At 41.2% G+C, this 69391-nt stretch overlaps 6 protein-coding genes across 9 annotated transcripts; 3 read left to right on the plus strand and 3 right to left on the minus strand.

Moving 5' to 3' along the window:
* Window positions 1–3134: 3134 nt before the first annotated feature.
* Window positions 3135–14753, plus strand: slc16a5a (solute carrier family 16 member 5a). The gene is made up of 5 exons (XM_070927516.1): window positions 3135–3242; window positions 6301–6753; window positions 10633–10776; window positions 11626–12465; window positions 14401–14753. The coding sequence occupies exons 2-5, from the start codon at window positions 6387–6389 to the stop codon at window positions 14670–14672; spliced, it is 1623 nt and encodes a 540-aa protein (XP_070783617.1). The 5' UTR covers window positions 3135–3242; window positions 6301–6386; the 3' UTR covers window positions 14673–14753.
* A 3634-nt stretch (window positions 14754–18387) lies between these two features.
* Window positions 18388–26409, plus strand: tap2t (transporter associated with antigen processing, subunit type t, teleost specific). The gene is made up of 12 exons (XM_070926759.1): window positions 18388–18447; window positions 19572–20120; window positions 20451–20565; window positions 20703–20833; window positions 21020–21225; window positions 22773–22970; window positions 23124–23252; window positions 23337–23528; window positions 23618–23791; window positions 24392–24551; window positions 25075–25211; window positions 25657–26409. The coding sequence occupies exons 2-12, from the start codon at window positions 19616–19618 to the stop codon at window positions 25849–25851; spliced, it is 2142 nt and encodes a 713-aa protein (XP_070782860.1). The 5' UTR covers window positions 18388–18447; window positions 19572–19615; the 3' UTR covers window positions 25852–26409.
* Window positions 26410–27584: 1175 nt separating this feature from the next.
* On the plus strand, window positions 27585–51094 carry acsf2 (acyl-CoA synthetase family member 2). Its single transcript, XM_070926683.1, has 16 exons — window positions 27585–27703; window positions 30645–30840; window positions 32820–32948; window positions 33587–33640; window positions 33722–33840; window positions 34770–34932; window positions 35388–35483; window positions 36059–36210; window positions 37499–37590; window positions 37761–37837; window positions 46977–47084; window positions 48010–48161; window positions 48315–48456; window positions 48832–48942; window positions 49064–49132; window positions 50192–51094. Exons 1-16 carry the CDS (start codon window positions 27585–27587, stop codon window positions 50252–50254), a joined length of 1842 nt encoding a protein of 613 aa, XP_070782784.1. The 3' UTR covers window positions 50255–51094.
* Window positions 37696–44757, minus strand: chad (chondroadherin). 2 transcript variants are annotated; one of them, XM_070926685.1, is made up of 4 exons: window positions 43972–44757; window positions 41417–41580; window positions 41030–41187; window positions 37696–37811 (listed from the first exon to the last, which is right to left on the minus strand). In XM_070926685.1, exons 1-3 carry the CDS (start codon window positions 44755–44757, stop codon window positions 41046–41048), a joined length of 1092 nt encoding a protein of 363 aa, XP_070782786.1. In that variant the 3' UTR covers window positions 37696–37811; window positions 41030–41045. The 2 variants fall into 2 exon arrangements, with proteins under 2 accessions (XP_070782786.1, XP_070782785.1); XM_070926684.1 differs by lacking the exon at window positions 37696–37811 and adding an exon at window positions 40027–40073.
* A 1540-nt stretch (window positions 51095–52634) lies between the features above and the next one.
* armc7 (armadillo repeat containing 7) lies at window positions 52635–54249 on the minus strand. The gene is made up of 3 exons (XM_070926686.1): window positions 54121–54249; window positions 53104–53247; window positions 52635–52978 (listed from the first exon to the last, which is right to left on the minus strand). Exons 1-3 carry the CDS (start codon window positions 54206–54208, stop codon window positions 52635–52637), a joined length of 576 nt encoding a protein of 191 aa, XP_070782787.1. The 5' UTR covers window positions 54209–54249.
* A 2394-nt stretch (window positions 54250–56643) lies between these two features.
* Window positions 56644–69206, minus strand: ndel1a (nudE neurodevelopment protein 1-like 1a). 3 transcript variants are annotated; one of them, XM_070926926.1, is made up of 10 exons: window positions 69130–69206; window positions 66355–66451; window positions 64214–64367; window positions 62281–62429; window positions 61682–61818; window positions 61354–61527; window positions 60541–60635; window positions 60219–60364; window positions 60037–60071; window positions 57621–57751 (listed from the first exon to the last, which is right to left on the minus strand). In XM_070926926.1, exons 2-10 carry the CDS (start codon window positions 66438–66440, stop codon window positions 57741–57743), a joined length of 987 nt encoding a protein of 328 aa, XP_070783027.1. In that variant the 5' UTR covers window positions 66441–66451; window positions 69130–69206; the 3' UTR covers window positions 57621–57740. The 3 variants fall into 3 exon arrangements, with proteins under 3 accessions (XP_070783026.1, XP_070783027.1, XP_070783028.1); XM_070926927.1 differs by having other exon boundaries at window positions 60037–60074; XM_070926925.1 differs by lacking the exon at window positions 60037–60071 and having other exon boundaries at window positions 56644–57751.
* Between the last annotated feature and the right edge of the window lie 185 nt (window positions 69207–69391).

Here is a 69391-nt window from a genome sequence, read left to right on the forward strand (position 1 = left end):
TAAGGGGCGTCCGATCTTTATCACTGGCATTGATCACTTTGATACACCATTCTTTGTACAAAGAACATATTTGATGCAGTTATGTTATATCAAGCATGATCTAAAAAGAATGCGTTTAACGAGAAAAAAAAAATCTGTACCTTTTGCTGTTGTCATGCTCTCTGACCGTGTTCAGTCAGGCCTCAGAGCTCAAACTTTGATGTGACTTCTTCTCAGTTGTTTTTCTTTTTCCTCTCGACTGTGTGTTGTGCAGTTTTAATTCTGCTAATCTGAGTCGTGAGCAGACCGTGTGCTGCTAAAAATGCCCAAAAAGGTCTCATTGAGGAGCACTTTTTCTCCCTTGTTGTTCTCTGGGCCTTTGCAAAGCACCTTGGGTGTCGTTTCCCTTCGTCTGTGTCCAGTGTTGTGCCTTTGACCTGTGTTGTGCACAGTTGTTCTCCCCTCTTATCATAAGGTGCCTCTCATACCTTAAAAAAGCCAGGAGGCACCTACCTGAGGTATAATGTATAATGCGGTCTTCAGCTTGTTTTCTATTGTTAGTGTTTCAGTGAGAGGCAAGCCAAAACAAATCCATCGTCCCCTGCATTATTTTAAATGTTACGATACATACCGACAAAACTGAAAAAGATTACCAGCTGCTTTCTTTGTGCCACAATCCCTCACACTCCTGGAGGCTCAAAATTGTGTCTGATTCTGCTGTAAACACTGGTGGTGGTTAGCATTGAGTTTACAGCGCTACCAAATGGGAGGGAAGCAGGAAGACCAGTCAAAGCAGGTTTCCCTCCTCTGCTTTTATCTTAGTAAAACTCCAGCAGTGCACTTCTTATCAAAAGCCAATTAGACTATAAACTCGCCATCGCTTCTTTTTTCTTGAGTTGCATGCTGAAGCCATCTCTGATTTTTAGATGTGTGTAATCAACCTTTGAAGCACTTACTGTACCTGTCACCTTTGTGAACCCAGTTTTATCTCACCTTGGTTGCACAGTTCAGTGGTTCCCAAACTGAGGGCCAGTTGGGATCCTCAGAAAGGTCACAAAATGGTTTCCACTAGATAAGAAAGCAAAAAAAAAAAACATTTCAGGTAGAAAAATCTGCTTAATTTAGTCTTCCCTCTAATAATTGCTTTTTTTATTAGCCACACTAGCAGCATGGCAGAGTCAGTCGGTCCATCACTGAAGTCCAGACTGAAATATGTCAACAACTGTCATGTGACAAAACTTTAATTTGTCTACTAGCTTGGTTTAAGATCACATACCTGCAGAACTGGTGACATTCTCATCACCCCCACCTGTACTAATAAATAAATGTTAGCATGCTAACATGCTAAAGTAAGATGATTAACAAGGTAAAAAAATATACCTGCTAGACATCAGCATGTTAGCGTTTAGCACTCAAAGCGGTAGACTCTCGGATAGTTTTACTTCTTGAGCTTTTGGTTGAACTGGTCACAACCGGTAGACACGTGTGACGAGGGGTCGCTTCATTTTAAGGGGTCACGAGCCCAAAAAGTTTGGGAGCCACTGACCGAGCTGAACTTTGCAGTGTGATTATCTTAACATTTGAATCAAGCACCTAGAACAGAAAATAGCCCGTCAGTTTTTTTACTTTCACCTGCGCTAGTTAGTCGACAGATAATGTGCAATTTTAACAAATCTGCAAAAAAATATATATCTCTGTTGTTCGGGCACGTGAAAACATGAGAGCATGCATTGTTCTAGAGATTATGGTGTTGTGTACTGGATTGTGTCTGACCTCTGTGTTAGTGCAAAGTGTATGTGATGCATGGTGGGGGGAGCAGAGGGAAGGCATGGCTCTGTGGTTTGTAGCTGTAGATTTCTTGTGTGGAACAGTTGGTCTACAACTAGACATATTCTCTACTCGCGCTGTTTCTTTGTCGTTTTTGTATCTTTGTCATGTCAATTGAATTAAACAGTAGGTAAAGAATAGCTAGCTTTGAATACAAATTAACCAACCAATCAGATTGCAGACGCCCCCCCCCCTCCCTTACCAAACTTGGTTTATACAGCATTTACAACTCGCAGGTCAACACACAAGAAAGATTTTTTAATTCATGGATCATTTTGCCAGTTAATCTGTAAACACCTGCATGCGTTTGTGAACATGCACACTTGTACACTCATTTAGACGTATTGAAAAATGTCACCTATTAACAATTACTTTGTGTTCATTTATCAACAGTATTGATGTCAAATGTGAATATTGTCGACGGAGACTGTGGAGAAACGTTCGGAAGCTGACAAAACATTTTGTCCGTTTGTTTTGTTTCACTTTTATTTATTTTATATTTTTTGAATTTTGTCTACCGATGTCGTTTCTTTACATGTAACAATTTTAACAAAAAAAAAACCAGTCTGGTTTTTAATCATAAAATGTGTCTGTGTTTTAAAACGAGGCTCACTGGCTTGTTTGTTGGTTCTGTCGACTGGATTTAATGAAACAGGTTGAACATGCTGAAGTCTGACAGATTTAGCCCCTTTTGAAACCTTTGTCACTGATTTGTATATTTTCATTGCTTATAATGTAGTGAAGGATAAAGCGACTACACATCATAGTGAATAATAAGATGTTCATTTCTTCATCCTTTAAAGGCTTTGTTCACACACACACATATATATATATATATATATATATATATTGTTGGGTAGTTTAATCCATTGGTTCCCAGTTCCTTCAGTTCATCATCATATTTAAAATCACCACATTAGGTGGTACATGTGGGGATGAAAGTAGTAAAAAAGTACAATATTTCCCTCTGAGATATGGTGGAGTAGAAGTATGCATAAAATAGAAATACTCAAATGAGGTACAAGTACCTTGAATCTACTTAAAGACAGTACTCGGCTTCATACCACAGAGGCACGCTGACTGTACATTGTGTCCACCATCGCGGCTCATTGAGCAGAGTCTCTGCAGCCCCTCTCGGCCGCCTGTGTGTGGTGTCGCAGGGCCGGGGCCTGCGCAGCCCGCACCAGACCCTCGCAGGCGGCCACGTCCGGTCTCCTCCCACCGTGAGCGGGCGGGCGGACGCTGGAGCTCCGTGACGAGGAGACTCCCGGGCGGCAGCTGCTGCTCCCGGCAGTCATCGAGCAGCGACCGCGCCTCTGAGTGTGTGTGTTTGTGTGTGTGTGTGTGTGTGTGTGTGAGAGAGAGAGAGAGAGAGAGAGAGAGAGTGTGTGTGTTGGACTGACAGCAGCTGGACGACCACAACCAACATCCAAAAGGTGATTTCTTTATTTTACATTCACAAATTCACGGAAGACACATGCTGCTCGTTAAATCGCTTCCTCTTTGCTCGGAAAGTGCTCAACCGGTGATGTTCAGGGTGTTTATCAGTCAGGGTGATGTTACACTGATCGGAACAAAAGATATATGAAGAACTGTCGGCTTTTAAGACGCGATACTCACCAGTGTGGCGGAGGACTAGTATCTAACAGGGCTGTGATGGGCTCTGGGCTGGTGATGCGCCTTTTGTTGGGCTTTTCAGACGTAAACAAGCCGAAATAATTACGTGTTCACACGTGGGTGAAGCTGGCAAAAGGTGCTAAAGCTGGAAATCCGGACAGAGTAAATATTCAAAGCTGGTAACGCTCAGTTTGCGCAGACAGATCCCAGCATCTGACATGAAAAACAGGCGACAATTACGCAGCGCCCTCGTCCCTCTGTGGGCTGTCCCGCGGGGGAGACCAGCCGCTCAGCATCACTTTGTTTATCAAGAGTATTCTCCGAACAGCATCCCTGACTCCTTTTAATAACATTCAAATTAAGAGACAATATCATAACAATTAAATGAAGAGAATCACAGGGCTGCAGCAGAGCGTGCAGGAGGTGAAAAACAGGATGTCATGGTTTGGTATGTGACCCCCCCCCCCCCACCCACTGATCCATTACACTCAGAATAGTAAGAGAAACATGAAGGGAAGGAGTAAGAGAGAGTGACATGTGTTGCCATTACATGTGCAGCATCCAGTTTTTAAAAAAAGGAAACACAGGTTGTATTTTCCAGAATCCTCAAAGAAATAGACTTCAAACTCCTTTCTCAAAGGAAAAGTTTGGCATTTTTGGGAAATATGCGTATTTGCTTTCTTGCTGATAAAATTAAGATATGAAGTGTCAGTATCAGTGAGCTAGTAGGGACAGAGCCGGGCTAGCTGTTTCCTTCTGTTTCCAGTCTTTGTGCTAAGCTAAGCTAAGCTAACTAGCTGCTGGATGTAGTTTCATATTTAATGTGCAGACTTGAGCGTGGTATCAATCTGCTCTCCTGAGTCTCGGCAAGAAAATGAATAAGCGTATTTCCCAAAATGTAGAAGTATTGCTGCCATCTTTGTTTGGATCAGGAAATGTTGTTAAACAACCTTCAGAAGGTATTTATTTTTCAGAGAATTGGATGCTTAGCTCTGTAACGGTAATACAAACGTTTCGGCTTGGCTCCTTAGATCTTAATGCTACAACATACAATGTTATTTAGACAGAAAGAAACTGTTTTTCCAATTTGGTGTGGAAGAAGTTGGTCTGCAAAGAGCCCTGATCTCAAACCCACCCAATACCTCTGGGATGAACCGGATCACCGGCTGCGAGCCAGACCTGATCACCCAATCAGTTGGACCTCACTGATACTCTCTCTTGTCTGAATGGGAGCAAATCCCTGCAGCCGGGTCCCAACAAAGCCTGAAACCAGAAGACTGGAGGCTGTTTTATCAGCAGATCACAGTAGTTTACAATTGCTTCGGCTCAGTTTCCACAACAGAGTTTCAATTTGCGGAACCGCTACGTGCAATACTTATAATAACGCCGTCAAAATCTCAAACATTTGCATCAAATTATTTCATAAATCACACTGTGACATCACAACATGATGAATTAAAATAAAATGGTGATTACCAAATAATTCTATTAAACAGCAATTTAGTGTGCAGTGTTTGTTTAGCAAAGAGAAAAAACGTGTAATTTATACAGAGGTCAGTATTTAAGATGATATGAAACGACAACATTATTGTCTGTAAATATACTGTAGATAATGTAGGTGATTTGATGTCCCTGCATCAGTTTTGCTGTGAAAATTGAGCCAAAGCTTCTATAAAACACTGTAATGCTCACTATCAGCAGCTACACACGGGCGTAGTCGTATTCTCAGGAGCATAATCTCAGACGATGTCGCTCTGCTCAGTAGTTGGTACATCTGGAAATGGTGTGAAATGGAGTCTGCGGGGGCAAATTCTGCTGGAACATTTGCACAGAGGGCTTTTCATTCAAGAGTTTTTCACAAGTGCATGTTGGTCTCATGCTAGCCAGATTCCTTAAACCCATCAGACGTCTCCTTTGTTAGCTCACTCTCGGTCCGACCTGCAGCCACAAGTCTGGGATGTCATTTTCTGATTTTAAATGCCGGTAAAACTGAAGTGACTGCCTTTTAGCCCTGAAGCACCTACAGGAAATGAGTTACTGCGGGCTCCTTGGGGGCCATTCTGCACAGGAGAGTAGAAATCTCAACAGTTTAGTAGCATAACAAAATCTGCTTCCTTGCCGAGAGTTAGGTGAGAAGATTGATACCGCTCTCATGCCTGTATGGTAAATATGAAGATACAGCCAGCAGCCGGTTAGCGTAGCTTAGCACAAAGACTGGAAACAGGAGGGAAGAGCAACAAAATCCACCTAGCAGCACCTAAAGCTCAGTAATGTTGTATCATGTTTGTTTAATCGAACAAAAACCAACACGTGTCAACACATGGGGGGGGGGTCATGTGCTGGACTATTTCTTTGTGTAGGCCCAGTTACCCCAACAACCAGTGGAGACTCCAGGAAGTTAATGGTCCCAGCCAAGAAATAGTCCAGTTCATAACCCCCATAAAATGTTGATTTGTTGTTTTACACTTCGTTTTTTTGTAGGGATGAAACAAACAAGATATAATGTGTTAATCCGTGAGCTTTAGATCTGCTAATAGGTGGATTTTGTTACCTTTGGACAGAGCCAGGCTAACTGTTTCCCTCCGTTTCCAGTATTTGTGCTAAGCTAAGCTAACCAGCTCCATTTTTACTGTACAGACTTGAGAGTGGTATCAGCTGCTGATCCTCTCAGGGTCAAGCTGGAGGCCAGTAGGGCATCTAATCAATATTTTATATTAACAATGAATGAAATGTGTAAGGTGTCATTCATAGTGATTAGGATTCATCTTCTGGGGAGATCCATATCCAGATGTTTAGGGACAAAGTAGAACACAGGCAGACCACATCAGCACTTCAGCTGCTCTACACAACCTGATGGATTGATTTCTTTTGTTTCAGGGTCGCAGCAGTTACAGTGACATGGACCTCGAGGGTAACCCCACACCCTGCAGAGCTAACGCCGTGCTTGAACTGCCGAGCAGAAAATGACTCAGAGAAATGGAGCCAGAGGGACGAGTGACCGCTGCCTCCACCCGGAGGCCTCCGTGGTTTGTGAGCAGGCCAACGGCATGGAGCACGAGAAGGTTCACGAGTCCAACGACTGTGAATCCGAGGAGGCGGGGCAGGGAGGTAAATGCAGAGACTCCATGGTTGTAACAGGAGCAGTCACAGCTCCAGATGGCGGGTGGGGCTGGGTGGTGCTGGTTGCCACCATCCTGGTCTTGGCTTTGACCCTGGCGTTCCCCTCCTGTGTGGGAATCTTCTACACTGACCTGCAGAATGAGTTCCACGCCTCCAACAGCCAAACCTCCTGGGTGCCCTCCATCATGACGTCAGTGCTTCATGCGGGAGGTAATGTAGGAAGCCCAGGAAATAAACCGGTTCTCTATTTAGTTGTTGTGTAGCCATAAATACTGCAAGTTTACTCATTCATATTGTGTAATTAAACTGTATCATATACCGTGTTACAGAATATATTTTTAGTTGGAATAATGCCACAATATTATTTTGGGCTTTTGCAGTGTTTTATCATAACTACTCCAGCAGTTAATTATCACTTACAACACTATTAATATTAGATGTGTAACATTTAAGTTGCCCTTTAATGCCCCCCTAACCTTGGGGTAATTTTAGCTCCTACCTGCTGTTGGTGTACGGGGAAAATGTGAAACCGGAGAGAGAGGATTTGGGTGTGTTTTTAAACTGACTTGCTGTGTTGGTGTTGATTTAAAGAAGATTATTCCATGAGAAACTGCAGCCCGATTGTTACCCACGACCCAGACGGGCTTGAGCACAGAATTCAGGGTTACAAAGAAATAATAGTCCAAACTTTAAAGTGACAATAACGTTTAAAAATGAATTGCCTTATTAGTTCAGCGAAAGTTACGTAGGAACGCTTTAATAAATATTGATGTTTCATTATATGGGGCTTTCAGTGAGACACAGTATTTGTCATATTTTATGCACTAGCACTAAATGTTAGATGTTGTTTTATAAATGAAAATGTCTAAACAAGACTTCAATTAGGGTTCTTTGAAGCTATAATCTTTTTCAGTCCTGGTCATTTGACTGGTGGTAACAACAAATGTGGTTTCTTCTGTTAACAGCTCACTGTGGCTGTTTTTTCTTGTTCCATTACTCTCTGCATTATTTAAAACTCAGCTGTCAAAAAAATGCAGACAATGACAAAGCTAAAGTTAGCACTGACCTCAGTGATGAATATGTGAACGCAGGTTGGCAATTTGACTGGCGGACTCCGCCACTAATAATGAAAACTACAGTATAGAGCAATAATTACAGAATGTGAATATGAAGACCATAAATAGTATCACAAACTGAGTTTGAGTTCAAAAAACATTTAAAGATTATAACTTTAAGATGTTTTCTCGTGTGCAGTAGTGGAGGAAGTACTCAGAAATACTCTGCTACATTCAAGTCTTTACTTAAGTAAAACTACAGAATCAAATGTAACTAAAGTACTAATTATGCAGAATGGCTTATTTCAGAATAATATATATCATATTAATGGATTATAATTATTGATTTATATACTGCTGTGTATCTTAATCTATGAAAATACATCATAATTAATTTGTTGAGCTCTCAGATGAATGTGAAGTAAAATGTACAATAGTTCCCTCTATAATGTAGTGGAGTAGAAGTAGCATAAAATAGAAATACTCCAGTAAAGTACAAGTACTTCAGAATTGTACTTAAGTACAGTACTTGAGTAAATGTACTTACTGCTTTTGTGTAATTGACACAGCTATCTGCTATCTTCCTCCCTCAGTGACGCATTATGTAACCTACATGAAACAGGAGTGTAGTGTTGACTGTGAAAGGGCATATAAAGTCAATATAGAGGCTCAAGGTGAATGTATACGCTGATTAGCTGTACAATAACTAATTAAACCAGTTATTTATTTGTCTGTCTGAATAGCAGAATGTAGATTTTACAACAAGTAGGTTTTTATGCTGCTGCAGCCAGCACTCTGTGTCTGTAAGAGATGTCCTCTCAGTACTAGTCAAACAGAGGAGTCGGCGTGATCAGGGTCATTTCACAGGATATCCAGCCCTCGGTAAACTTTAGCTGGGAGGAATGTAGCCGGTCTGGCCCTCTAACTCGGTGCAGGAGACTTTCTATATTCGAGGGATCAGAAACAGGTTTTTTGAGATGTTAGTGGATATCCTGGTGGAAAGGTAGAAGCAATTAAGACAAGGTGTTAACCAACCATTTCAACATTTAAACTGCAAAATCGACAGCTATTGTTTCAGAACAAAAAGTGGGTGAAAGTCACTTGATGTTATCAGATTTATTTATTTATTTATTTTTATCAGGTTTGATAACGTTCCTCCTCCTCTTTCTACAACATCTTCACTCCCAGTTTATCAGCAGCTATTGTCAAAAGTATCAATAGTCATTATTTAATATGTCATTGAGATATATTTCTAAAAGATAAGAGGAGTTTCTGTTCACAACAGTATGATGAAGTGTAGTATTTCTGTGGGCGGTGCTCAGTCGTCACCTCCTGCACCGAAACGATCAGTGCTGGTCTGCGCCATCACATCGCTATCAAACTTAAATTCCCCTCCCCCTTTACTGAAAACACACTGTGGCACAGATCAGTTATGAATTATTTATATGCTCACCTCTGAATCCCTCCCCGCTCCTCTGCCTGCCACACCCAGCTTCTGTTTAATTCATGTTTAATTTGACGATGAAAAGACCTCAGAATTTTTCTTCAGCATTGAATATAAACTGTATTATAGATAATCTAATGATTTGATGAGATGCCCAAAAACTTGCGGGGGGGGGGGGGGGGGGGGTCACTGAATCAAACATTCAGTTCTTGTAGTTTACATATAAAAGAGGAATCTGGTGATCATCTGTATTTTTCTTATTGTCAAGAAATCCATGAAAATGTATTTAAAGCCTGATATATCTTCTCCCCCCTAACTATTAATCAATGAGCCATGAACACACACACACTGTAGTTTATGTAGACTCAGTCCCACACACACTGTCCTGCTGCCCCAAACACTCACTACAGCACCAAATGTGGATTAGTCCGCCGCAGAAAATAGTCCCCAACAAATGCACTATTTCCTCCTGTTTAAGTAACGTTTGATTAAAAACTACAGTGAGCAGCTGTTTTAGGAAACTACTGAGCCTTCTTAAATGAAACACATAATATTTGAGACCAGTTTTTAAAGATTCACATCTTCAGTTGGAACCAATGGGCTTTAGAGCCACAGACAGCTTAATGAAGTCAGAAAGTTTTGAGGGGCACATTGTTTGTTTTGGTCTTTTCATGGGATCTGGAATAAGAGAAATAAAGACTAACACCAGACTTATTGTTTAAGATGCTGCATTGTAAATAAAGTAGAGGTATTTGCAGTAGAAGGCCTTTTATACCAGTTCAGGAGTTCTCATGGTGTTTGGAGACAGGAATGCTTTGATCTTATAAATCTTCCTGAGCTGACATAAATGTGACAAGAATCTCAGGTTTAATTTCATTAAGCTGCACAAAGTTTGAGCCGCTGATCGGCCAGTGTTCAGAGGGCAGTGATGTACGCAGCCAACCTCCCTGTGACTTTTGTGGGTTGAAGAATCGATTCAGCAGCAATTGAAACTGTAATGTTAGTTTGCCTAAAAGTGAAGAACAGACACGACCTAAAAGAAGTGAACAGCGAATAGTTTTCAAACTGTGTGGAGAAAATGTTTTATCTGGCTCTGAGGCTTCAGGCGCTCTGCCGCCTGTGTGTTCAGGCTCAGTGAGGTCCAGGTATTATCCCCATCAGCACCTTGGAGCCATGTTGCCTAACAACAAAGGCACCTCCAGTGTGTGTTGAATTTACCAGCCCTGTTGGTGACCTTTAACCGATATACCCGTCTGTGTTTAGTACTGAGGCGACATGATAGAGATGAGAACATTTGTTCAGCACTGATCATTTTGCCTTTAAACACAGTATATTTTCATGCTGACAGTCCAGTTATACGGGTCAGTAAACACCTAGACTTCAGTTATACACCATGTGCACACATGGATCTGTCATGCACCAACAGAGCAAACATATTTTCAGTCATGCTTCCAGGACTTTCACTCCGCCGGGACAGATTACAGCTAAACACAAGTTATGTGAAACCCGCTGCAGGATTAATAAAATGACCTTCTGTGAGCCTTTTGCCCATTTCTGCATTAAACTAAGAGCATTACATTTCATCCACAGGTCCCTTTTGCAGCGTGTTGGTGGAGAGACTTGGTTGCCGAGCGACAGTCATGTTGGGCGGAGTCCTGAGTGGGCTTGGTATGGCTGCCAGTTCGTTTACCCAGTCCATCAGCCAGCTTTACATCACAGCTGGGATTATTACAGGTCAGCAAACATTCAACAGATTTATTATCCCAGCTGACACACACAACTACACTACCTGCACACTTAGCTGCTGAAGAGCCAACAAAAGCAAAAGTATGTTAGAGTTGATGTTTTTTGGATTGTTGTGGGGTTTTCTGCCCCCAATTGGCCACAAAAACTTTAAACTTGAAATAGGAAAAATAAAACCATTTTAAACTTAATGGATAATTTCAGTTTATTGGTCTCATTTTCATAGTTTGGGCCTGTATTAACAAGATTTGTAAGTAATTGATGAGCTTTGGGAATATGGCGCCATCACTACAGTGTCTAGATGGTAAATCCTAGATTTGTGAAACTCTCGCACACAGTTTGGTTCGATTTAGGCAACAAAACTACTTGGTTCGGTTTAGATTATGGTTTGGGTTAAAATAATAAGTCAACGTTGACTTGGTTTCTGTGTTTCACAAATCTATCATCCATCTATACACGTCAACCAAATCCAACAGGAAAGACAGAAAGACAATCAGGTGGTCACACAGGTTGTAAACAGTTTAGCCAGATTGTTTAAACCACTTTGTTTGGAGGTAAAACTGAAAGTGAGCGCACCTACACCCACAACTACGTTAAGTACAGTAGTTTTAAACTGTCTGATGGTCTGAATGTTGTCTTTCTAATCGCTTTGCTCCCAGATTATTATTTCAGAATCATAGCTAAAAAAAAGTAATAAGGTAAAGTTGTAATAAACGAGACCTTTTGAGAGTGGAGTGTTGTTGGGAAAGATTAGTCTTGACATTACACATCTATACATTAAATCAATAAGCACAATGCTGTCCCTGTCCCTGTACTATTCTGAATGCTTCTTCGTTTCAGGACTCGGTTTCTGCTTCAGCTTCCAACCAGCTGTGACAATCCTCGGGCACTACTTTGTGCGTCGCCGTGTGTTTGCCAATGCCATGTCCTCCACAGGCACAGCCCTGGGACTGTGCACTCTACCTGTCCTGGGCAACTACCTCCACACAGAGCTGGGCTGGAGGGGAAGTTTCCTGGTTTTAGGGGCCGTCCTGCTTAACTGCTGCGTGTGCGGAGCGGTGATGAGGCCCCTCCAGCCCCTCCAGCATCGAGGCCAGCCACTGATGAACCACGGACCCCCTCCGGCAGAGCAGGAAAATGTGAGGAAGGAAAAAGTGTGGGTGAGAACATTGTGGAGCGCCTTGTTGGCTTCCCTGAGCAAACACATGGCCTTTGATCAGCTCTGCAACAACAAGCGTTACTGTATGTACGCCATCGGCATCACCTGGACGATGCTTGGGTTTGTGGTGCCATTGGTGTATCTGGTTCCCTACGCCACCGCTAACAACATGGAGCAGGGCCGGGCCGCGATGCTGCTCTCCATCCTGGGTGTTGTTAACATCGTGGTGCGGCCACCTATCGGCCTCATCTTCAACCTGCCCTGGTTCAAAGGGCGACACATCTACGTATTCGCCACAGCTTTGCTGATCAACGGGCTCAGTAACAGTATCTGCTGCATCGGGCCCAGCTTTACTGTGCTGCTGACTTATGTGGCGATCTACGGGCTGTCCATGAGCGTGGTGGGCTCCCTGATGTTCACTGTCCTCATGGATACGGTGGAGATGAGCCGCTTCCCCTCAGCTCTGGGCCTGCTCGCCGTCATGGAGAGCATCACGCTGCTCATCGGGCCTCCACTGGCAGGTAAACACAGAGAGAGCGGAGAGTCAGAGATGGAGAGGAACACTATGGTGGGAATGTAGGACACGTTCAAACCTGTGATCAAATAATCTAGATGGCCTCAGCGTGGTTTTAGGGTTTTCACTGTGGGATTTAGGTAAACAGCTGCTCAGGAGTTAGAACTGGTTCTTTGGTTAAAAAACAGTAAAAGAAACAGCTGTGTCCCACACTACATACTACTGCTATACTGTATTAGTATACAGCAGTTAGTGTACAAGAGATCAATGGACATCAATCAGCATTGTTTGATACTGCAGATTAAAGAAAGAAAAGATAAAAAAGTTTATTATTTTGCTTCTTTCTTCAAGCTGTCTCATTTCATTTGAATGTTTTTCAGCTTTGAGCAGCTCCTCCATTTCCTTTCTTTACACTCAAAACTGGCTTTGAGTTAATATGTTAGTATGAAGAGCAGCTAAAGCTCGTGATTCAAAGCCCGTCATCGTCCTCTGATTAGCAAATCAAACACAACTGACCACAATGCATTTGCAGCCTGTAATTTGTCAGCAGAGACATTTAAGGGGTCGGAAGCCAAAAAGAAGTCCTCAGCCTGAACTTCCAAGTTCAAACTAGTCACACTAGCTGAAATTTAAAAAACTGTCTCGACTTAATATCATGAAAGAAGTCTAGAGTTTGACCACCTCTGCTGATAGCATTGTACCAGTGAAATGATTTAAACCTCCAGAGCAGCTCTGCCTCCGATTATTAACACTAATAATCCAACGTGCCTGTCTCGGACTATTAGCAGCGACCTTGAAGCTCAGTCCGGTTTCTTGCTGCATCTATTCTGTCTTTGCTATAGATAATAAACGTGTAGTCCGAGGGCCTACATGCGTGTTTGCATGTGCTTTGCTTTCTGCCTGTGTGTTATGTGAATGGCGGAGATACAGGAATAGACTGTTCGGCCCCTCCTGCTTCAGGCCATTGCTGTAAATAACAGCTTGTTCTCGGTCAGTTTGGCCGCCACACAGAGAACAAAAGAAACGAGTCTGTGCTTCATGCTGGAGGAGAGTTTAGTGGCAGCAGAGTGGGGAAAGGGCAGAGGCTCTCCGTCTCAAATGACAGGTATTTCTTCCCCTGTTTATGTGACTGCTTGTATATCCGGGCAGTCACAACAGAGTCACTTCACTCGCACAGGGAATCTGACTCCTCCATGTGGTCACATGCAACTAAAAAAAGTGTTATTAACAAAGTAGGCACATGTGTTGCTTTTTGAACCAATCAGCTTACACCTGTAGAAGATGGGTGACATTTTATTTTATGGGTCTGTAGGTTCCTTATAATTCCTTAGAATGTTTCCTGCAAAAAAAAACCAAACATTATTTGGTTTTAAAAAGAGAGAAAAGGTCTTAGAAAGTATCGTGGCTGAATGAATGTGTGACCTGCAGTGCTCTGACTCGGAAGTCAGTCATTCCCAAACGTTTTGGCTTCTGACCCCTTAAAATGAAGGAATGTCAACTTGTCCCCTCATCGTCATCATCATCATCATCATCATCATCATCATCATCATCATCATCATCAGTTGCATGTCTCCACCAGCTGTGACAAGTTCAACCAGAGTTATTATTATTATTATTATTAATAAATGATCCAGTAATTCACAAAAAAAAGCAGAAATCCGAGGTTGAGAGTTTGAAGAAATAAGCAGAATTTGGTGTAGTCATCTCTTCACCTCTCAGATTGGTCTTTCGACCCTTTTGGAGCCACTGCTCCTTGTAAAAGCTTGCAATTAATTACAATCAATTAATCGGAATTGTACCAATTAACACTGTCTCCATTTAGTACCAAATGATATAACCCTTTCAGGAACTTTCTTCTGAATTTAATCAGAATCAGTTCCTTTCTAGTAAATTATAGAAAAAGATAAAACATGACATGCTGACGTTTTTCTTGTTGTTGTAGGAGTCCTGATCGACAGGACAGGCCAGTACTTCCACGTCTTCTTATCCTGCAGTGCCGTCGTTGCCTCCTCCGCCGTGTTCCTCATGGTGTCATTTTGCTGGCTGGACAAAAGGGACAGGAAGTCGACAAAGCAGGTTCGCCCATCCGCACTGCCTGAACCAGCGAGACCTGCCGTTGACGTAGCTCCTGGGTGTCAGTACAGCAGCGTGCCCACAGAGGGAGACAAAGACAAGGCCCCGGCTAACGGGACAGAGTACATCACCAGCCTCTGAACCTCCTCTCACTGTGTGTCACCCTCAGCACACGTCACTCTCTCGGTCAAACTGTTTTGCAAAGAATTCCTAGTGTTTGCAGCAGGTTGCTTTGTACGCCAGATGTTGCAAAGTTTGCTTTACTGTGGTTGAATGACACTCCAACCGGATCTGGTCTGAATTGTCCTCGTGTGATGAACTCCTGCCATCTGGTGCCATAAAAGTCAAAACAAACACTTTGAATAATTTGCACTGTTTGACCGGAGTAAGACACTTTATTCTACGTACCAAAATGAACAGATGTGCACTTACAACTACAACGTGATTGTACTGTTTTATTGTAAAATGCTGCTGATCTTATCACACAAGCTTTCATATATGAGGTATCTCACTTTGTCAAGCCAAGAGACACACATGATCCTTTGTTGAAGAACTCACTCAAAACGCTGTCTAGATGTTTTACGGTGTGTTAGTTCATGATGAGCTTACAGACACAGGTAGGTTAGCTGCTATGTTACAGTAGGCCGAGTGGTTGTAATCAAACACCAAGCAGATATAGCGGTAATATCATTGGGTGAAATCAAAGTGAGGAAAAGACAATGGAGCAGGAAGTCGCTCCCAGAGATAAAGCTGTGATAATTCTATGTGCTTTTTTTATTGTCAACAAATCAAAAAACAGAAACAAAACACTGTTAGCATGTTAGCATTAACCTAACAGATAAAATGAGCTGTGGAGTTCCCGTCATGCATAGACCACACATGGCAGCTTAGTTATATTTTCCGTTTCATTCTTCAGACATTTTCTGTTGCTAATTTTCATGGACGAAGCCTGGTAGTTATAAAGAAAGATGATGTCACCGCTCTTAATCCCGCCTAAAAAGCTCCAATTGGTCGACTGTATATATATATATATATATACAGTATATATATATATATATAAAGCGTATATGAATACTACCATGTTGTAAAATGAATTTGTAGAACTTGTAGTAATTTGATTTAAAACAAATTTATTTAGGAATGTTTACCTTGAAAGGGCAATATGAACTGATATGATACTCCTCCACCCAGTGCCTCCACATTAGGTAACAATCACTTAAGGCCCTCTTAATCTCTGTTGACATTGGATGTGCTCCCAAACCAGATTGGCACAGAGCCTGTTTGTGCCAGTTCAGTGTGTTTTCCACTTCGTTTCAGTTCGGCAGACAAAGCAGCACATGCCGCTTGTGCACAAAACAACAAAATACCACATGTTCCAACAGCATCGTAAACAATACAGACTGATAAACACATATTTCACGGTGCTTGTCGTGGCTGAATCCAAATGTTAAAGCTGCTGTCTTTGCCTTCAATTTAGCACAGCATCGGGATTCGACGTCATGTTTCATTTAGAGTGTTTAAAAAACAATATGCACTTGATCAAATTGCCATAAACCATCTGACACACAGTTATCCTGGGGCCCCTAAAATCACCAGGGTGTCTTTCAGTACTTTGTGACTGCCTGTGGCACTCAGTCCCAAACCCACTGGTTCCTACTGAAGATGCAAATGTTCAAAAACAGGTCACAAATATGTAGTTTCATTCTTAAAAAAGGCTCAGTAGTTTTCTAAAACAGCTGGTCACTGTACTTTTTATCAAATGTTTCTCAAACAGGAGGAAATAGTGCATTTGTTGGGGGACTATTTTCAGCTGCGTATTAATCCACATTTGGCGCTCTAGTGAGTATTTGGGGCAGCAGGATGGTTTTTGGCACAGAGGAATAAGATATATCAGTTTGATACACACACAATACTTGTTAGTGGATCAACTCATTGTTAGTTTTAGTCTTTTCATGGATGTTGCCAATAAGAAAAATATAGAATATCACCAGACTTATCTTGTTATTATCAATATCTAAAGACTTGTTACAGTAGGTCTTTAATCAGTCAGAATATAGAAAACGAAAACTGATGTTGATGAGTTTGAGTTTTTAGATAATTGAAGGCAGATATTTAAAAATAGGTTGAATCTGTTTGCCATTCACTGTCACATGTAGATCATGATTATTTGCGGTATAATCAGTAATTAATTCTGTGGGTTTTTTTTGTTATTTTGCTTTTCATTCCTTAATGGAACAGTGCCTTTTTATATAACTGGTGTATTTCTTAAAGATAATCTACAACCACAGGACGACACCAAACCCTTTCAGGAGGACAGAAGCAGATGATTTCATGTTGAATGTCAGCTTGTCAGTGTAACTGAGTTTACCTGCAGTTCCAACCAAGAGATTTTACGTGACAGAGTTATCTTTTGATAAATTAACTGAGAGACTATCACACCACCTGCACAGGTTTGAACAAAGCTATTTTATGTCAGATGTGACTGAAAATGAAATATACTTTTCAGGTATGAGCTGCATTGCAGTAAACCAGAGGCTTCTCAGCTATGAGAGGATGTATTAGTAATCTTTGAGGCTTTTCTTGCTTTGGGCCAAATTGTACCTTTACTATAGATTCTTTATTTATACATTATGATCAAGGGAGAAATAAATGTTTGAATATCAAAGTTGTCTTTGTTGTGAATTATTGTTAGTGTGAATCCAAACATTTCTTTTGTGCATGCATGCTTGATGTACTAACAGAGCATTAAACATCAACAGCAGTGGCATTTGGGCAAAGCAAAATTAGCAACTGAAAGCTGGCAATAACTGTAGTTTGTGCTAATTTAATTGCACATTTATTAGGGAATATGTGCCACTAAAGCAGAATATGAACTGAATGATAAGGGCCTTAAGACTAGAGGGATATCATGCTTATTTGCCTCATCAGTGTAGAAACACTCTGTTACAAGTAAAGGTCTTGCATTTAAAATCTTACTTAAGTACAAAAGTATCAACATAAAATATTCTTAAAATACCAAAATAGTACTCATTATGCAGAATGGCCCATTTCAGAATAATACATATGATTGTATTATAATTATTGATACATGATGTGTACATCACTTCAATTTAACTTAATCTATAATAATATATCGGAATTGATTAGTTGATTTATATTTCGTATTAATAATCTGAATCTGCAAATTAACTAGTACCTAAAGTTGGCAAATAAATGTAGTGGAGTAAAAAGTACAATATTTACCTCTGAATTGCAGTGGAGTAGAAGTATAAACATAACAGAATTACTCAAGTAAAGTACAAGTACCACAAAATTGTACAATTGTACAAAGTACATTACTATAGTTAAATTCCACCACTGAATACTTACAATCCAACACTATAGCTATACTATTCTGAAATGGGCCATTCTGCATAATGAGTACTTTTACCTTTACCCGTACTTTGATGCTGATATCACATTTTTAATATATGTCTTATACTTGTAACAGAGTATTTCTACACAGTGGTGTTTCTAGTTTTACTTGGATCTGGGTACTTCTTTAATCACCGCTGTTTTGAAAGGGGACCTCTTGAGGAACTGTGTCATCGCCTAAAAACTTTATTTAAACACGGATGTAAACCGCCGCCATCTTGTGGTCTTAATGTGAAACGACAGACTGCCGTTGGGTCTGTTTAAAGGGCAAAGTGGAGGCATCAAGTTTAAAAATGTCATACTTACAACGGGGGAAAATAAATAAATTAACTAAAATGAGGACAGTGTTTGCTCTGCCGTGTCTTTTCTCCTTGTCTCAGGCGTACGGAGTCGATAAAGGTCAACCGTGCGTCAGCCAACTGAAAGTGAAACTAAAAGTAAACCTGCTCCGGTTAGCAAACGTTAGCTGACGGTAACCGTGGACTGTGAGGGGGAACTCACGGTAAGCCATCCAAATTAGGCGCGATAACCTTATGGACACGCGATTAATGTGTTCGTCGAGCCAAATGTTTAACAGCAGCAAGGACAGTAGCGACCTAAGATATTAATACGAAGTGTTGTTTAAGCTATTAGCTAACACCAGCCAGCTACAGTAACGTTACTTACCAACAGCTACAAAAAAGTTGGCTTGTGAATCAGTGTAACGTTATGAAGTCATGAGGGTTCGTTACAGTGACCGTAATCATCAATAATATTACAGGTATTAGTGATGTTTTACATGCATGCTGTGGAAAAGTTCAGCTAACGTTACCCAGCGTTAGCTAGCATAACTATTAATATTTACACACAGACTACTTCCTGAAAAGTCAGGAAAGTAATGTGTTTATAGTTGGCTTGGTACTTTTATGCATTTACTTAAGCACTGTTAATTAACCAGTACAATTCTGAGCTACTTGTCCTTTACTTGAAGTACAAAGTATTGTACTGTTTACTTCACTAAGTTACATTTATGAGACAACTGTAGTTACTTTGAAGCATCAGTTTATAGAATGTTTTGTTATGGATTAAATTAACTCAGTGTATTTTCTGGACCAGCTGCAACATAAAACTGCTGTTAACATGTTAATGTGTCATTCTTGATGGGTAGATACATTTTGGTCCTAATACTCCTGCACTTCTGTTTAAGTACAATTATGAGTGCAGGATGTTACTTGTAATGGATTGTTTCTAGTTAGTTGTGTTGTTTGTGTCATGCACAAACAAGCATCCAGCCACATGGACTTTAAAGACACCGTAAATACTATTAGTAGCATTAATATATCATTAGCTGTAGTGAAAGTATATAAGTTATACTATATATTTACATTATTGTATTGTTATTTTTTACCTCAATACTTGGGGCCAAAAATCAGAGAAGTCACAAGATGATTTAAGATTTCTGACTTTTCCTTTTTTTTTTTTTTCTCTTGTAAAAGTATAAAGAAGCATAAAATGGAAATAGTTGTACAAGTACAAGTACCTCAATATTGTACTTAAGTCAAGTACTTGAGGAAATGAACTTAGTTACTTTCCACCACTGGCTTCACCATCAGTAGACTGTATAACAGAAATATTTTGTCGTTCTAGGATCAGATTCAGCCTCTTGCAGTCTGACTGTCCACCGAAGGAAAATGAGGGAAGTGGCAGTATGCGGATTATTCATTCTGATATTCGACGCGGTATTATGTTTGGCTCTGTGGGCCGGACTGGTGCTGCTGGAGTGCACCAGTTGTGGTGGACTGGAAGGTGTGTGGGCCTGTGGGGCAGTGAAGTGGGCCTTTCTCCATGTTTTCACCCTCATGCTGACTGATGGAAAGCCCCAGGCTGTGCTGCGCAGGTTGGTAGCACATCTCTGCCTTCTGTCTCCTGTGTTTGAAACTGGACGGGTCCTTATGGCGCCTCCTTCCGAGCCTTACATGGGACCACTTCCTGACCTCAGCATGCTGCTCCTGGGCTCGATGTCCTCGTCACTGGCCTGTGTGGTTTGGGAAAAGGGCCTCAGCGGTGATGGAAAGATGGGAAAGGACAACAATGAACTGGGTGCCGGACAGTTACTTATGAGGATGCTGAAATACTTCAGACCCGACATCCTTTACCTTATTTCAGCTTTTAGTTTCCTCATCTTAGGTGTCATCTGTAAGTGTGAAGTATATGTCATGTGATACACCTGCATATATCAGTGCAACAGTGTGGCTTACTGATGTGTTTTAATAGTTTTTGGACAACAATGGAGCTCTATGGGATTTGAACTAGTCTTCTCCTGTTGGGTGAAAACCTTCAACTTCAGTTTTGGTCAAACTTGATTCTCTATTGGCTGAGACAATGTTACAACACATAAACTTAAAATACATGTCGGTCGAAGTGAAAACAGCTGCTTCACTACATTTACATTTAAAGATGTTCTTAAAAACATTGTGTATATAATTTACTGTTTAACTAATCTATGTCATTCATCTTTCCTAACAGGTGATACTTTTATCCCACTGTGTCAGGGGAAGGTCATTGACATGCTAAGTGGTCAAGTACTTCAATCCAGCTTCTGTTATGCAGTCGGACAGCTGGCGCTTGTTTCTTTGGGAAGGTAATAAAATAAAACTGTTCCCTGTCTTTTGTGTTTTCCTAATAACAACAACATAATTACTAATCTCCTGTATAGTCAGAAAATTTTGATTTATTTCTGTAATTTGAAACTTATTTTTATTGTCTACACCTCAACAGCGCTCTGTTCTCTGGCGCAAGAGGAGGCATATTTATGTGCACCCTGGCCAGACTGAACAAGAGACTGAAGCATCTGCTGTTTCACACCCTCCTGCAACAGGAAGTGAACTTCTTTGAGGAGAACAAACCTGGTGAGAAGAACACAGTAAACACACGACACGTTTGCTATTATATTTCATGGATGCAGTGATTTACAGGGTCAGGGAATCTGTTTTTGTGGAATAAGATATTATTGTAACACTGAAACTCGACAGAGATTTGGCTGCCGGTTAATGCTCTTGAACGTGGCCTTTTCTCCCTTTCCTTTCACCACCCAGGGCGTCTTTCCTCTCGCCTGCACTCTGATGTGGACAGGATGGGCCGCACAGTAGCTCTGAACGCCAACGCGGCGGTTCGCAGCATAGTCAAAACCTGCCTCATGCTCGCAGTGATGTTACACCTGTCCTGGAGGTTCACTCTGCTCACCTGCATAGAGATGCCTCTGCTGGCCATCGTGCAGAACAAATATATCACCATGTACAAGGTATGTGTGATGATTGGCCCTGGACCCCTCTGAATAGCCAACAGTAGTTCAGTTCAGTTTAGATATTCATATTATTATTTATTAATATTTATGAACAACCAACAAACAAGGATTCAACCTTTAGAATAATTAATACTCAGATAAGTAACTCAATAGTTTCAGATAAGAACTGCTTACCTGAACTCTGCCCTCAAAAAGACAAACACAAACAAATCACAGGGCATATAAAACAAATGGTATCAGTCAGCAGCACACTGGCTATGTGGATACGGAGAGAGGAAATCTTGCAGTTGCTTATTGCTAAGTGTTTGTGGTCCAAGAATAACTGGCTGTCAGGAATCAGCACAGACCTCCACTAACAAAGACTTTCTTCTCAACTCTGCTGTAATGGATTTAATGATTATTAAACCTCTTAGAGAAGAAACAGATTTGACTGCTGACAATGTAGTTCATTCATTTGTTTCTAGGCTAAGCGATTGCATCACCGTTCATAATGCCATCACATTGAATGAAGTCTGTTGTTGGTTCAAACTGTTTCAGTCAGTTTTATCACCTCATGATTGCTTCTGGGGCTAAGGTTTTAACATTCATAAATCACAGCTGCGCTAACAGCAACGCTTTCAGTCACCATTGAGGGGCGCTGCAATGCTAAAAGTTACTGTTGTCAGTGCACTCAAGTCAACATGAGGATTTGGTGTTAAAGTTGGTTCCTACTTGTACTGAACACCCCTGATTCTCAGATGGGAGCGATTGAATGAATGAAAATGTGTTCCTCTCCACCCAAAAATGTGTTTTGCTTGCTTATTCTTACAGTGCAGAATGATGAGCAGAGTTTGTTTTCACATTCATCTGTTGAAGGAGCAAAGTTTCTCTGTGTTCACCTTAAATATGAGTTTAATATGTGTACGCAGGCAGGATTTTCTGACATCACAACTAGTTTGGGAGCCAATCGTGGTCCAAAGTAGTAAACATCTTGTGTCCAGTAGTTAAACTTTTGAAATGAACAATATGTGTATATTCAGAGATTTCAGGTTTCTCTGATGAGGGAGAAGGAGGAGATTTCAAGAATTTTAACAACCAAAGAGTATTTTTATTTTGTCTTAAAACATGTCTGGAGGGGATCTTTAAGAATGAAAACGGCAGAAATGTCTCCTCCACTGTACGGCCAACAAGATTTTAAAAAAAGCCAAGGAAAAGACAGGCGGGGTGGATTTAGTTACACACTCTCTGAAGATGAAAAGAAGATGGATAACTGAATGACGAGCAGAAAGAGCATCCATTGTTTGCAGCTGAAAAGAATTAAACAGAAGGTAGAAACAGTCATTGAGGGATTTTGTTTCTCCAAAGCCTAAAAATAGTAAGACCTTCAATGCACTGGAATATAAAATGTATGCTGCTGAGCAAAATGTGACATCAAAGATAAGAAACTGAGGAAGTGATATGCAGCACAGGTCAAGCAGAAGACTTGCAGATGTCCTGAGTGCAGCATCAGTCTGCTCACGTGCAGTTTCTCCTTATTGAATCGCTTTGTATTCTTTGTCGAACAGGAGCTGAAAGATAAGATCCAGGACTGCCACGCTCAGAACAAAGACCTGGCTTTCCAGACGATCAGCGGGATTCACACGGTCCGCAGCTTCAAGGCAGAGAAAGATGAACTGAGGAGGTATAACGAGGCTCTGGGCCAGATGTGCACAGTCCAGAGACGTTCAGCAATCTACAGCGCAATCTTCCTGTTAATACGGAGGGTAAGATGGCAGCGATGACTTAAGGAAGAGAACATGTTGAGCTTTCAACTCATCAAATTTCATCACTGTGATTGTAGCTTTATATAATTACATGATTTCTTTATGTTTTACTACAATGTGAGTAATTCCTCTTCATGTACACTTTCCATTTAGCTGGTGAGTCTGGGGATAAAGATACTCATGCTGTTACAGGCCCGCAGTCTCCTCTTGTCGGGTCAACTCAGCATCGGTAATCTTGTGTCCTTTTTCTTGTACCAGAAGCCCATGTCAAACAATTTAAAGGTGAGCTTTAAATATTTGACCCAGCAGAATCTCTTCCATGTATTTGAGTTGTAAAATATATAATGCCAATTGTTTTTGTCACAGGAAATGTTGTATTGCTATGGAGAGACGGTGTCCACAGTTGGAGTCATCTCCAAAGTGTTCAGCTATCTTGACAGAACACCTCAGTGTAGGAAGGCAGGAGAGTTAGCTCCTGAGAAGCTGGAGGGAAGAATTGTTTTCCAAAATGTCACCTTCACATATCCTTCAGCTCCTCAAGATAAACCAGCTCTGAAGGTAACTGTTTCACAGCTTGACACTGTGTCCTGTAGTATCATTATGTTTACATACAACACATCATTGCGTCATTATCATGTTCTGTACAGTCAGTTTCTATGGAAGTTCAGCCGGGAAAGATGACAGCCCTGGTGGGTCCCTCTGGAGGGGGAAAGACTTCCTGTGTCAGTCTCCTGAAGAGGCTCTACGAACCTCAAGAGGGAAAGATCCTGCTGGATGGAGAAGAGCTGCACCATTATAAACACAAGTACCTCCATCAAAAGGTACAGTTGGCTCATCAAATCAATTAAAATCATTCAGGAATGATCTTTTTTTTGCATAGATTGTAGTGAGAAAGTAAAGTTTATTTATATGGTAACTTTCTATGTCAGACGTCACAAAGTGCTTCACAATAAAAGACAAAATAATAAACAGACACAATATAAGAGCAATAAATAAGATATAGATACAAGTACACAAAACTAAACAAAGCAAGTAGCTCCACTCTGTGTGTCATCATCCATATCTACAGTATTCATGGCAGGCTCATAGTAGCACCAGTGTTGCACTAATGTCGCATTCACGTCATCGTACAGTCTGACACAAGGAGGTGATTGAGTACAGCGAAGCGCTTTCGATTAATGGATTTTAATGGTGCAAATTTTATATCAGTTTGTTTCCAGAGGACGCACAGATTTAGTAGGTTTTGTGTTTGTGAGACACAACAGTTTGTTTGCTTTATTTGTAGATTAATAAATGAATTTAGTTCTTTCTAATCATACAAACGTAAAAGTTATGTTTGCAGCATTTGCACTCCACAAACTCCAGTCCTGTCAACCAGCCCGTCACTAATACTAGTGCGTGTTTCCACTTGATTTATTTAGATGGCCTTGGTATCCCAGAATCCTGTGCTGTTTTCTGGTTCACTGAGATACAACATTGAGTACGGCCTGAAGGGCTGCACCATTGAACAAGTGAAAGAAGCTGCAAAGAAGGCCAACGCAGATGACTTCATCTCTGAACTGGAGAACGAATACGACACAGGTACAGAAGTGGCAGGAGAACACATACAGTACATCTTATGCCATATAAAATTAGGTTTTTGTTCAGTTCTGAATGCTACAAATACACTTTTTCTTTGTTTTTTTAATGATATACTATTGTAGGACAGGAGTTTCGGGTGAAGTTAACAGTCTAATCCCATTCTTTTATTGTTGTTTTTGTCTATTTATTGTCACTAAGCTTCCTTAGTATGTAGTTCTTTTATTTTGATAGTTGGTTTGATGCAGTGTGTAGTAGTGTGCTTAAGTACTTTATTTGGATTACAGCATGAGGGCAAACCTGTACAGAGAGGTCACTGTGAACTATGTAATGACTAACAGATATGAAAGTAGTTAAATATTAAGTTTTAACAGACACTAGTCATGGCAGACTTGATGTGGTGGGAGGTAAGTATTTATTTACAGCTGGAGGTGTCCGGTCGTCAGAGGCCACAGAAAGATTTCTGTTCTGTTGATTTGAGTTTTATTACTTGAATAATCTTTATGACCATGGTCCGTCTTTACAGACATAGGCGAGGGTGGTGGCAGACTTTCAGGTGGACAGAGGCAGTGCATCGCCATCATCAGAGCTCTGGTTCGAGATCCGCAGGTCATCATTCTGGATGAGGCCACCAGCAAACTGGATGTTGAAATGCAGCATACAGTGAGTTAAAAACGCCGGTCTTTGCCACTGATGAAGCTCAGTGATTATATATTCCCCTAACATACAGTTATTCCTATTAACAGACCCAATCTGTAGCATTCACAATGACTCTATTCCATTCAAGTGTCACTCTGAGACTCTGAGAAATGTTTTGACATTAAACGATTCATCGAGAAAAGAGTCAGCAGATTAATTGATAGTGAAAAGAATCGTTAGCTAGCCCTAGAAAAGGGAAGTCTAAGGACCTGAAAAGTCCAGCAACGCTTGTAGTATGAAGATCAGGGTCATGGAGGACCACTAGTCGAAACATACTGGTCTTTCAATAAAGCTGTTCTTCATACTTAAAGTGTTTTATGTATTTACGCCTCCGTCATCCTGATCCAGATAAATCTCCAGATACAGGTTTCTGTAACTTGGTGTTTCTCCGCTGTGTTCTGCGTCTCAGCTGCTGCAGGAGGTTCTGGCTTGTGGTCGAACGGTCCTGGTGGTGGCTCATCAGCTGAAGACTGTGGAGAAGGCGGATCACATTATCTTCATAGAGAAGGGAGCAGTCGTGGAGGAGGGGACGCACCAAGAACTCATGGCCAAGAAGGGACGCTACCATCGTTTGAAAGAGGAGCTGTTCTCTCAAGTCAGCTGAGAAGAGCTCAGTGAATGTAGTTTGTTTGTACGTGAAGAATGATGAGGTGTGGTCTGCATGTTTTACAAAATATGAGTATAAATTATGTTTAAGTCTGAAAAGGGTTTAACAGTTTGACAAAGGTGACGCCAGAAAGAACTAAAGCTCCAACGCTCTAGTGAGCTGTTACATTTTCAGTATTGTTTTTAATGAAGTTTTGTTCTTTGAAGTATTTTTAAAGCGAGACAGTTAAACTAGCTGAAAAGTGACCACTATAGTCATGATTATCTCATCATTCTAAATACTAGAACACAGTAGCTCAGATAGAGAAGGGCCAATAATACCAGCTACACAGCGATATCTGTCTGCGGTGTGCTAACATTAGCTAACACTAGCCAAGCTACTGGTCATACCAGACCCAGTAACGCTAGCAAAACCATTGAGTGTACTTAATGGAACACAGCTTTGCTTTTGTTCGTGATTTTAAGTTTCATTTGAGAGGAAGAATCTGTTTTGTGAATACTTTTGGATTTTGATATTATGTGCTCTTGATTTAACTTGAGTAAATATTTAATCATCGTCTCTGTCTGTGTATTTTTTGTTGCCAAACTAATTTGCAAGTAGCCTCATGGGACCCCTCAGGGTCTGGGACCCCTCGGGGTCTGGGGCCATGCAGCAGTTTTGTCTGCTTGATGATCCGGACTGGACTTCATGTGATTTACTGCAGTAGACCTTAACCTCCTCAGTCTGACTGAATGAGCTGAGATCATGACTAAACTATTTATACATTCTGGATGTTTCATTGACAGATTTCATTTGAAGATTTTTACAGTACATTTACTCAAGTACTGTACTTCAGAACACATTTGAGGTACCTTACTTAGGTATTTTCATTTTATGCAATACTTCTACTCCACTATATATTGTACTTTTTACTCCTCTGCATTTGTCTGACACTTTTAGTTACTTTTCAGATTTTCACACCCTTCCGGTCCAGTGAAAACCACGTATCTCCCAGTTTGGTGATTTTGAAAGTTTGTGATAAACTGAAATACAAAGTGTTGCTTTATGGGTTGAGTTGTTTTTCTGAGCTCACGAAAAGTTGAACTTTTTAGAGACGCGTGCTTCTCACAGGACAGTGACGCTACAACATCTACAGCAGGAAAATACAACAAGACACATTAAAGCAGCAGAAATATTAATCCAGAAACATCCGATAGAATAGAAACACTGACAGGGAACATTTTACTGCAACATGAGGACTTTCACATCTGATACTTCCAAGTACATTTTGCTGAAAATACTTTTCTTGTAGTGAAGTATTTTCACCGTGTAGTATTGCTAGGATCTGGATACTTCTTCCACTTTTGGGAAGAAACATCAGGCAGAAATTTTTATGCCAAGCAGAGTATTTTTATGTGTCTTAAAACATCTTTCACAGTTTTTAAACTTAATTAAAGTAAAAATAATCTCCATTATCTCCAGCTTCAGAGTGAATGCCTGCATGGCGCCACCTGCAGGACGGTGCTGGTACCTTCAGACTGGTGACGGATCAAGGTCCGAGCGAGGAGCTTCTGTGGCTGCAAACCGTCTCCTGTAAAAGAGTAAGAGGAGTAACTTTCCTGTTGACTTGTCAGTGTACTTCCTTCTTGCAGTGCACAGCAGCAGACCTGGAGAAGGTCTCTGTCTCCTGAACCAGGAAATCGGACCACCTCTTCAGAGCAGAGGAGCGCGGTGAGCTGCAGCTGCACACAATGATCTCCAAGATAACGCTTTGCTCCAAGTCTGTTCGGAAAAACTGTGCTTTTTCCAGAGCTTTGACAGTTTTGCAGAGACCATGGACGCGTCAACCGGGACTACCTGCAGCAAGCCGGTGAGTTTCATTAACACAAACATGATGAAGAACAAACCAAGAGCCCCATGTGCAGGCGAGGTCACTCTAACTTAAAATGAAGGTTCAATTGCTGTCAGAAGTGGATTTTAAATTTTTTACATTTTTATTTACCAAAAAAAACAACAACTCATCAATCAAATCAGTTAAAAACACATTTGTGTGTTGCTAACTTTTTTTGTGTGATTATGTAACACTGCGTCATCTTACAAAGATCATATGACGTGAAAGTTATTTTTTGATACTTTTGATAATAATCTTTCTTTAATATTTATTATGGCACAATCTCTGCTTGGCCTTCTGTTACTGTTACTAGCGACTATTATATTAATAGTCACTGCTGGATAAGTTTAGACATTTGAATAATATAGTAAAAATATTGGAAACTGCTGCTGTGACCGGCGGGCGGAAGGGGAGGAGACGTAAGAAACATGTACAGCATTGAGCTGATGAGCAGATGTCCAGATTATTGTGTCCACCCCCTGCAGTACTTTTATACTCTTTATACTCCACCACATTTCAGAGGAAAAAACTATTACTACATTTATTTTATAGATATAGTTACTTTACATGTTAGGGTTGATGAGTGTTTCCCAACCAAGAGCTTTCCCCAGGTTTAATTAAGTAAGGCCCAAAGAGGCTATACTGTACTAATACTGTACTAATACTGTACTTTTACTTAGGCCAGATATGACTTTGAATGAAGGACTTTTACTTATAATGAATTGTTTTTACATTGTTGTATTGGTGCTTTTATTTACAGGATCTGAGTAATTCTTCCACAACTGCTTTCTCACATGCAACAACGGTCTGCAGTCAAATTCCAGCCGTTGCAATCACATGATCTAAGCTCATTCAGTCCGATTTTTAAAAAAAAATAAAGAAATACTGTATTAATTCACATTAGAACTCAAGGCCGGATTATCAGGCAGACAAAGCGTACAGCTGCCCCTGGGCCTCAGACCCTGAGGGGCCCCATCAGGCTGCTGGTCCACTGTAAATCAGATGGTTTGTGGTAACTTAGTGATGGGAAGTTCGGCTCTTTTCAGAGAGCCGGCTCTTTTGGCTCAGCTCTCAAAGAAGAGCCGGCTCTTTCGACTCCTGAACGGCTCTTAATTTAGGATTTTTTGTAGGCCTTTATTTTACCATAACTTTGCAAAAATTAATGGTTTGTGTGTTGAAAACCCTTTCATGTTCAGTGTTTTTATGAGAAGCCTTATAATTGCCTAATTTTGTGCATTTATTCTGTTACAAAACCATTCTTTTGTTTAATATTTTAATCAAACATTGTATTGCACAAATTAATAACACTCCACTGCAAGTTCGACACTGTCTAGCGCCCCCCTCTCTGTTTTCACATAATGGTATGATCCTATATCCTCACATCTGATTGGCTGCGATGCTGACCAATCAAAACAAAGTTCTTCTGATTCACTACAAAGCATCGGCTCTCAGAGCCGCATCTTTTGCGCATGACACATCACTATTGACTACATATAAATTAGTTTGGCTGTATGTCCATACTTTGTTCCCATTTTCCAACAATATCCTCAGTATTACTTGATATAGAAACACAGGACTCTCCCAGATAACGTAAGGTTTACACTAGGACCACCAGTTTCAATTATTTCAACTTTGATTCTGAGAAATCATGGTTTATCCGTCATTTTGGCGCGTTTCTTGCCGAAATGCACCTTGGGAGTCGGAATTAACTTCTCACGCGACACGAAGGTTTTATGTACACAAGCTTGTACCTTCTGCTTTTTTTTTTTTTATCAACGAACCAGATATTTTCTAACGCAGTCGTTATTATATTTGGACTGATGATTTAACCGGGACTGTTTACTGCTGATTCAAGCCGTAGAAGAGCTCCAACTGTGAGTCAGATGAAATCGTGGACGTATAATAAGATACATACATACAAAAATACACCCTTGGGTTAATTAGACTTTCACTTCCGGAATCAGTGGCGCCCAAAATGGCGCCTCCTACTTCGCAACTCTATAGTGAAACTAATTACCCAGCATGGGGTCGCCTGGTACCTGAAAAAGCCTGGAGGTGTTTTTACCTGCAATCTTGAAATTTTATGTTATAAGTGTTATAAGTTAACTAGCGTTGGCTGAATAATTACTCTGATTTGTTGTATCTAAAACAATAAAAGCCTCTCAGGGACCCCCCCCCCTCTGAAAAGTGAACATGGTTTAGTCCACTCCTGCAGTATGATCAAAATGGACAAAAATAGTTCTTCAAACTTGAAAGCAGGGAATTTTGAAGCTGTTATGTCGTTCAAAACGTAAAAACAGGCGACCAAAAGAGAGACATGAGTGAGAAAGAACACAATCGGAAGGAAAACAGTTTCATCCAAAAGAAAGGTTGAATGAAGACAACTTTGCTAGTAGTGTTTCAGAATGTTTTAATATTGCCGCCTAGCTAGCAACTATAACAGTTAGCTTGTTGATAATTGAAGCATGAAGCAGCATTGCCTTCAGCTTCAGAACCTTTTTGTAGCTACCTTTTTTTTTGTTTTACTTTATTGACAGTGCAAAATATACATTACAGATATTGAGAAAAACAGGATATGAAAATAAGCAGAAATTAAAGAAATGGAGTAAGAAAAATCTAATTCACCTTAATTATGCAAATAAACCCTTAAAGACATCACAAGTCCCTGTAGTCCACACAAAGCAAATTTTGTTCAGTGTTTCAACTTTCTCTGACCTTTTATTATTTCACTTATCACTTATCAGTTCAACAAATGATTAGGTCATGCCACTTCATAACAACCAATATGCTGAGTAGCACCAAAAGATGATTAGGTGATGATGTCTGTGCATACAGATTCAGAACTGTGTTTAATTTGATTTGTGCCCGCAGTTAGACTACCACTGTCTGAAAACGTCTTCTAACTCCTGTTTCTCTGCAGTGGTATTCATGTGGACTCTCCGCCCTCTATCCCGACTCTCACTACCAGCTACGTCCATGGCACGTCTTCCACATCTTTGCTCCACACTACAATAGGAGATACCCTGCTGAAGACCGTGGAGCGTTTTCCTGACAGAGAGGCCGTAGCTTTTCTAGAAGACGGAGTCCGCAAGACCTTTGCACAGTTTCAGCAAGATGTGAGTCTTTTCCTCAAAGTATACTATATGTGTCCAGTCGATGTGCCTACCCTCGACCCCAGCTGATGCAGGTCAAAAAGACCTCAACACATCATTTTAAGTACTTTCTGTAATCCAACAACGTTAAGGTTGGTTGAGGTTGGACTTTGCAAAGCCTTCAAGCAGCCGATAAACTGCAGCCATGATTGAATGTTTTATGAGTGGCTCAAAACTTTGAACCTGGCTCTAAACATGGAAGTCCTGGGAGGAAAATACATTTTCAACTTGGGTTTTATTCTTATCATGTGGCCCTTCTGACTACGGGTCATGCTAACTTTGCACTCTCAGAAAATAACCCCCTGGATTAGCTATTGCTAACTGCATAGGGATTTACTTCTGGGGCAGCTAGCCTGTTTGTGAGTCGTGTTTCCTGAATCTTTACAACAAAGATGGCGAGTGCAAAGTTATTTTGACTCATAGTCAGTAGGGCCACAATTATGAGAATAAGTGTATTTTATTTTACTTCTTACAAACTATGTAACTGGTTAGTGGAGCTTTTAATAGACCCTTCTCACATTAATTGACTTGTCCAGGAAAACACAGCTATCACTGATGACAGTAATGTAAAAAAATGTCTGCAGTGACAAATGTCATCTGAGAGCCACCTGCATGTTGAGGCCTGTTCACTCTGTAAACTTTCACCCAGTGACCTTGAGAAACATTTCATGTAGTGTCACAGATTGATGTCATTAACCCGGCTCAAACACGTACTTCAAACAATGTTCAGATAGCAGCTGTCTCATAAAATGTCTTAACTGATAATTCCATGTTCAGGTCCACTGAGCTCTGCTGTATAATTATTAATTTGATAAACAATGTTTCTTTTTGTTTGCATTTACTGAAAATGTAATTAGTCTTAAAGTCCATTGTGTTTCTTTCTTTCTTTTTTTTACATAAATTTTGTCATTTTGAAGTAATTATTCCTGCATGGTCTTGTACCAACTCTGCTGTTTGTTTATGCCTCAACATCTCTGCACTCTGTGTTTGTTGAGGTGTTTGACTTTGCTCTTAACAAGCAGGATTAGGCAACAAAGTGAAAGATGAAAACCGCTAACTCCAATCGAGAACTATTATAAAAGCACTCTAGATCATTTTGAATAGAGGTGACACTTCAGAAAATGTTTAGTGGCAAAAACACATTCACACAGACTGCAGCAGCACAAGGTTAAACATGCAGAGAGACGTGTAATACATTTATAATCTCAATCACCTCATGCACAAACCTTGAAAGAGCCAATTTTAAGTTGCTGGTGCCAAAAAGCCACAACTCTAACGATATATGAAGCCTGTAATGTTTCTCAAAAGCAGTGGTGGAAGAAGTATTCCGATCTTTTACTAAAGTGAGACGTTAAATGAGGAATTCGACTCTTCTGGATTATATTTGTTCTTGAATAACAGGATTTTTTGGAGAACAATTGGAAATGTAGTTCCTGGATGTTCATGGCTTCAAAGGCAGATGGACTTTTATATTTGTTAGGGTTATTCGTAAATGTTAAGTGATTTGGATACACTCAGTTTTGAGAGATTAGTCCGAATAATGAGGTTGAAAGAATCCAGAATTTTTGAAAAACTTTCTACTTACTTATGTTGATGGGTCAAGCTGAAGGAGTTTTGCTTCAGATTATTGTGAAGTTGAAATGTTGATGTATTTTTCCTCCAATTGTTGTATCAACTAAGTGTAATGATATTTTGTAAATACCATTTTTAAGGAAAATATGATTGCGATGTTTTGTATAGATGGGGATTTATTGGTCACATGATGGATCAATTAATTGTATATCAGGAAACTGGAAACAGCCTCACAAATGAAGGCAAGATGGCCGGTTACAGTGGTCAGCACCTCGCTGAGTGTGCGTTCTCAAAGATAGAAACTGTAGTATCTTCTTCATCTCAAGTCAACTCAAACCTGCTGAACCTGTATGTCTCTGTTATGTCTGTAGGTGGATCAAGCTGCTGCCGGGCTGCTGGCACTTGGACTGAAGAAAGGAGACAGGCTCGGCATGTGGGGACCCAACACTTATGAATGGATCCTGTTCCAGTTTGCCACAGCCAAAGCTGGCATCATATTGGTGAGTCAGAGGTGCGGCACAGTGTTCAGTATGCACAGCTTTGGCACAAAGGCAAAAACAGTATTAGAGAAATGTTTCCTGCAAAGATTTCTTCAGTGCAGCTCTGGTGTTTTCACAAGACATCTTCAGCATGTCCTTGGTATGTGACCGAGACGGTCCAATCACAGTATAGACTTTCACCTTCACCTCACCTCAACACAGGTGTGGGTCCCAGATTGAACCCTACCATCAGTTACGCCAGCTTATTTATTTTCATAATACAACATACAAAGTTTGAAATCCAAACAAATCCAAAACCAACAATGAATGTATCTGTATGTACTAACAAGTATAGTGTGTGTGTGTGTGTGTGTGTGTGTGTGTGTGTGTGTGTGTGTGTGTGTGTGTGTGTGAGAGAAAAGAATTGAAAGATAATAAATACACATTAGTAACCAAATGTTCAATCAATCATCAGTGAAAATAGCTACACAAAGTGGAGGACAAACAAGCGTGCAGGCACCTTTCAATGAAATTATATTGAAAACAGCCATTTACAGGGACAAAGTCTCATCATTATCTTTGCTTTGGCTCTGGTGCAATTTTTAATCTGTCAACCTTTTAGTTTATTTTTCATCATGAGCAGCTCTACCACCCAACAGGTGTCTGTGAACCCAGCGTACCAACTGCAGGAGGTGGAGTTTGCTTTGCGGAAGGTGGGTGACTTTTACGCACCAGTTTTTTCCGTTGTGCCATGCACAGACTGTATCATGTTAAGGTGAATCCTCTTTTCACAGGTTAATTGTAAAGCTGTAGTGTGCCCTACACAGTTTAAGACTCAGAAGTACTGTGACATGCTGAGACAGATATGTCCAGAGATCGAGACTTCCAGCCCAGGAGACCTCAAGAGTGCTAGGTAAGGCTGCTGGTGTTCACCTGTCGTTGTCACTGGTCTCAACTCTCCTGTGTTCTCTTTGTTTAAGTTATGGAGTACTGCAAAACACACATGTCAACTTTGGCATAAAAACAGGCGCCTAAATCATGTCCTTTTTTCAGGGAATCTGTGGGTTTAAATAGTCTGTGAAGAGTTTACATTCTACAGTCAAACACAGATTACACATGGAGTCTTTTTTAAAGCTAATTCTGAGATATTTTCAGGCTAAAAGCCGGGTCACACAAATTCATCCACGTGTCTTCATGAAATCGGATTTTCTAGAAGCTTGATGATGTAGGAACTACTTGTGGGGATAGTTGATGAACTACTGTAGCTAGCAATCTAAAGGCTAGCATGCTATAGTCACTAACAGGACTAAATTCACACAGTTAATTCAGGAGCTAGAGGGTACATGTTCCTCAACATCCTGCACAATTTACTTTTCTACTTTGAAGCTTACACTGGTCAGCAGTTGATGAAGTTGAGGGTGCAACACTAATACGCTACGATAGCTCTTGTTTTGCACGGGTTCGGCTCTCAGTCCCCCTTAAAGGTCAGAACTGTAAGACAGCCTGTTATCTGTCAACAGTGCAACTTTGTGTTTCAAAGTGAACTCGGACTTATTTGAAACAAATTGATCTCACCATGAAATGTTACTTTAGTTTTACATGCTGGTGTGACTGGGCCTCGGGGGCTGGGGGAATTTGAACCTCCTGACCTCAATATGTGAAACATTCTAGCTACCGGCTGGTTTCTAAATGTGCAGAAAGATTCCTGTCTGTCATTCAGTAAACAGGCTAAACATGAACAGTAACACACTACTTTGACAGAGAGAGACGGTGTTTAATATTACACTAATTTGGAGCTCCTTAGTTACAGAGCATGATCCACATTTTGTGGTTTCCCCTCAGACTCCCAGACCTCCGCTCTGTGATTGTTCTGGATAGTCGACAACCAGGAATGCTCCATTTTGAGGACGTGATGCAGGCAGGCAGCAGCCAGTACATGCAGCAGCTTCAGGATCTGCAGAAGAAGCTCTGCTTTGACGACCCGATAAACATCCAGTTCACTTCGGTAATTGTTGCATAATCCCTGCTGACTTTAAGGAATCTCAAAGAGCCCTAGTCGAGGTCTGTGCGAGCTGAAATACGTTTCTCATTTGAGTTCCTTATTTGACAGATTCCTTCCTTTCTGGCTGTATGTCCTGTTTTTACCTCCTTCTGGGAAGAAAAATGACAACATTTTCACACTAGATTATAGTTCCCAAACTTTTAGACTGAACAGGCAACGTTTCAACCCTCAACATGGGAAGAAATGCCCGTACACAGACAACAGTTGTTCTGACGATGGTCCTGTGACAGAAATGTTCACTTTTCTCTTATATTCTTCACACTTTGTCACCCTTTGGACATGAAATAATTTGGTCTTGCATCTGCATCATAAGCAAAGAAGGAAGCCTGTCAGAGTAACCTTAACTTACTGTATCAACCTGTATCTCACAGTAATTTATTTCTAATATCCGTTACCAGGGCACAACTGGGGCTCCAAAGGGTGCCACCTTGTCTCATCACAACATCATCAACAATGCCTACTTTGTTGGAAAAAGAGTGGGATACACCTGGAGGGTGAGTCTTAAAGACCTCATGTATCATTAACTTCCTCTGAGCGCTGAGCGTATTTTTAGAGAGTTGACAGGCGAGTTTGGGGTGTAGTATACTTTGAGCACAAATGGAGTTCTCAATTTAGAATCAGTAAAGCAGCAAAAAGACCAAAACTATCAATGAATTGGTCCTACCAGCAACTTTGTGCTCCACTAAACAATTTAATCAAACGCATTGGTTGTATACTGCAAAAACTCTGCATAAATTGGACTGAGACCGGACAATCGGCTCCTAAAAACAGCAAATTCTTCAGCTATTTAAGGAACCAGTGAGGCCCAGAGGTTACACTCTGTAACAGTCCAGCTAGGAGCAGAGGAGGGAAAGAAGGCAGCTCTCCATGCGCCGACAGGAAGGAGGGAGAGCACACAAACAAATCACCCGATATCCATCACTCTGATAATTAACGTTAATCTAACGTTTTGTCAATGCTTTGGTGTCTCGGATGCAGCAGATCTTTTCTGTTATTATTAGAGCCGCCACAGTCTAGGTAATTACTGGGAAACACTGTGACCCTTTTTATCTCCTGATCTGTCCCACAGCCTCACACTCGTATCTGCCTGCCTGTGCCTCTCTACCACTGCTTTGGCTCTGTGGGTGGTGGGCTGTGCATGGCTGTGCATGGCCTCTCACTGGTCTTTCCCTCTGCAGGCTACGACGGAAAGGCCAACTTAGCGGCTCTGGAGAGTGAAAGGTAATGTCCAGGTCCATACGATTGGTCTCAAACTTATTTTAAGACTCAGACCTCTTTTAAAGCTGCATGAGGCAACTGCACTCACTCACAGTTTGGGTCAAAGCCTCAAACATTGTGTGCTGTTTCATGGTCTGCAGAGTCTGGTAAGCATTAGTGAGGGGTCCTCTGATCAGATAGACATTTCCTAAATGGCATCAGATTTCACGTGCCGTTGCTCAGGCACAAAGAGAAGTGGCTTTTCACTGTAAAACACTGTAAATGTCTTCCAGTGCTCAAAGAAGAAGAAGCAATCTGTAACTCTTTTATGCCCCCACCCCCCCCCCCAAAAGAAACACTGTAATTTACAACTCTGAACCCTAGAACTGGTTCATCATTAATGTTGTTAATTACACCACTGTTTCCTGCTGTTCTGTCAACAGAACACCTCACTGATAATGCTGACATGTTTTTACCAGTATGTAATCTGAGGAAACATGTAGCCCCTCTGACCCCCGTCACTGTATAAGCAGCCAGTGTTTTTCCAGCTGTGGAAGGTTTAAAGTGGTCAAAGGAATGCAAAGTATTTTATACGTTGATATGTTCTTTAAATAAAGTGTGTTTCCTTCTCAATTTCAAAGGATATTCTAGATTTATTTCCAGAGTGTCATAATATAAATACTATTATTACTAACAAACATATGAATTATACAAATGAAGTAAGTTTTGTGTCTTTGTCTGTGAGTTGGGAGACTGCTGCCTTTTTTAGTTTTAATGTAGCTCCAAGGATTGTTTGAAAAATCACTTATATCTTATCTTATTAATTATATATCTATACAAAAACAGTTACAGTAGAATCCGGTTTTGTTTTGTTATAGTTGGTTTACTTACTATTTAGTAGAATATGACATTTTAGCTTCAAAGACAGTTTTTTTTAATGTGGTGGAACTGTATTTCAGTATTTCCAGCATTAAGTTCTAATAATTTACGTTTCATGCAGACATGTGAGATCCCTCCAAGTTTATTTAAAAAAACAAGCCTCACTTTAAATTGATGTTTTTGTCTGATTTATATACTGTATAGTAGTCTCGTCCACTTAAATCTTCTATAAGCAAGACCTTTGTGTTCACAATTTATTCAAAGAAAAGTTGGAAAATACACTGAGGATTGAGTTTCCAAACATGAAGCTGCCAAACTCTTTTAGTGAGTTTTAGTATTTAGACTGCAATTTGAAAATAATGTTGGCAGGTTTATTTTGGCACTTTGTCAGTGAAGATGCATTCTTGTTCATTTGTCAACTTTTCCCTCACAGGTGCACGTTCATCTACGGCACACCCACCATGTATGTTGATATGATCAGCCAGCCAGACTTGGCTAAATATGACTTGTCATCAGTTGAGGCAGGTGAGGAAAAGACTGATATTCTGCGGCAGCATACACGCGACGTGACCATTTTAATGATTGAATGTGTCTTTTTTTCTGCTGATGTTTTGTCTTCCACAATCTGATCGCTTCTCCTGTAGTAGTATTGATTTCACAGGCTACATGCTCTTCTGTTTGTTTTTGTACTGTAGGCATCATGGCTGGTTCCCCTTGTCCTTCCGAACTTGTGAAGAAGGTCATTTCTGTAATGGGCATCAAGGGAATAACAGTGAGTGGATCTTACAGATATAAATGTTATTGTTTTTAAATTGTATTATAGGTATATATAATATAATAATCAAATTTATCTCACCAGACAACTGTGATCATAAATACACTTTAGTTTACAAAATGATTCAGTGATACGATTCAGCTTTCACACACTAGAGGGAGACAAATCCTTAGAAGAACATACATTAGATTTAGCGAGAGCATGAAAATACAGTACACGTAAGCATGTTGGAGAGTTTTTATGACAACATCCAACATCAGGCATCTTGTAAAAAAGACGTATTTTAGACAAAAAGAAGGCTTCATTTTGTAAAAGGTTTATTGGATGTGAGCACTTGTTTCCACCTCCAAAAGTCCAGGAAATGTAAAGATACTGAATATACATGAGATATGCATAAAGTCAACACATGTCAGTAACCCTCCTAGTTGGTGTGCAAGAAATGGTTCACTTATTCTTCAACTTTGAAGTGAAGTGTTCAGAAAATGTGAAGTATGATGCAAATAATTAGCACTTAGTAATGAAACAATGACCCTGTTACACATGTTCATCTTTTTAGACTTCTTGAATTATCAGTTGTGTACATTCTTAACAAAAATATAGATCTTGGTTCTAAAGATATCCTCCTTACAGGGAAAATGGCACTAAAAGACAAATACAGCTTGGAAATTACATGCATTGATCCACCTTTTAAGCGTACCCACATCTTCAAAGTCTTATTGTCTTTTAAACTTCTTGGAGAAATAGGTCTTCTTCAGCTGTTTGTCCTTTCTGTGGTCACGTTAACTGTTTTGGATGTTTTCTTACTCAGTGATGGTGCAAAACTAATGTCATAAAGTAGAAAGGAGGGAAAACGAGTGTTGAAGCCAGCCTGAGCGACAGTTGTAGGATGTTTAATAATTCCTCATAGTTCGAAGGATGTGTTTCTTTGCCTCTTTATCTTGTTTGGTTCCACATTTGGTTTGATGATCAATTATTTTCACAGATAACAACCAAAATACAGGAGCATCATCCGCTTTAGACACTTCATTTCCAAAATCTTAAAGCTGCACTGATCTTTATTCTTTCAAATCAACAACTCTGCGGCTCTGCTGAGCTTTTTAGCCTCCTTTAGCTTGTAACTTTTGGTGTTCCTGCTAACAACTTTACTGATTTAGTTCACTGTCAACACTCTCATTGGCCTTGATTCCAGCTGCAGCAGGCAGCTGTTTTCAGCAGACAGACAAAGGTAGAGACCAGCTGGTGAACATAGTGGAACATTTAGCAGCTAAAGAAAACAATAGAGCAAAACAGAGCTAACAGAGAGTTAATATTAGACTCACATTTATCAGATGAACACAAACATGACTCCAAATGAATGCTACTGTTGCTCTGTGTCTGCTTCAGTTTGTTCTTTTTGCCCAAAAAATAATTAATGTAAGGAATAGTTTGATATTTTGGGAAATATGCTTGTCGCTTTATCACGACCAGTCAGACATTGATTGATACCAAGCACATAACCCCCCCCCCATAAAACAGCAACTTCATAGTTCACTTCGACGTTTGTACAGAATAAACAAACGAGATGTAACATGTTAATCTGTGAGCTGTAGAGCTGCTGGTGGGCAGATTGTGTTATAGCTAGGCTAGCTGTTTCCCCCTGTTTCCAGTCTTTGTGCTAAGCTAAGCTAAGACATGCGAGTGGTATCAATGGTCTCATCTAACTCTCTGTAAGAAGGCAAATCAGCATGTTTCCCAAAGTGTCTTTTCCTTTAAGCTCATCTGGTTTGAGTTTACATGATTTTCATGCCAATCAAGACATTGAAACTTGGGAGAGAACTTCATCCTCAGGGAAGAACATTCAGACTTTTTTGTATTTGCGACTGTTATCCCGTTCTCTGAATGCACCAGGAAAAGAAAACACATCTGTCCTTTAAATGCTTTCCGTAGCCTTCATTTACTCAAATGCATCCTTTGTTTTGGTGGTTATCTGAATGTTGGACATTTCCACTTCACACTTGCGTCTTCACCTTTGATATAATTGAATGGAAATGAAAGGTCCGTAAAGCTCCTCATGTGTTTGGATGTGAGAGAGACAGACAGAGAGCATGTGTATCTATGAATGTGTTTGTCTGTGTTTACACTAGTGACAACATCTGGCAGATGAATAGATGGACAGTCTTGTAGTAGAATGAGTTAGCATTGCTTTCGTTGCATGTGTAGCCGGTCACCTGGACAGGCTCCTCCTCAGCGTCTCCTGTGGAAAAGACACAAAATCAGCAGCCAAATGAAACAGTCTGCCCTCCAACCAGAGACCCCATGACCTGTACTCTGTGTGCTGGACCCCAGGGCCAACATGGAAAAGTTCAGACGGGGACAGCGGGGAGGACAGAGAGTTCAGCGGTTAGGAAGAGAGAAGTGAAAAACAACATCATGCAAAGCCAACTCTCGGCCACTCCAAAACCAACTTAAACCTTATGTGGTAACGTCTGAATCCAATGTCGCATTGTACAGAGTTCCAGCTGAAAACCTTTACACCAGACCTCCACAGGAGGGTTGTGATTTTGGACTTAAATAGAGGCCACAGTGAGGACCAAAACTACACCTCAGGTATTTGCAAAAGTAGTGGTCAGTGAGGGTGTCACTTGAAAACACTTTAAAAGGGTTCATTTAACATTTATTCAAATGTCAAGTGTCCCCAGGTACTTATTTGGATGATCAGCAGCAGCTAAAACAACAGATAAAAAGTGCATTCACTGAAATGTTACTGATTTGTAAGTACCTTTTTAAAGCGCCTATGTGTAAGATTTGAAGATTTCGGTCTTTGGTGACTCCTGGTGGTAGTGCAAAAAAAAAAGCGCCTCTAAAGTTCACTGTTTACCACGTTATGTCTCATTTGCTTAGTAACTCCCCATGAAACCACACATTGTTTTTACACTTTGGTTTAAATAAACAAGATATAATGTCTGAATTTGTGAGCTTTAGACGTGGTGGTACATTTTGTCACCTTTGGACCCTTGTTTCCAGTCTTTATGCTAAGCTAATCTTTTTGTGGCTGTAGTGACCGTACGGACATGAGGTATCAATCTTGTCAAGCCCTAACCCTTTAATGATTTTATTGTGGATTTTATTCCTTGATCAGGTCAGTTTGTCTATTTTGTTGAAAAAGTATGCAGTTCATGATTTTTCCTCGGCTTGTTCGGTGTCAGATACCTGTACAGCTGTGTGTTCAATGACGGGTGCCCTTTTTGGCTCTCTTTGGCTTGACTCTGCAGCCACTGAAGGCGTTGCTGTCTCTGACTTGCTTGCCCTTCTGCTGAGGTGGAGAAGCACACACTGCGTCTGGACGATTGCGGCTAGAGTCCATCCACCTGCAGGTAGAAACCAAAAGATGAGGAGAGTTTGTGCTGGCCACTTGGTCTCTTCACAACATGGTGAATAGGGTAAACATTATCCTTGCTAAACATTAGCATGTTAAAATTGTCATTGTGAGCATATTATCATGCTAGTATCTAGCATTTGCTAGCATTTAGTGTGTAAGTAAAGCATAACAGAGCTGCTAGCATGGCTGTCTAGTGTTGTTTCAGGTGAGTGTCTTACCTGCGCAGTGGAGCTAGCTGGCATGTGCAGCTCCATGGGTTGTTGGAGAGGGTGAGGTTGGTGATGGTGCCAAATTCGAAGCTCTTGGGAAGAGACTTTAGCTTGTTGTTGTCCAGGTGGAGTGACTTGACTGCCGTCACACCAGTAAACGCACCATCAGAGAACTAGAAAAAGGCAGAGCCACACATGAGTTACCAGATGGCTGCATATATATATATATATATATATATATATCATCTCATTCACCCGTACTTTCCCGCATAGCGTTGATATAAACATGGTTCCCACCCCGGCATGCTGACCCACCACCTTGTGTCTGTCAGAAGGCAGACAGATGCAGAGCGAGGGAATCTCGCCAGTGTTTCTCTGGCATGAAAGCCTCCTCTCATCCTTCCTTCTGCACCAGCACTTATGTAAACACTGACAGTCACTGCCCTCCTTTTTCCACTTCTACTTCATATGCTTCTGCGAGGGCGCTAAAAGCTTCAGAGAGGTGCTAGATGAACCCATCTACGTCGTGTCAAGTTCCGTCTCCTCCAGGAGGAAGAGGAGGGTGGATGAGAGAGGAGCTGTTTTATGTGAGTGTGGAGGAGATGAGGCTGTTTGGAAATTTCCACTGTAGAGCGACAAGTAGCTGAGGGTCTGGCATTTTGAAGCAATGGAAGATGGATGACTTCCAGCATGGCAGAGGTGTTTTCGCTCTCTCTGTCGTCTCCCTCTTCGGGCCACTCCTCTGCCAGGAAGGCTCGCAAAGGGCCCAATTGTCCATTCAACTGGGGCGATGGCAAGCTAAAAATACTCCTCTTCATTCACTGTGGAACACCCTGCCTCTATTTACCAGTCTCCTAACCCCTCCTGACCTGTTTACAAGACCCTCTCGGTGAAAGTAGAAAACACACCTTGCTGAAAATAACACTTGTGTAATAATTAGACTCTGACATGCTTGGCCAATGTCCAGCAAACAAAAACAACACTAAAAATACCTGCATTTGGCTGGAAAATGGTTTAATCTCCCTGGCCATGTGTGCTGCACTCTCCTCAGTCTCCTGCTGCTTCCACCTGGCTCTCACACAGCCTCGGCGTGAGAAGGTTGTTATTTTACAGTTTTCCCCTCTGGGATGCCTCCATACTGTGGCACAGGTACACTCAAATATTGGATTAACCTCAAGTATGAAGCAAATGTGCACTCAGGAATGTCTGAAAAGTAGTGTGGTATAGCATAGAGCGTATACTGTATACGTTCATACTGAAGCTGTGTAAGATCTGGATGAACAGATTGATGTCTCACAGACTGCTGTGAAAACATCTGTCTCACATCTGATGTCTGAATATCTGAATCATTAGGGTCAAAAGGTAGACCCTGATATTCATGTTTATGTAAAATGGAGCCTGGATATCGACTGCCGGAAGGCACCAACAGTCACATGATGATTTCCTGCTGCCTCACTTGTTAATAGTTACCCAAATTACAAAAAAAACACATTTTGTTAACGCTTGTTAATTTTCCCAATTAATTGATTATTTGTCTTTTTCTAAAAAATGTTAGAAAATTGTGATGATGACATCTCCAGATGTATTGTTTTGTTCGATCAGAAGTCCAAAACTCAAAAATATTCCATTTAAAAGAGAGAGAAGTAGCAAATCCTCACATTTGAGAAGCTGGAACCAAATTCTTGGCATTTCTGCTTGAAACGTAAATGTAAATAGTTGCTTATGACGTGACTTATCGATTAATTGACTTATCGTTTGGGGTTTGGAGAAAGTCAGATCTAGACACTCAACATCTAGACAGAGATACTGAGACCATCATTGACATAAGGTGATAGTCAACTATAATTCAGTCAATTATTCTATAGAATATTTGTTTTTGTTTATTTAAGTTGTTTCTTAACTTCATAGCCTTTTGCACCAACGTGTGGAAGTTAACAACTTAACTGAGTCAGTCACAGAATGGATGTTAATGGTGGTTGATAATCAGGTTCTGAATATAAACCACTGTAGAGGCATCCATTACCATGTGTCAAGACACATACTGTGTGAAAAATGCCTGTTGGCTGCTGATAAGGGCGTGTCGACTGTTGGCAAGCCTGCCCATATAAATATGCTGATGAAATATAGTCGAGACGGGTTTTGCCAGACCAAAACAAACAAACAAATATTAAGACAGACACAGTATAGTATAGAGACCTTTTCATGAGATAAACTTGTTATTCTGACCTTGATTAAACAACATCATTGAATGTTGAGGATTAAAATCACTTGCAATTAATTCTTTTGAAATCTGAAAACGCTTCATTTCCAACAGTGAACTCATGAGCTCTCTGTCATGTCCACTCAGTGACTCTACCTTTTGCTTCTATCTGAAAAATAGCTGAATATATTTAAAATATTTTGACATGTGATAAGGAGCACTTCGCATATCTTACCTTGTAATTATGGTGTCCTAAACTAATAGATCCCAAATCCTTCAGTGCTTTGAATGTCTACATGTTAGGCATTAGATATTGAAGTCATGCTATCGGTCTAGTAAACACCCAGTAAACCCACAGACTGACCTTCTCCAGACCCATGTTGTCCAGGTGTAGCTTCTCCATGTAGCGCCCAAAGCTCTGGAAGGCGTTGTCTGGGATGGTCCTCATGGGGTTCTTCCCCAGCGTGAGTTCCTCCACCACTCGCAGTTTGCTCATTGCCGCGCTGGGATAGGTGGACATCTTGTTCCTGTCCAGGTGAAGTATAGCGAGGTTCTCCACGTCGTCCAGAGAGCCCGGCTGCAGGGTGGTCAGCTCGTTCCCGCTCATGTGCAGCCAGCGCAAGTCTTTGGCACCTGTAAAGGTCCCCTGCCGCAGCTCCCGGAGCTTGTTGTCATTGAGCTGCAGAATAAAGAGGTTGATCATGGGGGAGAAGATGCCCTTGGCCAGGTCGCTGATCTGGTTCCCATCTAGGTAGAGGTAGGTGAGCTCGGTCAGGTCCTCGAAGGCGCCGGGCTTGATGCTGTTGATCTCGTTGTTGGACAGGTAGAGGTAGATGAGCTTCTTCAGCCCCTTGAAGGCGTGGGATCCGATCTCTCGGAGCTGGCAGTGCTGCAGGTGCAGAGAGATGAGTCCCTTGCTTTCACTGAAGGCCCCTGTGGGGATGCTGCCCAGGTTGTTCCTTTGCAGGTTCAGCAAACGGGTGACCTCCGACACCCGGGGGATCCTCTTCAGCCCGACGCTGTCACAGATGACGTGCTGAAGGTCACCGTGGCAGTGGCACAGGCTGGGGCACTGGCCCGGGGCTCCCTGCACCGCGGGGCCCAGGACCAGGAGGCAGGTCCCCAGCAGCAACCAGCTCACACAACGCATGCTGACAAGCTCGCAAATATCAGTTTGTCCGCTGACTCTGTTCCAGTCTTTTAGCAGAACAAGAACAAGCTGAAAAATCCTGTAGAAGCAGAGAAGAACTCTGAAGAAGGAAGGCAAAAGGTTGAACTGAAGTGTGTTTGTGTGTGTTGAGAGAAACGCAGAGCGAAGGAGTGAAAAGGTGAGTGACTGAGCAAAGGTGGGCAGTGCAGCGAGACACTTTGAGAGGAGGATGGCCAGTCAACAGAACACACAGCACTATTTATAACATTTACTTGAGGAAAAAAACGAGGAGGGCTTGCCAGGGTGTTAGAGCGAGAGGTTTGCAAGAGGAAGTCAAGTGTCTGTGAGAATTTAACCCTAAATGAGCAGGAAAGACGACGCGGGAGCGCTCAGTCTCTTTGCTAACAGCTGCATTTTTGCAGGACGTTCAACTTGCTGCTGGATGCACGTGTGCAGACAAAGCATAAGAAAACAGGCGTGCTCTGTTGTGTTGTGTTGTGTTTTTTTACTCATCCACCAACACATGAGCACCTTCCAGGTAAGTGTTTAACAACGTGGCATGAGGTCAGGTTCAATCCGTGCACGCTCCCAGACACCTCTATTGTTTTTCAGTCTGCGGTGGCAGGAAAAGGAGCCACTCCTGTGCGGCTGTTTTATAACCTATAATAGTCTCCAGATGGCTGGCAAGAAGCGAGATGCTGTTTCAAGTCATAACAATTGAAAAAGATACTTTACAAAGGAAAGTTTAAGATGCCACTTTACATTCCTGTGTGCATTCTTTCTTTTGAAACGCAGCTTGGTATTATTATTATTATGTAATGGTCTTTTTCAGTCGGACCTGAGAGCTCTTAAGGTGATTGTGGCTATCAGGTTTAAACTGCAAGAGATGGAGCAGATTAAGTTATTTTTCAAAGTCTGTGGCTGTGAGAACAAAGCTGTGTTTGTGGTGTTCATTACACCTGCTTTTAATAATAAAGGAAGACTTCGAAAAAGTGCAGCAGGACTTTGATGACTGGCTCAGGTCAGTGGATGGTTTGGCTTCAGGTGGCTGCATTTATAAGATGGATGGACCCACCCAGGATAACTGGAATCTAGAGTTTACTTAACAAATCTAACATTTTATTGGGAATATCGTCTCCTCCCTGATTTTCCAGGTAAACTTCTCACCGTATCCTCCTCTAAAAAGCTCCAGTCTTTAACTTTTCTCCCTCTGATTGAATCTGCACCTGTGAACACTACAGTACATTTATCTTTCTGTCTCTTCCCTCTTCAGAGATTTTCTTACTTTTATCAGTTATTTTTATGTCCTTGTCTCTCGCTGAATGTAAAATCTGAATCAGCAAAGTAACTCCAGCTATCAGATAAATATAATGAAGGAAAAAACACTTTCTGTAAAAGAGAAATGTTTAAGAACAGTAGTTGAGTAAATGTACTGTACAGTTTAGAGCTGAAATGATCAGTTGACGGGCAGAAATTCAATCAGCAACTATTTCAATAATCGATTAATCGATTGAGTAATTTTTCAAGCAATAATGCCAAATATTTGGTGGTTCCAGCTTCACCAATGTGAGGATTTGCCGCTTGTTTCTGTTTCATATCACTGCAAATTAAATTATCTTTGGGCATTTAGACATTTCAAGACGCCACATTGGGCTCTACGAACGTGAGACATTTCTCACTTTTTTACAGTTAATCAAAAATTTTCGGCCACAAAATATGTTAGTATTTTTGTGGAGCTCCCGTTGGGTGAAAGATCAGCTGCTGCTTCCAGAAAAGCATTTTTAAAAGAATATGATATAAGAATAACAGATTATTTCTTAAAAGCAATTAACATTTTGTTAATTAATTATCTTGGTATTGATTATTAATGATCAGTTAACTCTGATAGCAAAGACGTGGAGGCAACCGCATTCATTTTGATTTACAATTTGTTGGATTGTGAGTTTAATTTAAGAACCAGTCGGTCTGAGATCAGTTTGCCGATCGCTGTGTCCCACACCACCACGTCGCCCACTACAGGTGTGCCAGTTGTCAGAGGAGCACCACATACCTCAGCGAGCTCCCAGGCTCACACAAACCTCCGGTAGACCGCGAAGGAAAGACGACACCATCCATTAGGGGCGGGGGTCTCTCGCACTTTAAAATGTTATATATCTGTAAATGTGTCCTCTGTCCTCTGTCTCTCTCTGCTCATCGCATGCTGTTTGTGTTATTGGCAGGTTGGATACGGCACCACAGAGAACAGCCCTGTGACCTTCTGTGCCTTCCCCACAGACAACATTGACAGGAAGTCTGAGACAGTCGGCTTCATCATGGACCACTTGGAGGTACTTCAACATGCTATTATTCATTATGAAAAACATTAAGAAGACATTATGCAAAAATATGTTTATGTCAAATAACAATCACCTGCAACATCACCGTCATTAGTATTTGTATAAACCTCAAAGGCACTGGAGTGTCATATTGAAATATGGCTGAATTTAATGTAAGTAAGAATATTACTTTATACACTCAGTGGCCACTTTATTAGGTACACCTGCTTTAGTCCATTTGTTTGCACGTTCCATCCTTGTATTTTAATCGTAAATTTCTGTTTTGTAGTTATGACTCTTTGTCTTTTACAGCATTTGTTTTCTTTTCTCTTACTTCGTTTATTTTGACCAAGACAAATTCCTTGTATGTGAAAACCTACTTGGCAGTAAACCTGTTCCTGTTTCTGAATCTGATGCCGGGGTTAATGCAGATATCTAAACAGCCAATCACGTAGCAGAAACTGGATGCATCAACAGGTTCAGCTGTTGTTCAGACCAAACATCGGAACAGGGAAAACATTTGATCTAAGTTATTGTTGATGCCGGACGGGCCGGTTTGAGTATCTCAAAAACTGCACACCGCAGTCTATAGAGCTCAGAGAACAAACAAACTATAGATGTGGTGAAAAACTCTGGAGGACATTTGCAGCCGACACATCTGCAGCAACATGGAGCAGAATCTCTGAGGAATAGTTCCTGCACGAGTTCAAGAATTCAGGCTTTTCTGGGAGCAAACTGGGGTCCTACTTGGTATTTAAAAGGTGTACCTAATAAAGTGGCCACTGAGTGGATGTCAAAAAAATGACCAATGTAGCAAAGGTACTCTGTTTAATGCAACAGCAAAACATTGGTTTTCACACCATAATCTACTTTGTGTAACTTGATTTGCTAAATAAAAGCAATAAAAGGTTTAAAAATATGAATCGCTGCTCCACAGGCTAAAATAGTGCACCCTGCAACTGGAGAGGTGCTTCCTCTGGGGGAGACGGGGGAGATCATGATCAGAGGCTACTGTGTGATGCTGGAGTACTGGGCGGATCAAGCCAAGACACAAGAGTGCATCACTAAAGAAGGCTGGTACAAAACTGGGTGAGTAGAAGCTGTCAGCCGCCGCATCTCTCTTGTACGTCTGCTTGTGTAAGTTCATTTTAAACAGGAAAATATTTGAAACACAATTATTATTTAGTCCAAAAGCTGCTGTTGATTTTCAGAGCCGTTGCTGATGTTTAATGTTTCCTGCAGAGACATCGGCAGCATGGACGCGTACAGCTACTGCCGAATCGAGGGCAGGATTAAAGACATGATCATCAGAGGAGGAGAGAACGTTTACCCGGCTGAGATTGAACAGTTCCTGCACACACACCCCAAAGTCAAGGAGGCTCAGGTGAGCAAGTCATAACTATTTTATATAGTTCTGCTTCTGGAGACGAGAAGGATCTTTGCTCCAATTCAAGTATTAAATGTTAAAGGACCCTGTTGACCCATGATGGTCTAGTGGATCCAACACTTTTGTGTGTATCTGGGGAAAAAAGTAAAACTAATAAATACTAGATACTAAACTACAAAAATACTACAACAAACAAAATAAAAATTTGGGAAATGAAGTTCAGTTTTGTAGTTGTACTTTTTGTTCATCAGATCAATGAAAAGTTAAGATTCTGGGGGGGGGTCTTTATATTTCCGTACACTGTGTGTGTTGCATCAGAAACAATTCATTAAATCTTCTGCAGAGCTACATCTTGTTTTGTTTGTTTGTCAGGTGATCGGAGTCGAGGATTTCCGGATGGGTGAAGAGGTCTGCGCCTGCATCAAACTGGTAGATGGAGAGGACTGCACTGCAGAGGAAATCAAAGCTTACTGCAAGGGGCAGGTGAAGCACACCTCCCTTTTTAATATTCAATAATGAGCTGGAATTATTTTATACTTAGTCTTCCTGTCAAACAGTGTGAACGACTCTGCTCAGTGTCTCCTTCTTCATCTTCTCTTTTCAGATCGCTCACTTCAAGGTTCCACGCTACGTACTTTTTGTCACCAGCTACCCGGTCACTATTACTGGAAAGGTAATTTCCCAAATCCTGGTGTTTTCAGTTGAGCTCATATTCCTGTTAATGTATAAATGACAGACAAACAAGGTTTATTTTACCATGTTTATTAAGATCTATAATTAGCAGCTGCTGTAACAGTCTGTGATAAATTAGAAGTCCAACACGAGAGCATCAAGTCCCCTCTGGTTCTTGTGTTTCTCTCGAGGGATGCTGTTTAAAATGACTGTAGACGCACAGTTGTGTTTAAACAGACCTGCCCTGAATGCCCCCAGACAGGAGGGAAAGGGAGCTATTAGCTCGTCTGCACGCACACCATGTCCTGTTAGATGAACCCAGAAGGGCGGCGGACCTCGTCCCAAAGCAGCGTATCAGATAAAAACTGCCCCTCGATCTGAGACTCCTTTATTTCACCAGGATAATCCGCTCAGTGTTATCAGTGATTTCCATCAGTCCTGGGTACAAAACATCAACGCAGGGGTCACATTTGAAATCCTGTAGACTAGCCTCAGACATGCTGGTAGGCAGATTTCGACAGAACCGGACTAGCTGTCCCCCCCCCCCCGTTTCTAGTCTTTATGCTAAGCTAAACTAAATAGCTGCTAGCTGTAGCTTCATATTTACTCTACAGGTATGAAAGTAGTCAGTAATTGATAAAGTTGTCAATAATCGATAATGAAGATAATCATTAGTTGCAGCCCTAAGTTTTAATTTACTGTATCATAATATATATTGCACATAAAATAATCAGATGGCTGTTTTTGGTTAACGACATGAGGTACTTCATCACATTGATGCAAAAATTCTATCAATCCAAAATTTCCCTAAAGCAGTCATGCTCATTAATTTGCTTCATTTCCCACAATGACTGAACACAAGCAGAGATGTTAAAGGGATAGCTACCGATCTGACGTCTCAAAGTGTACATATCGTCATATCGCTCAACCCTAACATGCCTTATGAGAGTTTTAGTTTTGGAACGGCTGTTCATTCTCGAAGCTCTTGATTGATAACATTCAAACTGTTACGTCCAGCTGCAGTCTTCTTTCCGACACATTTTTTTCTTTCTCTTCTCAGATCCAGAAGCACAAACTGCGTGAGGAGGCTGAGAAGAAGCTGGGGCTGGAGAAGGGAAAATAAGAGGTCCAGCTTAAGTATGGAGAGAATCCAATTACTGTATATGGTGTATTACAATCATCAATCGGGGTTACATTACCCAGCCATCAGAACATCTTAAAACGTCTCCAGAAATAATAACAGACAGCCTGAGCATCAGGTAGACGTGTGATGGCTGCGTATGAGGCCACGTGCAAAGCCAAATGTGAGTGTATCTTATAAGTATAGTCACGTTATGTTTTTTATCTTTCTGTCAACAAATCCCATGAAAACCAACATTGAGTTGATCCACTAACAAGTTTTATGTGTATACAAAAACACAAAACACTGTTCCACTGGGTGACATGCTCCTTCATCACCATGAACACACACACATGTTGACTTAGTCCCACACACACACTGTCCTGCTGCCCCAAACACGCACTAAAGCACCAAATGTGGATTCATCCGCTGCTGAAAATAGTCCCCAACAAATTGACTCTTTACTGCCAGGATGTTTTAAGAAGTTAATGAGCCTTTTTTTAAAATGAAACTGTATATTTGTGAAGTATTTAGAACACATTGGTTTGGTCTTTTCATGGGATTTAATGACAATAAGAGAAACATAAAATATCGCCAGTCTTATCCTTATCCATACTGTTGAAGTTGTTCAATAGAAATGTGAAACCAAAAGATCCAGAACCTTCCATAAATGAGTGGATGTCTCACTGAGCCACAGAATTCAACTTACAGTAAACTGAAGATCAGTGCACAACTTGTTTTAGATGTTGAAGCACTCGGTTTTACACAGTTCATATTTTTTTATCCAGCAAAAAGCTTTTTTTTTTTACATCAACTGGAAATAAACTTTGTACCACATTATTAAAACCAGGCATGGGTGTTTCTCTTTTTACGGGAAGAATGAAGGTATTTTTATTGATCTCGGTGGCAGGTGCTCGCCTCTTAAGCCCTTGGAATGCCATTCAGAAACACACACACACACATACACACACTTTGATTGAAAATGAGAACTTTGAGGCATTTAAAGTGAGCGAGTATCACAGACACACACACTCTCAAAGCTGTAAAGAATTTCCTCTCGAGTCTGACCGGGCTACATGTGCAGTCCAACTGACGCTCAGCTGCAGGATCGGATGTCGTCTTCTGTCTAGACCTGAAGGACTCTGCCCAGAAATAGCTCTTCAGAGCCCAGAAGAAAACAAACGGGGCTCCTGGCTCTTGAGGAGAAACCTCAAGGTGTATTTAGCATTTTTTATTTGACATAGTTTGGGTTTGGATGTAATGTTTCAGGACATGGTATTCTTACAGAGAGTGCCAAGAGCAAGAGTCAACCAGTTGGCTTTAACGTGCTCCAGCATCCGCCCCCGGTCTTAGGGAATCACTTCAAAGCCAAGGGAATGTACATTTTTGGGGAAAATAGGTGTTGATTTTGATACTACAGTCAGTGAGATTTTGTCACTTCTCTCTGTACACTTCAGACATTTCTTGGCAAACATTTTGGAAGTCAACAAAACTAAGTTCACATGTTTTCTGTAATCAACTAATCTCTCAAGCACTCATACTGTGTTCTGCCAATGACAGCCCTTCAACAAAAACTATCCAGTCTCCCTCATGTGGTAAGAAAGAGCACAACGCTCTGACATGCACAAATGCAGAATGACAGCCAGAATCTACAGGTTAAATCCATATTTAAGGGAATACAGATGCACAAGAAGACACAGATCATCATAACTCACTGGAGCACACAAAATATGAAGCTCTCCCACTTCTGCTGCCCGGCTGTACTGAAGCACTTTCTACACTTTCTGTCTTTTAAATGTGTTGTAACATTAGAAGGATCTAAATGCAACATTAGATTAAAAGTTCTTAAGCTTTAAATACAGTATACGGCCAAACCTATGTGGACATTTAAGGAAAATCTCAATGCTACAGCATGTAATGATATTTTAGACGATACAAATATCACTTCCAACCTTGTGGCAACATTTTGTGTTTGTCCCTTTCCTGTTTTTACATGACGGTTTCTGTGCACAAAGCCAGCTCCATAACCAAATGGGTTTTCCCAGTTTGGTGTGGAAGAACTTGACCGGCCTGCACAGAGTCCTGACCTCAACCTCATCCAACACCTTTGGGATGAACTGGATCACTGACTGTGCCAGACCTGGTCACCCAACATCAGTGTTGGACTTCACTGATGCTCTGGGGTCTGAATGGGAGAAAACCTGCCGCAGGTTCAACATCTGGAGGAAAGACTGAAGCCAGAAGAGTGGAGGCAGCAGATTAATGGCCATGGTGTTGGAATGAGAACAATCCCACATATTTTTGGCCATATAGTGTTAAATATTTCTCTCTCATAGAGAGCAAACGTATAAAATATCTCCCACATGAATGCCTCAGCTGTAACTCAGTCCTTGGGCAGCGGGATGCCGACTGCTGTCTGCTGTCCCTGCATCTGCTGCTCTGCTCGGGCCACCTGCTCCTCTGTGCAGCAGTCCTGCAGAAACACAGCGGCCAGATTGCGCAGGCGGGGGCTCTCTGAGAGGGAGAAGCGCAGCATGCACTGCAGGATGGCCGGATCAGTGATCGCAGAGCGTGACGAGGGCGTTGTGAGGTTCATCAGTATAGTGATGGCTGACAGGACGGTCTCTTCCCTCCGGCTTGACAGACAATTTGTGACTAAGCTGATCCCACTGCTCTGCAGGATGATGTCTCTGCATTCACGGTCCATACTCAGGTTACACAGCCCCCCTGAGAACATGACACACAAGAGAAGTGATGAACCACGATAATTTTAGATTAGGAGACAACATTTGCACAAAGTAAAAACAGAGGGAGAGATGATGATTTATAGTTTTTGTTGGTTTGATACTCACCCATCCCAAACTCCACTAAGTTGTCATTCTCCTCAGTGAGCATGTCCAAGAAGAGGTCGGTCACTTGCAGCTCCCTCAGATACTCCATGTTCTTTGGGTCGTACGCAAAGTTGGCCAGGTTAGCCAGCACCTGCTCCTTCGCCTCTGATATAGTGAAATGAGTTATCAGCTTATCACAAACATATTGGTATCAGCACATATGTTGGCCGATGGGTAACAAGAGGCTGCAGCACAGAAAAGCAAAAGATATAATTCAGAAACTGTGACCATTACATATTTTGTCCACCAGAGAGCACTGACACGTTTATTTTTCAACTGTAAAAATGTGGGATGACATGGGACATGGGTTTGTTTATGTTATGTGTGTACGTTAAAGATTTGTAAACACAGTATTGATAACGGTATCTGCTTCAAACATCCTGTATGGGTCAAGCTATAATTTAAAGAGCACAGCAGAAATTTAATGTGAAGGCTGTATTGATTACTAACACTAGATGGTGTCAAATATGTGTAAACACCTTTAATTTAGATAACAAAGCAAAGGTTATTTCTTAATTCAGGATTCCCAACATAAAGTTATTATATCAAATGTTACATATTGTATTTGTTCATACATTGCACTATGTAGTTCCCACACTTTATCATGTCAAACATCCTCTTTACTGCAGGCAAATAAAACCCACTGTACGGACAAACCTGTCACCTCCAAACACCCTCTTCAGTACAACTGAAATAAAACTATATTCACACAAGACTGAACCTGAGTCTGAATTGTCTTGACAATTAAGAAGTCTTAAGAATAAAGATCAGACTACTGTGTTTACATATTTTCCAAACCCTTGGAGGTGGTTACCCTGTTGTTAAATGCTAGCAAAAAAAAATAGAAAACTTGCTATTTGTCATTTTCAAGAGATACCAATAAAACTCTCTGGGCTTCTCAGAGACTGTATTTAGGGAACTTAACTTACATAGACCAACTTAATGAATCATAACAAATAAAACTGTAACGTTACCCACCTTCACTGTCGGTGTCCTGAAACTCAGTGACCAGAGTTTGTAAATATTCAAACCGGTCAGAGCCCTCAGACGAGCCTTTCCTCCACATCTTTAGCTCCAATAATCACTTAAACCACCAACAAAAGACAAAAATACGATTAAATAAACTAAACGCCGCTGGTTCTACATTCATTTCCCGACACTTCCTGGTTTGGTCCGTCTCTGAAATGTGTCCGTACAGCGGCGCAGTAAGAGTACGGTTCCGCCTAAACCTTTTCGGTTTAAAAATAACTTGTGATATTGACTAAAAGGCTGTCAAACTACTTTTACACACGCACATTAAAGCATCATATATATTCTACGTGGGTAATTCAAGTTGTACAATAATTTGTTTTTAAAATAATAGTTTTGGGGATGATTTTGGTTCATAAAAATGGGAAACGGAAGTCGTGGGACGTGAGAAACTGCACGACAAGAAGGAGGTGTGTAACGATTAGCTAATGGTTGCTTTAAAGGTCAGCTAAAAAAACGAATGTAGCTAGCTTAAACTTTATCTCTTCCTGTAGCCACCTCACTGGACTGCAGCTATAATGAAGCAACACCAACTGTCCGCTGGCAAGCGACTCACGAAACCAATTTTGTTTGGGACACTCATTGTCGGACTAGCCACTGTTTTCTTCAACAGGTAAGTTATTTATTGCACGTTGTGTAATTTTGGTTGAATTAATTGTCATCTGGAAATGTTGAGAACATAACGTTAAAAGCGGCACCTTCAAGGTAATACTTTAAACCCAGTGTTTCATGATGCACCTTGGTCCACTGTCCTTCACACAACTGTAGGCTGACAGTGGCTCTGTGGGACATCGACTGTTTATTCCCTTATTGATCCTTTTTAATTTAGATTCAATACAGGCATACAGACATCATTTAGCAGCTACATACAAGGCGCAGTATTGTGTATTCAAATATAACTCCAGCTTCTGTAAAATATATGTAATACTAGACAATTATTTGTATATTTAAGAATTGTTTAATTGTTGCTTGTTATTAATGTCACCAAATAAGTTCAAAATAAAGATAAATAAATACCAAAACACACAAAAAAAAACTAGGACTGCCACTAATCACCATTTGAATTATCAATTAAACTGTTGTTGAGGACAAAACAAATGTCAACGTTTCACATTTGAGAAGCTGGAACCAAGAAATAATGACTAAAATGGTTAATTGATTATCAATTGGTAAATTTTGAAGTAGCTGTAACACAGATGTAGATATATTATCTTATTTGAAAAGGCATAGCTGAGCCTTACACCACTCAACGCTGTCTAATTGTGAACTCCTCCATCATTCATCAGTACGATGCTTCCTCCTCCACGCAGGCACAGATTCTTCGAGGACGTGGAGGAGCTCAGGGCCCAGGAGCGAGCGCGCAACGCCGCCAAGAGGATGGAGATCTTGGAGAGGAGGCAGAGGCAGATGGAAGAGGTGACCGAGAAGAAGAAAGGAGGGAGCAGCTGAGCCACCGACACAGCCTGGACTATTACTGACCTCACTGTTGTACTACACAATTCTTCTGGGGCAGACTACATGTATATCCTACTGTACATAACCTGATTCACTTGTATAAAGACTTGTTAAAACAAGGCTTTTAGATACTCTGCCTTGGGCCTGGTTTCACTAATGGATTTATTTAAGTAATCCTCATCAGTAAATACAAGTGAAGAGAGACATCCGTCGTGCAAGAAGCCAAACTGTTTGTGTTTTGATAAATGCAGCATCGGTGGAGATGAATTTTGGATAATTCACACACATGAAGGGGAAATCTAATGTACTATTTTGTGTCTGTTTTGAGACATGAATATTAATGATTAAATGACCAAAGTGCATTTCGTTCACTTGCATGTTTGTCCAGCAGGGGGCAGTGTTGACGACAACTTAAAGGGGCCATACTGGTGTTTTTGCACGTTTTACCTTCTTAACTATGAATCATGTAAGCTTTACATGATTTTTACATTTTCACATGTTTTTCTGTTCCGTTTGTTTCCATCAGGCTCACAAATAGAGTTGTCTAATCCCTTACAGTAAACATCAAGTCTGCATTCATTTGTCAGTTACATTATCGATTTTCAAGGCAATCTGCAATGACTCTGCATTACCCAGAAATAATAATATAACTTTGACAAAAATGAAGGAGCTCAAGGTGACGTCTTCGGACGTCTTGTTTTGTCCGACCAAAAGTCCAAAACTCAAAGATATCCAATTTACGAATATATAAAACAGAATAACAGCAAATAGTCACATTTGAGGAGCTGCAACCAGAGACTGAAACTTGACTTTTTAGTTGAAAGATGACTGAAACGATTAATCAATTATCAAAAGAGTTGCAGGTAAATTTTCTGATGATCAACGGACTAACTGTTGCTGCGTTAACTGAAAATAACTTAGTTGCGCCCCCTAATTTCCTCCACAGTAAGAACGGATTGAACCATTACAGATGGAACAGATGGAGTATGATTATATCTTTTATTGAAACATGCTGTAAAAGAAATCTGAAATAAATTAAACCCACAAACTGTAACAAAAACAGGCAATATTGCACTTTGAAAAAAAAGTTCCCACGAGGTCAAAGTGCTTCACTTGCTCATCGTGTACAGTACTGAAGATGTGTAATCAATAAAAAAAAAACCCCACTACAGAATACAAGAATGCTGGTTAACTGGTCTGAACACTACGACTGCACCACTTCAGTGGCCGTCTATAAATAACGATCAATATGACCAATACTGTACACATCATGTCACACAGTTCAGAGGACAGATGGTGTGTTTGACTCACTACCACGACACAAAGACTCTCCGTCTCTTCTTTTGGCAGCTTTGAAACCAAACACAAATAAAATGCAATTAAAAACAGGTGTCAGGAAGTAACAGCTGGAAGCCAAAATCACGTGAATCCTTCCCGAAAGACACCAGAGATCATGTTTAAAACATCAGCCTGACGCCAGCCTCGCATGTTGGACATTTTGAAACATCAATAATTGATGGAGACATTGGCACACAAATATCCAGGACATCTGCACATGTGCCAAACCCATTAACCCTGTTATTTTCCACAGTGTCAGCAGTGGATGTGAGTGCACGTAACTGTCGCCTTAACTTAAGTTATTGCTTGTTAAAAGTAGTGAAAAAAAAAAAGCTGTTTGAATTTTAAAAAAAATCATCAAAATGTGCAGCTAAGAACACATTTTAATTGCACAATATTTCCCTTTTTTAGTTGACATGGTGCACATGTTTCACAAATGAGGGTGAGATCCTCGAGCAATCAGTAGATGAGACTCCGTCTTTGTATGAGCCGGTGAGCAAACAGCAGATACAGCAACACATAAAATATACAGACGGACTCATAATTACAGCAGAACAACAGAGAGAAGACGAGGAGAGGCCCGGGGTTAACGGTACATCGACAACAGTATTAGCCATTTGTGTTCCCCTCTCTGTCTGGAGCCTTCAACTGCAGGACGGGTGTGTTGGGTTGGGTGTAGTGGGGGGGTTACCGTCACACAGCCAGGGGCACAAGGCCTGGGGAGGAGGCAACAGGAGGGGCGGTGATGGCTGTCAGGGTACCGGGTTTCAGTCCGTTCACGGTCCTGCTGCAAAAAAACAAGAGTGAAAGAATTCATTTTAATTTAAAGCAGCAATAATGAAACAAGCTGAGAAGTAAAGGCGCCCATTTTCTGCCGGGAAAAACCCCCAGAACAGATGAAAAGTAAAGGAATGACAAAAATAAAAACACATAGTACATAATAAAAGGAAACGTTACGAGAGTTATGTGCGTCTCAGTGTCGACGTGGTGGTTGAATATAGTTAAGTGTCCATAATGAACCGTCAAGCTCAATTAAAAGGATTCAGTTCATCAAAAACACAACATACACTTCAATTACAAATCAGTTTTTACTTGAGTGCATCTGTTATTATGTTAAAGTTGTCACTTTTTGATATGAACACTATCAATCTACACTGTTCTATTTTCTATTTAACTACCATTTACTGGTTCTTTCATTAAAAAAAACAACTTAAAATAGATGAAATGAAAGAAAGAAACGGCTGAAATTGTCAGATAAACTTCATCCTCCTGTTGGACAGAAGTACTTTCGTCAGCTCTGCTCTTCACTAGTAGACAGAGATGACGTGTTTTAAACAATGTGCGTTTCTAAAAATGGAATTTGAAGGCAGAAAGTGGGAAGGAAGTTAGCCTAAGTTACTGGTTTAACTGGTTTCTTTTGTGGGTCATAGTTGGGCTAAGACCAGGATCTGTTGTGTGGTTCAGGCCAGAGTCATGACTCTGCAAACACCGTTCAGAGTAGAATGTGTTTTTTTACTACAATGCAGTGAAATGTAAATTACAGCAGATTCTCGAGGCAGCGCTGGTAAGATGCTCTAATACCAAAGCAGTGTTCTTGTGTTGATACTTTAGGGCTGATAAACATTTGAATTCCTTTTTATGATTTATCAAAATATGCCAAACTGTTAAATAAAAAGCTTTTAGATCACATTTGGTCAAAAAGACTCGACACTCAGCCATCATTGTGTTTTCTTCTGTTACAGTAAGTGAGACAAAATGTCTGTGGCTGAAGGTGAACGGTGTACATAACAAACGTCACAATGACCTTGTTGTGGTTGCATCTCTATATGAATACTCCCTAACGCAGCAGAAACTCTATACACTGCCACACTGTCTCTCTCCACCAGCATTACACAACAACTAACTGTTGTCAACACGAGCAGATGGGAGTGACGCAGCAGAAAAACAGAACATTAAATATGACTGACTGATATTTTTGTTATTGTTAACAAATCACATGAAAAGACCAAAACCAACAAGTAATTGATCCTACTAACAAGTATTTTGACTCAATCCAACACACACTGTCCTGCTGCCTCAAATACTCACAAGAGCACCAAATGTGGATTCATCCACCGCTGAAAATAGTCCCACACAAAATGCACTATTTCATCCTGCTTGAGTAACGTTTGGTAAAAACTAGTGAGCAGCTGTTTTAGGCCACGCTAGCAGCTTTATGGATGGCAATGTTGGTCAGTCAGTCCACCACTTTGGTCTTGACTTAAATATCTCAGCTGTTGGATTGATCGCCGGGAGATTTCGTGCAAACATTCATGACGTCCAGACGAGGAATCCTCCCGACTTTGCTGTTTTGAGTGAAAGTCAAAATCTATATAATCCAATACTTTGGTTTCAGCCTCGGCTGTACTTTGTATTTTGAGCTAATTAGCAAATATTAGCATGCTAACACACTAAGCATTAGACCTGCTAAACATCAGCATGTTAGCATGTTAGCATGCTTGGGCTTGGAGTGCCACAGACAGGTAAGGGAAGTCAGAGAGTATTGAGACTAAAACACTGTTGGTTTTGGTCTTTTGATGAGATTTATTGACAGAACAAAAGATCTTATCCTTCCTTTAATAATGACGACACTTTCTTGTTGGCTTCAACCAGTAACCCCCCCCCCCCCCCCCCCGAGTTCCTCTTTAACAGCAGTTTCACTGTTTATCTTCCTTTAGGGCTTCTGACAAAAGTTCCCAACTTTTGTTTTAAGTTCCCAACCTAAGATGGAATACAAAAATACAAAAACACACAACAAAATTCCTTATAATTAATGGTCAGATCTAGAGCCAAAACAAAACATGAACAACTCACGCTAGTTCACAGACAGGAAGGAGATCTATCAGGTCAGTTCAGAGTTAAAAGGCAGCGGGAAAATTCCAGCACCGTTACACCACCATCACCTCCACCCTTCAATAGTTAGTGGCCCATGGTTATTTCTATGTTATTTCTACATGTGAAAAGAGGCTTGTTAACATCAGCAGCAGCATGCATGCACCCCAACACGCTAACAGGCGGAGGAGCTGCGATTACCCAGAATCAATGCAGGAAACGTGACCATCTCTGTCCTGCTGGGAAGAAATGCACACAGGTCTGAGATACTCCTCCACATCACATCACCTTCTTCTACCATCATAACACACCTAAGGCATCACCTGACAGGACTCTAGTCATAAATCATCCCTCACTAATTACTGAGAGATGGTTTCACTCACGCTTTGTCGAAATATGACGTATGCAGTGATTGCGAGTAGTTGGCCGTGTTCGCGTTGAGCACGTTGCTGTTGTCGAGAGCGTACGCCTTCCTGGCTCTCTGGTCCTTGGCAAAGTTCCTGCAGGCGGCGAGCTTCGACTCCAACGCCTGTGCAGAGACGTAAACAAATGATGAGGATGATGATAATGATGATGATGCTGCTCTGCTGTCCTGTGGAGAGACAGGGACTTTCTACGTGAAGCTTGTGATGAAGTGGAACCGAAAAGGAGACCTGAAACCTGGAAGATAAGTAGAAATACAGGAACTCAGAAGGAGTGACTCACCCCGACTTTCCGGAGTAAATCACTGACGATGTTGAGGGCTGATATTCTGGCAGAGGGAGTCAGCGGCGAGTTGCTGCCATAACCGTTTGACATCACTGTAAAGAAGATGAAAAGTTACTACTATAGATACTATGGAATAGATCAAACAGCTGCCTAGTTACACATCCAGCAGTTAAGAAGCAACATTAGCATTCATCTGGAGTCGTGCTTCTGTTCTCTGCAGCTCTGGTTCTTGAAATATCTAGCAGCTAAATGCTCCACTAGATAGCTGCTAACTGCGTCTGCTGTTTGCTGCCGAGCCGGTAGCGTTACAGTACAGTACACTGTGAGCGCGGTGAGCAAAAACAGTAAAGTTATAAAGATGAAAAAAATCTCCTTAGAGTTGAGAGAAACTGCAGATCATTCTGTGTGGTTCATCACAATATTCACACACACAGAAAAATATTGATTACAGCTGCTTTAAGAATGAAAAGAAAGATAAATATGGTCTAAGACATTAGAAAATACAGGAGGAAATGTGCCGGTACCTCTGGGGTACTGCACATGTTTTATAATGATTTTGTGCAAAAGTATCAACGCCTTTTTATTCTTAACCGTCCGCTTGTGTGCCTGGAATTGGATATTTTCATGCCACATGAATGTAGATTTTTCTCCCCTCTGAGAGCACCAGAGGAGCTCCTTCTTCTTCACAAGAAACAAATAACTGAGTGTCCACATATGTAAAAATAGAGAAAACTGCTCGTCTTCTCTGTCTGTACTTGCACGATGAGAGAAAAAAAAAAAATACTCTCAGGGGAGACAGACTGCAGCTACCTGTTGGGTTGGCAAAGGCGTTGTCCAGATCTTTGCTCAGAGGAGTCGCAGGGAGAGAGAGCGAGGCCTGCACAGCAGTGTCCATCTTCACGCTGTCCTGTGTGGGCGAGCTTGGAGCGGACATCCTGGTTACATCTGACTGCCTCTCTCGGACCGCCAGCTCCTGCCGCAAGTCTACAAAAAAAACAAAACCAAAGAGAACATTTAGTAGCTCTTCATCAAAACGTCCGTCACAGTCGATCAAAGAGGAGGGAAGCTGCAGCGGCTGTATGTTAACGAGCTGCTGATCGACAGCGCGGCTCATTAGTAAGATCTAGTCAATAATCACCTCTGGCTTCATCCTTTAATCTTTGCACAGAGACCAGAAGAGACTCCTTCTCATCCAGCTCGCTCTCCAGGAAGGCATTCCTCTCGATGGCCTGGTTCAGGCGCTGCTCGAAGTTCTCCAGAGACACGATGGTAGCTCTGAGGAAGAATTCAAAATGAGGGGAGCAACATCGAGACTGACATTTCATTAATTAAATGTCCTCTGGGGGCTGCCTGCTGTATCTACTTATTAATGACTGTTCACATACGAATAAGGGATCAATATCTCAAGCATTGATTTTAATCCAATTCAAGCCAGCAATCAATTGAATTTGAGCCATTTGCTATAATTGTAAGAAGGATTTAGAATTGCATCTGCGGCAAATTTTCATCTAGATTAAATAGGGATCACAAAGAAGGTGGTTTGATAAGATAAAACAGAGTCAAAGTGTCATAATATTGTCTGTCCTGAATTATCCTCACAACAAAAAGAGAAATCTTTATTTAGTGACACAAAAATGAGCTTTTATCACATGTTACGAAGAAACATCCTCTTAAAGGAGGACAGGAGCTGACTGAATGAAGTGCAGCTGTGATTTTTGCATTTTCTTTTCGGCAGACCTTTTGGCTCTCTCCAAGTCATCGTTGGACTGTTCGAGCTCTCTGACGTATTTGTGCAGCTGATCCTTGATGCTGCGTGTTTGGCCGAGGTCGTCCTCCAGCATGGAGATCTGCTTGTAGCTCTGAGTGTACTGCAGCTCCAGCTTGTCCTGAAGAGGCAAGACGGGATACGGTGACGACGAGCGCATATCGATCACATGTATTAAATCTAGAACCCGTTGGGCAGCAGAGCTTCACGTCGGGACATGATTTAGCAGCTCCCGACGTGCACCACCTACATGTTTCATCCATTTTTCAGTGCTCCCTCGTTTTCCTCCTCTCCACCGTTAGGCAGCGGATGTTAAGTGTGACCTATATATCCACCAGCTCTGAGGCAATCAGCTCAATAAGCACCGCCGGGCCCGTCTGTATGTCTGACCTATATCTGCTGTTACTGTGGCGTCTGAATCAACTGCAGGCAGCCACACAGAGGACGGCCAGCCCTCTGTTGGCTCCACGACTCTCAATCACAGTGAAACGTATAACAGGTAAGATCCATTTCATGCTGTGATGTTCTTTGTACGGTGGCCTTGAGGTGCAAAACACAACAACGCTGGACGAAACATGTTAACAAATCAGAAAACAGAACCACATTTAAAAAACATTATTTCTCCAGTGTTGTGTTTGATGAAAAGTTGTTTTCTGTGATTTGCTTTGTGGAACATTTTTTTGTTTTTGTTTTCTAAAATGTTGTGGTATTTTCTTATTTGTTAAATTATTTTGTGAAATGTCTGGCTTTTCAGAAATATGTCTTTTAAAACATTATGTTTTCTAAAATGTTGTCAAGTGTTGTCTGATGCTATGTTTTGTGAAACGGCAGATTTCTTGATTTGATATGATTTTTTTTTTCTGTAATGCTGTTTTGCCACTCAAGGCCACCGTAGAGTCGCACTTAAAACAACATAAAGATAAAACACAACATTATCTAAATGATGTTTTGAGTATTTTTTCTTTCTGAAATGTTGTTTGTACTCACTGTAAACAACCTAACTGAGCCAACAGTTTTGTATTATGAAGATCAAGAACACATTCCCGCTACTACTGTGTTTTCTCCCACAGACAGAGCGACGTATTCACTTGATGTGTGGAAGCTAAAAGCTGCCAGACACCTTGGCACACACATCTCCTCCCTGCTGGTGACTCGACTCCCCGGCTGGAAACATGGACACAAATGTGCCGCTCGCCTTTTGTTTAATTATGGAGCGAGAAGAAGAACGAGAGGCACGACCTGATGCATTATGCATGAGAGTCTGAGCTTTACGTTAGCTTATAGCTATCTTAGACGGTGATAAGTGATAAACTAGAGAAGAGAGGCACCTTCTTGAGGTGAGATTACCATTTAGATTGCACATGGATTCCACCATCATAAGTGTCTGACTCAGGCCTGGACAGACCCACGTGTTTTATAACAAGACCCTATAGGTCTGATCTCAATATTCCCGTGACCTCTTACTTATAACCAGAAAGGCGAAGCTGCAGGCCCACAAGAGAAAATAAATAAGTACTGAGTGCGAGTGCATCCAGGGGAGCAGCAGCTGTTACAGCGTGACTTCACTTTCCTCCCAAGAGGCTGCACTCAAGGACGAGTGGTGATATAAGATGGCTACAAAAAAAAAGCATCAAATATTCATTTCAAGGGTATGCATGGAGACACGCTGTCCTCGCCTGCTTCAGAGCTTATTGTCCAGATCAGATATACATATATACACATAACGCTGGTGTCATCATAAATCCACATTCACAGAGTCAGGAGATGATTGGATGGGATATTTTTTCTGTAGCAGATGAGATCATTTATGGACACAAACAGGAAACTATGATTACATACACTTCAACCTGACATCGACGTGGAGACACAGATCGTTTCATTCATCTTACAAACTCCAGCTGTTACCTTGATCGTTTCCAGCTCATTCTTGAGCCTGTGGTTCTCAGACTGCAGGTCCTTCATACGATGCTCGGCCTGGCCCAGCTGGGCCTCCAGCTCAGCCTCCAGCTCCCTGCTGCCCTCCTGAAACTCCAGCAGCTCCTCCTGAGCCTCCTGGCAGCTGTGGGCAGACAGGAGAGGAGGCATGAGGCGACGAGTCGAGACAGAACGAGGTCGGTATGCAATCCTGGTGGGTGCATTCATCAACAAACGGCTCACCAGCACCCCATTTTACTTATTTCCATCTGTATCTTATCTCATCACGGGAGCACCGACCCAGATACTATTCCTTTAACTCAAACCTGACATCCAGTTTCTGTGACTTGTGCTGCAGCGGTGGATCACTGAAGGCATGAGGATTTGCCATATTTGGACCTGAACGTATGCATCACATTTTACAGCAGTTTGTTCTGCAATTGAGACATTTTAGATCCAACAACAACAAAAACTGTCCAACGTCGATGTGAATTCAGTTTGACTGGTTTCAGAGGTCAGACCGCTGACGTTACATGTGATCACTGCACAGCTTTGCCATGAAGTGGTGGTTATGTAAGTGTCTGTTGATATGGCCATGGACGAACACACACACACACACACGCACACACACAGGTCTAAAATGGTATAATCAACCATCACATGAGTGAGAGTGCTGAAGGTGGCCCAGAGCCAGAAGATCCATTTATAGACTCTTGTGTTCGGCCTAATGTGGAAACACTCAGCCTCACTTTGAACTGGTTCTACTTACAAACATTTGGCTGCTGCTAATTTCCCGACTGGTGCTTCCTCTTCAGTTATTATAACTTTTAAATCAAAATACTCCATCTGCATCTGAGTGAGTGAGTGTGAAGCAATCCTTTCATGATATCAAAAGACTTATTTCTGCTTATTTAACACACAATCTGCTGATTTTATCAAATGCACGAGGCTTTTGAAAGAGTTCTAGGACTACGGGGTTCTTGTGGTTTACAAAACTAAGCTTACTGTTAGAGTCTTAGAGGAAACAAGGAAAATCTAAATAAAAGAAGACTGATTCTACTATCATCAATGGATTCAGAGAGGAAAACACTTATGTCACAGACAGTATGCCACACACACAGAAACACAATGGATGTAGCCTTGACTTTGAAGGAGGCTCATTGTCTGGACTCTTATGTAACTGGGTGTAGGCCCGAGCTGGTTTCCTTTGGCACATGGAGTTTACATTTCAATCAGCTCTTAATCAAGCGACGTGTTGTAGGATCAGATCTAATCTCGGGAGCAGCTAATTTTAGTAGCCTTTAGATCATTAAAATGTTGAGGAATCACAACAGCAGAAAAATCAGCAGCTGTATTTTTACATGAACCCGTTCAAAGATGTGAGGACAAAGACGTGCGAGTCTTTTATGTTTAATGTAAAACATGAGCTGTCGCTTTGGGGGGGGGGGGCTTTCACTGCTCGTCGCACGCAAAAAACTGTCACTGGATCTGCCAACACTGGCTGTTAATTGAAAGAGGAAGAATGGGCGACTGAAATCCACTGACAAGATAGCGGATCAAACTTTCCTCAGGTGACGTGATCCTGCTGTGGCGAGCCGTCGTTCCCACCGACACAAAGAGACGGCAGTGTTACCACCAGGTCCCGTAAGTGGACACCCATGTGTGACATCTCACTCTATGGACATTCATCTGCTGCTATAACACCCTCCACTCTTCTGGTTTCAGGCCCTGAGATCAGGACTCTGCGCAGGCCAGTCCAGTTCTTCCACACTGAACTGGGACAACCATTCCTTTATGTACCTGGATTTGTGCACTATTGTTCTGCAGCACGCTGTAGCGTTATAATTATTTTTGACGAAGTCAGTTGCTTCAGTTTATAGTGTTTGGCAGCTCTGCCTGGTGGAACGTTAGCTTTCATTCATTGCAAATGATGAGTAGAAAGATTTCAGGATGGTTTGGGTGTCACACACACTCTGGCAAACACGACAAGTAGATACCCGGTGAGGTTTTGGTCAGAATCATCCAGTAAGATGGAAAAAAGATGGAAATTGTGGGTCGAAAATGGCCAATTATTCTTACAGTTAGTGTAAACTCAACAAATCCCGCGTCTGCAGTATGAGCCACTTACTCACCCTTTCTTGTACTTGAGGGAAAGAGTCTTCCAGAAGTCAATTTCCTCGTCTTTTGAGGAGAATTTTGGTATCATATCTGTTTCCATTGCAAACAAATCTGGAGAGGAAATAATAGGGAAACAAGAGTGAGTACAGTGGGATAAAAAGGGCCAGTTTATCACACAGAGCATTGAATCTGATCTATAAACATTAGAGTGCATCATAGCAGAGCAAACTCTCCCTTTTTAGGTTTGTTTCTTCCTCATGTGCCTGAAATCGAGTCCTTAAAAAAGGCAGCAAGTGTGAAAAAGAGTGATTTAAACCACAGCTGGGAATTAATCATCAGAAAGGCTCCCTGCAGACTCCCTGAGGAGTTCATCATCACAGCGCCAATGTTTCTAAAATGTGCTCCTTCCATAAGTGTAAATACGTCTTAGACTGACCTAAAATAAGAGCCTACTTACATTTCATAACACTTCAAATCTGCACACTAGATTCACTTTACGTGAGTGTTCACATTCAACAGAACAACGGCAGGAGTATTTATTTAAAGCATCTTTTATTCCCACTTCATTTTCACAGATTTAAACAAGAAAACACAGTTCTCAGAGGTAACACTGTAGTCAGGAGCCTCATTCATCAAAGTGACTCTTAATAATTAAGAGTCAAAACTGGAATTAAACCTCTGAAATAATGTGAGCAGGAAAGGCCCTGTCATTCATTGAAAATCCTCCCTCTGATTTACAACGTCGGACAATACGTTTGCTCAGAGCAAAGCTCTTTTGTCCGGTCGTTGAAACAGCGCTGCTTTCACTGGCTTTCTATTTTGTATCCCCAGTTGAAGTAATGGGAAAGGAAAGGTTAACCTGTGAACCCAACATACAGTCACTAATAATAATAATAATAATAATATACTTTAACATGTTTCAAATCAGATAATATCAGCGCGCAGAGCCATTGTGTATGTTCACCTGCCAGGAATACCACTTTGGAGCAATTCCAACGACTCCATCCAACTTTTAGAGACATTGAGCTAAATGTCCAATAACAATAGATTACAAGAGGAGGAACTGTAGTAATGTAGTATAAATGCAGTATTTTCATATGACTGAGCACCAAGCTTACACCATCAGGAATCACATGTCAACAACGCCTGCTGCTGTTATTAAAGGAGTAGTTTGACATTTTGGGAAATATTCGTCTTTTTGATCGACACCACTGTCACATCTGTATGCCAAGAATTGAAGCCAGCGCCAGTTAGCTCTTGGCAGTTAGCTTAGCATTAAGACTGGAGCGTGGTTCTCTCCAGAGTTCTAAAAAGTTCTAAAAATCTCTCTTCTGGGTGCAAGTGACTTTCTTTGGTCAGAGCCAGGCTAGCTGTTTCCCCCCCACTGTCAGTCTTTATGCAAAGCTAAGCTAAGCTAAGCTAATTGTCTTCTGGCTGTAGTTTCATATTGAACGGATAAACACGAGAGTGGTATCAATCTTCTCATCAAACTCTGCAAGAAAGGAAATAATCACATTTCCCAAAACTATTCCTTTAAAGTTATGAATCAGTGAATGTTTGCGTATAGACACAATTTTGATTTATTATCTAAAATAAGCATCAAAGTGTCTTGTGGGCAGAAATAATAATTTGCATATTTTAAAAAAAGTTTCAGAACACACCAAAACTACATTATGTTGAATTTGTGCATGTCTAAAAACCTGGTGTCTCCACTTAAAACTGCCAAGAGTGCAGTAAAACCTCTGCAGAAGAAAAGATAAAAATGGTGGGAGAGGATTAAAAGTTATGGTATGAGGAAGAGAGAGAAGAGAGACGGGAACAAGGTCAGCAGATGCTTCTGGTGTGTTTAGTGTCGCAGTAAATAATGCTGACCTCGAGCATCACCATGAAATACATGCGTCCACTTGACATTCAATAAAATGTGTACAGTTCTTAGTTACATCCCACCACTACTAAAGGACGAGCTGAGCCTAACAGGCACCTTATTAACCGCAAAGAAAGCTCAGCTGCTGTTTCAGTCACTGACTTTTACTGTATGTGGCACCGTAAACATGTCGTTCTGAGATCCTCTGAATAATTCAGCTTCAGATTAAATTCAGCCCAGTCACACACAGCCCAGAGGGAAACTCAAATGTTATTACAGTGGAGGGAAAAGCAACACAAGCCATTTTGACAGCATCATACTGTGGGCCTTTGTATGCTTCTTAAATGAAAAAAAACAAAAACACAATTACATTTTCATTAAACCATTTTCCTTCATGTAAACTGAGCTTGATGTTGGCCTTTAAATTTAAATAATAAAGGAATATATTCTTTAAACGGTGGATTAAGTATAAATGAAGGAAGCTCCTGAATGTGTTTGAGACTAAAGTCACAAGACTCCACTATAAACTGTTACTATTCAGACAGACTGATACTAATTCCTTACTGAATGATAAGGTTTTAATCCCAAGGAGAAATGAGCCTGTTGAACACTGACACCGATCATATGGTAATCTATGTTAGACACAATCACAACCATGCTCCCAACAAGAGAAGATATTTACATAAATGCAATAAAATCTAATGATCGGCATTGAATTATAACATCAAACAGGACTAGAAATGACACCCAGATCAGCGACTGAAAGCAGAAAGATGACGCTGAGCGCAGCTGTCAAAACTGGGTGTGCAAACAAGCCGAGAACCGAAGAGGCGACCGACCAGAAGCCCAGCGACATGTTCCAGTGTTTTAGTTTTACTGGTTTCCCGACAAACACAAAATAAAGAAAATGTAATGTATTCAGTACCTGAACATCGCCCCAAACAGTGATGTTTATCAGTCCATTCTGCTCGCTGCTGCTCGCTGCTGAGGCCGAGTGTCTGCGCTGTCTGATGGACTCCGCTGGTTCCTCTCTGCAGGGCATTTAAAGGACAACCCACCCTAAATACGAATGTTTTCTCTCCTATATGTGTGGCTCAGGTTTCATTTGACAGCTTTATAGTGGGCCGATTGTTAGGGCAGCATGAAAGCAGAAAATATTTTACTGCATGTACACATTTGTAAGCACC

This window comes from Enoplosus armatus, chromosome 20 (assembly GCF_043641665.1).
Source record: "Enoplosus armatus isolate fEnoArm2 chromosome 20, fEnoArm2.hap1, whole genome shotgun sequence".
Lineage (NCBI taxonomy): Eukaryota > Metazoa > Chordata > Actinopteri > Centrarchiformes > Enoplosidae > Enoplosus > Enoplosus armatus.

What these genes read in the sequence shown, in the direction of transcription:
- armc7 (XM_070926686.1), bottom strand. Translation starts at nt 54,208, where the DNA reads ATGTGGAGGAAAGGCTCGTCTGAGGGCTCTGACCGGTTTGAATATTTA. An exon ending in TCAGGACACCGACAGTGAAG is followed by an intron (nt 53,248 to 54,120) that starts GTGGGTAACGTT and finishes TCACTATATCAG; the next exon opens with AGGCGAAGGAGCAGGTGCTG. An exon ending in CTTAGTGGAGTTTGGGATGG is followed by an intron (nt 52,979 to 53,103) that starts GTGAGTATCAAA and finishes TCATGTTCTCAG; the next exon opens with GGGGGCTGTGTAACCTGAGT.
- acsf2 (XM_070926683.1), top strand. Translation starts at nt 27,585, where the DNA reads ATGATCTCCAAGATAACGCTTTGCTCCAAGTCTGTTCGGAAAAACTGT. An exon ending in CCAAAGCTGGCATCATATTG is followed by an intron (nt 32,949 to 33,586) that starts GTGAGTCAGAGG and finishes ACCACCCAACAG; the next exon opens with GTGTCTGTGAACCCAGCGTA. An exon ending in GGAGACCTCAAGAGTGCTAG is followed by an intron (nt 33,841 to 34,769) that starts GTAAGGCTGCTG and finishes GTTTCCCCTCAG; the next exon opens with ACTCCCAGACCTCCGCTCTG.
- ndel1a (XM_070926925.1), bottom strand. Translation starts at nt 66,440, where the DNA reads ATGGAAACAGATATGATACCAAAATTCTCCTCAAAAGACGAGGAAATT. An exon ending in TCCCTCAAGTACAAGAAAGG is followed by an intron (nt 64,368 to 66,354) that starts GTGAGTAAGTGG and finishes GTCTGCCCACAG; the next exon opens with CTGCCAGGAGGCTCAGGAGG. An exon ending in ATTAAAGGATGAAGCCAGAG is followed by an intron (nt 61,528 to 61,681) that starts GTGATTATTGAC and finishes TTTTTTTTGTAG; the next exon opens with ACTTGCGGCAGGAGCTGGCG.
- slc16a5a (XM_070927516.1), top strand. Translation starts at nt 6,387, where the DNA reads ATGACTCAGAGAAATGGAGCCAGAGGGACGAGTGACCGCTGCCTCCAC. An exon ending in GTCAGTGCTTCATGCGGGAG is followed by an intron (nt 6,754 to 10,632) that starts GTAATGTAGGAA and finishes TTTCATCCACAG; the next exon opens with GTCCCTTTTGCAGCGTGTTG. An exon ending in CACAGCTGGGATTATTACAG is followed by an intron (nt 10,777 to 11,625) that starts GTCAGCAAACAT and finishes TCTTCGTTTCAG; the next exon opens with GACTCGGTTTCTGCTTCAGC.
- chad (XM_070926685.1), bottom strand. Translation starts at nt 44,757, where the DNA reads ATGCGTTGTGTGAGCTGGTTGCTGCTGGGGACCTGCCTCCTGGTCCTG. An exon ending in ACAACATGGGTCTGGAGAAG is followed by an intron (nt 41,581 to 43,971) that starts GTCAGTCTGTGG and finishes GCCTTTTTCTAG; the next exon opens with TTCTCTGATGGTGCGTTTAC. An exon ending in CAGCTAGCTCCACTGCGCAG is followed by an intron (nt 41,188 to 41,416) that starts GTAAGACACTCA and finishes TTCTACCTGCAG; the next exon opens with GTGGATGGACTCTAGCCGCA.
- tap2t (XM_070926759.1), top strand. Translation starts at nt 19,616, where the DNA reads ATGAGGGAAGTGGCAGTATGCGGATTATTCATTCTGATATTCGACGCG. An exon ending in AATATATCACCATGTACAAG is followed by an intron (nt 21,226 to 22,772) that starts GTATGTGTGATG and finishes TTTGTCGAACAG; the next exon opens with GAGCTGAAAGATAAGATCCA. An exon ending in GGAGAACGAATACGACACAG is followed by an intron (nt 24,552 to 25,074) that starts GTACAGAAGTGG and finishes CCGTCTTTACAG; the next exon opens with ACATAGGCGAGGGTGGTGGC.